We start from the raw sequence: 71676 nt of genomic DNA, 5'->3' as shown, positions 1-71676 counted from the left end.
GTTAGAGTACACTCTTTGTGCTCAATTGGGTTTATATATGCTCTATGTGCAACTACTTGCTTAGCCATGCTTAGAAATATGCAAATGCTCATACCCTCTGTGATTAAAATGTGATTTTGGACACATGAACCTTTGCTGGAATAAAATGAATGTGATGGGTATTTGTAAACTAAAATGTGTAAAATGTGATTTTAGACTTGGGCAGCAAGTGGTGTGCATATGGTGTTAGTTGCATACCGATAGGGGGAGTGTTTGCCCAAGTCTATAAGGACATAACTTGTGTCACCAACTTAAAGTTATTCGTACATCCACATGTGCTAGTATAGGATGGCCTAAGCTGATTAATCTATTTAGAACTAGCCTTGCATTCTGGTGGCCGGTGTGTATGAGTTCGAATAATTCAGAGGAGCTTCCTATTTACCCGAAGTAGTAGTTTAGGTGACTAAGCGTGTCCAATACAACGGTATTGTGCCACGTGGTGGATTCTCGTTGTGTCCGCCACCACGGCATTAAGTTTAAGGCGTGGGCTCGCCACTTAACGGTTCTAGACATATTCCAAGTATGCCTAGGATGGAGGAACACGTATCGTGCTGGTGCAAGGCTAGGCTCTAAGTAATGTAAAGGCTTCGTTATGACCTCTAGACCGCTCTCAATGTGTAGAGTGTGGTAGTGCTTTGGCCAACACGAGACAAACTAGAGTGTTCATATCATGTGGGTAAAGCTGTACAAACTTTGCAGAGTTCTAAAAACTAATCGATTAGCCGTACTCACAGTCATGAGCGCTTTGGTGAAGTGTCATGGGTATAGACTCTATGTTTTAAAATGTGAACATGTGACTAGGTTTGAAATTGATAAAATGTGTTGAGTTGTGTGAGTGTGATGATATATTATGACTTGTTGTGAAAGATGACATCAAGAGATTGATTATGATGGAAATATGATGAACTTAATGTTAAAACTTAAAACATGTCTTTGTTAATTGAAGCATAAACTCTTTTACAAAAGAATTGCGAAACAAAATTTGCTTTATGCTAAAATTGAACTACATATTGCCTTCCTTTGAATATATGCCTTACATGTAGTATGTTAGGATTGACTTGTGCTTACATGTTTAATGTACTGACTCTTGCTGTTGATATAACCTTTTGTTTGCAGGTTTAGAATTAGTCTTTGAGTGATACGGGTTTCGATTGCTTCTTTTAGGATGAGAACTTAACGGGGGTAAACCCCTAGTCGGTGTACTTGTGATTGGGTAGTCAAGCTTCCGCTGTTCTTTAATATTTATTTGGTCGGTCGGTCTAGATAAGCCAGGTCGTTGGACGGAAGCGCTATCTACGGTTTATCCGGAGGGAACAACGCTGATTTGGCTCTACGGCGAGTCGGAGGCGACGATGCAATCCATCAGGCGTGTGGCATCGTCTTGTACCCTGCCGTCGTCTAAGGATCCCATGGAAACGCCATCAGGCAGCAGGACATCCATCGCACCCCTTCCGTGGAGGCAAGGGTATATATGATGAATCCTCCCGCTACACCAGATCAAAAATGCCCATCCAGGCCAGCGGCTATCGATCGTCACGATTGTGAGTATCCATAACCATTTTTCCAATCCGATAGAAGGTTTGTTATTTAATTTCGTCATCACTTACGATTTGATTTCAGATTGTCTCAAGCAAAGGCAGCGGCGGCGAGGCGGCGAAAATCGCAGGTGCACGACAGCAGATCGGTGCGGCAAGCCCTTGTTCTTTTTCTAGTTAGATCATCCCTCTTGTTTTCTTGTTAGATCTGCTTCTATTACTTATTGCCGATGAGGATGTTCTCCATGAGACCATGAATGATTAAGCCCCCATAAGAAACTAATTTCTTTGGTGTATGCAGATGCCATGCGAGGACGCATGCATGCATGGTGACTGACGAACCACAGACCAGCGTCGGCTGCAGCACATTGTGCATACGTCTACAGGAGTCTGCCAAAAGTAGCAGGCGATCATGCAGATGCAGCACATATACATCTTTCTTGAATGTTTCTCTTTATTTTCGCCTAGTTGATTCTGAATCTTATGAGCACGAGCTCATATATATACGTCTTGTTTCACTTCTGTTTTTTGCTCACATATATACCTTTTGTTTCACTTCTGTTTTTTTTTTTTAAATATGGATGAATTTTTGTATCGTGCATACTTCTGAATTTTGCACGTGAAAAGCATATGTATATATCCAGCTTCCATGGATAGCAATATATATACAACTTATCTAAGAAATAGTGGTATATGCTTATTTATATACCGAGCGAAAAAAAAGTAGTATATGTAGTATATATATACTGAGCAAACAAAAAGGCAGTACCCTCCTTTAGCGAGGATGATGCATGCAGTATATACTGACCAAACATAATTAGTATATGCAGTATATACTGATAGAAAATTAAGTAGTATATGCAGTATATATATACTACTGGTCTGAAATAAATGGTATATACTAGTAGCCCAGGAGTAGATCTACTCTAAACCCAGGAGTAGATCTGAGTATATTTATACCTCTAGAGGTATAAATATAATAGTCTTGAAGATCCTGTCATTACAGCTGCAGCACATGGTGCATAGGCTGCCAAAAATCAGAGGCGACACCTAATGCATTTGTTCGAACCTCCCAGATAACTGAATATAGATTCTGAATTTTTCAGAAGCATATACATGCATCTACCTCTTGTTTCTTTTTCTCTATTTTTCGTTCGCTTGTGAGCATGCATGAGATCATATATATACCTCTTGTTTTTTTATTTACGAAGAATTTTGTATCATACTTCTGAATTTTGCTCGTGAAAAAGCATATTATACTACACACGTGAAAAGCTATATATGGCTTATCTAAGTAATAGTGGTATATACTACTAAATCTAAGAAATAGTGTATATACTTATTTAAGCAGTATATGCACCATATACTGAAGAAACAAAAAGAGTAAGAGTAGTATATGCAGATACTGAGCAAACAAGAAAGCATAACAAAAAAGTAGTACTATAGCAGCATATACTGGCCAAACTAAAAAAAAAGTATATGCTCCTTCAATACTAATGTAGTATATACTGGCTAGAAATTTCAAGAAAATAGTATATACTGTTCCAAGGTATAAGTAGCGCATATACTTATAAGAAAACAGTATATACTGTTCCAATAAACAGTATATACTTATAAGAGTATGCGAACATACTATTTACTACGTTGCTATAATAGAGTATGCAGAAAGCAGTACATATGTACATTCATATATATTCTTTGTGAAATAAATCGGTACATACTCTTTCGGAGAATAAATCAGTATATACTGTACAAGAAAAAAGTAGTATATGCTGCTCTAATTAACTAAAATGAGTAAAGTTTATACTACTACTAAGTAGGAAAAAAAAGTATATACTAAAATGTTTATAATCGGATTTTTCTAATCAGTTTGCACGGTAGAAGATCCATGTCTTTAGAGGATGGTTAGGTACGTTCAATGTTCAAATTTGATGCACCCCGGTTCAATTGTGCACCAAATGTGGTGTGTATACCTGTGCATGCATGCATCATGCAGCGATTAGTGGAAATTAAAATTTTTATTTTTCCCCAGCAATTTAATTGGATGCTAATGGGTTATCCACTAAGGAGAGGGAGTATGTACTCCCGGGAGTACAAAACATTGATCCTATATATATATATACATATATATATAGTAAATTTGTTTGGTGCTCCATGGTGCCCGGGCACCATTGTTGAAATTGAGTATATACCCAATTCAAATGAGTATGAAACTTTTTCAATTACTTAGGTATTAACATTAACTACTTTACTAACTAGTTCAAAGCATGTTTGTACTGAATTTAAACTTGTTTTTGTTAGATTTTGATTCTAGGTATATAGCATCCATACATATAATTAGTTAGGTATGTAATCATGGATTGTGAAATAAAGTTAAATTTGAGTTGTTTTGTTGATAGGTATAGATATGAATCGAATTATTATAACTAGGTATATACTCACAATTTGAAAATTTTGAAAAATTTGAGTGATTTTGTACATTAGATACCATGGTGCCCGGGCACCATGGTGCCCCATATGAGTGTCATATATATATATATATATATATATATAGATATATATATATATATATATATATATATATAATATAAATATTAGTATTTTTCCGGTCGTCACATGATTTTCGTCCATATGCACGAATTTTCACCTGTCCGTGCAATCCGTCCCTCCCCGAGTCCGAGTCTGTCTTAAAAAAAAATCCCCGAGATAGATTCCCAAATCAATTAATCAACCAGACAACCAAAAACAACACGAAAATACCAAATTTAATCTCGACCTCATGAATTTGATCCCCACAATAAACCTAATACCCATGTATTTCCTCCCTCCCAATCTGATCCGGCAATACAGAAAGTCAAACAAAGGCAATCATATATGAATTTGCTGGCAAACAAAAGGCAGCAGGAGGCATGTCGGGTTACAGGCGACGTGTGGCGGCAGAAGTGCTTGGCGTGGTTGTCGGGCTTGTGGACGAGCTCGACGCGGGCCGGCGGCAGGGACAGCATCAAGGCAACCGGCGCATTTGGTGGCGGCGCGGCTCTGAAGCCCTTCCTCCCGTCGGATCTGGCGAAGGGATGGCGCCTCCGGGCGGCTGCCACTCCTCCCGCCACACGCTGCCGAAGCCGCCGCACGCTGCTGCCGTGGAGGGGAGGGCGCCACCATCGCCGCTGATGCCGCCTCCCGCCGCTGGGCCGCACCGTCTCCACCTGCCGCCGCCACCCGTCGCCAGCCGCCTCCCCTCTTGCGCCGCTGCCTGCCGCCTCGGCTCCGCCGCTCCGATAGAGAGAGGGGAGTGAGCGAAACAGAAGACCGAGAGAGAGGAGAGAAAAACGAGAGAGGACCGAGAGAGAGGAGAGGAATACGAGAGAGCGAGAAAGAAAATCAGGGATCTCAGGCTCTCGTCCTTATCTCCTCGGTGGGCCCCGCCGGCTCGGTTCCTTTCAATATGCTCGCCAGCTCGCCTGCTTGGCCTTATCTCCGTTGTGGATGGATGGATAAGGCACTGCTTAGTCCTAGAAACAAAAAATTTCACGCTATCACATCGCTATCACATCGAATGTTTGACACAAATACAAATATAGTATAACAAAATCAATTATATAGATTGCACGAAAATTGTGTGACAAATTTTTTAATCCTGATTGCGCCATGATTTGACAATGTGGTACTACAGAAAACATTTGCTAATGACGGATTAATTAGGCTTAATAAATTCATCTCGCAGTTTCCTGGCAGAATTTGTAATTTGTTTTGTTATTAGACTACGTTTAATACTTTAAATGTATGTCCGTATATCCAATGTGATAATCAAACCTAAAAATTTTCCCCAACTAAATAAGGCCTAAGACTCTGTTTGGTTTTTTAGGTGCCAGTAATATAATATAGGGACTGCCTATACATCATGCGATAGATTTTCTAGCCTCCTATCATGCAAATTTTTCAAGCCATAGGATAAATTTAATCTCATCTATTTAAATTTAGAGAGTAACTATTCAAAAAAAGTTGGCATGTATTTATATTGTAAGTTCCTAAAATTACATATGTAATTTTAGTGTATTTATGATGTAAGTCATAAAATTACATATATAATTTTAGTATATTTACGATGTAAGTCATAAAATTACATATGTAATTATAATGTAAGCACGATGTAATTAGTAAGCGTGGATCATAAGCAAAGTAGCAGTAGAAAACACTGCTCAAATGCAAGGAAAAAAAGCAGGCGTGTGTTTCGAAATTGAACGGTAAATATGTGAGACCCACAGAACGCAACAACAAAGTCCACAGAATGCAACAACAAAAGCTCGGTCCATCTCAAAGTCCACAGCCGTACATGACTTTGCTCAATCCAAATGCAGCACGAATTGTAAACAGAGATGAATGGTCAAAAAAGTGAAAGATTTAGCACCCTATTTTCTGTCAACAGAGCACTAGCAATTCCGTATAATATATTATAGTTTTCGATTTTAAATTAACTGACACCTATTATAATATTTTGTAAGTGTTGGTTTTTTAAAACAACGGCACCTCTTATCTTATCTTAATTTTAATTAAAAGATCCATTATTTTCCTTTCGTCACATTGTCCGTTAACGCGTTAAATTTTTGTTAGTGTCCTAAAAAAAAATCCCTCGTCCACAACATCCGAGATGAGACGTACAAGACAAAAAAAATCATCCAGAGTCCGCAGCAACAACCAAATGCACGAGCGATTAAGTGAAAATTCATTGCAAACATAGATACAAAATCTAATAGGACAATCAAGCGAAAGAGGAAAAAAAATAAAAACATCACCGAAAGCCGCCACCACCTTCGTAGCCGTCGGATCCAACGCGGGAAGCAGCTGCTGCTGCCGCCACACACGTAGCCGTCGGTGCCGCCGGATCCGCCGTGGGAACCGCCGCCGCCGTTGTTGCCGTCGGCGGATCGGGCCGCGATAAGTCGTCAGCACCGTCGTCACCGTCGGATCCACTGCGGGAAGCCACCGCCACCGCCGGATTGGGACGCGGGAAGCGGCCGGCGCCGTTGGTGTCGCCGGATCTACCCGCGGGAAGCCGCCACACTATAGAGGCGCCATCAAGAGGGGAGGAGAGGGAGGAGGGAGTAGCGGAGAGGGGGAGAGGCGCCGCCAGGAGGGGAGGGGTGGGGAGCGGCGGAGAGGGGACGGTGGAGGAGGAGCGGCGCCACCGGTTAGGAGAGGGGAGGGAGGGGGAGAGGCATCGCTGGTCAGGAGAGGGGAGGGGAGGGGGAGAGCCGAGCGGAAGGTGGAGCTCGCGGTCGGGTGTAGGTGTGGATAGGGTTAGGGTGTTGATGGATTTAGAATCAATCTGAGCCGTCCATCAAAACGAATGGCTCATATCGATCCCGCGTCGGGCCGGCCTCCATATTGGGCCACAACACCACACGCGCTTCATGTGTTGGACGCGCAATAGTAGGCCGATAGGGTCTAATGGGCCTTTTTTTTACAACTTTTTTATTTCTATAAGGAATTTTTTTTGAAGGGCTCATATCGTAAAAACTAAATCCTAATGATCTATTATTTTTATATTTGTTATAATTTTAGTTTACCTGTTACAACGTACGGGTATTTACTTATTAAAATTGTTTAAATAATAAAACAAATTCTTGACCTATCCCTTCTGCTTTTTTTTCTATGTCCTTGTCCGCTCTTGTTTTTTATTATTTTTCCCTCATTGTCTAATCTTCTTTCATTTTTTATGTCTACCTCAGATGCAATTTGTAAATAAAAAACAATACTCACTCTCACAAAATTAATAAGATTTATTTTTATGATTTGTTAAACTCCACACATTTTCCTCATATAACAATAGACAAGTATATTCCCACAAATATAAAGTGGGTATAATTTAACCGGATAGGTTTCTTATGGTGGAACCAGTCAACCTGGATTCAAATATTTGATTTGACACGAGTGCTCGAGGCATTCGTTGTAACTTCGTCAATCTCAATGCTCACGTCGTGAGCGTGTTTTATACTATGTGTTTCTAAAAAAATTTATATTCTCGCAATTCAAAATACATTGAGTACAAATATTCCACTCGTATTTTATTACACTTACTTACATAAAAAATAAATATTTCCGTTCATGATATAAATTTTCATCCGTCGCCTATTGGGCAAAGATAATTGCATTGTTCGTCCATCCATTTTCTCTCATGCTACAAATCATTCAAACTAAACATCATATATATTCCGCAAATATATAGCAGATTATTTATCCAAAAACAAACAATTTTTTTAGCAGATTAGTTGTCTAAACCAAACAACACTTTTTTGTCACTGTACACACTCCGTAATCACCCGGTGCAACGCACGGGCACTTTTGCTAATATATATATTATATATATATATAATATATATAATATATATATATAATATATGCTGAGTGTCAGGGTTATGGATACCACATATCTAATAGTAGTTGACTAAATCTCGGCAGGGCCCACCACATACCATGTCTTATACGGAAACTGACCTCGAGGGAGTTCCGAATAAGGAAAGAAAACCAGAGTTCTATATGGAAATGACAAGGACTAATCGGATTGTATCCATATTGGTTTCCCTAGTTCTACTTGGACAAGGGGACACATATGGGTATAAATACAAGGCCCCCTAGGAGGAGAGGGGACACACACAATCAACACCCACCATAGACGGAACAACATACAAGCCAACATATGCCAAGACAAGACGCCGGATATCGACTTCAGGGATAGGCACGACTAGTCCCCTACGGTGTCTCCGGATACTGTTAGGAGAGACGAAAGCGCTATCTCTGATCTCGCCGGGCACGGATTCGAGGAGGAAAACTACCCTATTGTCGACTACGAGTCAGACCTTCAGACCGCCATGTCGACAACAGTTAGATAGGTTACCCCAAATATTGTACTGGTGTGATTATGGTGAATAAGAGCAATATCGGCTTCGGCCAACAGGATGTAGGGTTACTACCTGACAATTCAGGGGCCCGAACCTGTATAAAAATCCTCGTCTCCGTCTCTTTTACCTCAGTCTGGCGTATATCCTAGTACCAACGATCCCCATACTATGCAAATAACGGAATCGTGACATCAAACGTCGACAGTGACGCGCCAGGTAGGGGCATTTTGGTGCTTCAGGATTTTGATGAGATGGATTCAAAAGATGGATTCTCTAACAACAAACTACTCGACGACTTCGGCTGTGGGGAGATCTAACACGACCGGAGTACGTCTTCCGACGAAATCGGAATCATCATCATCAACTATTCGATCCGGCGAGATCGACCAAGCTTCAAGATGTCGCTACCGCGGAGAATAATGGTTTAATGTCGTCGATCGTGAGGCCTTGGCCCGATTGATTACTTTGAAACCACGTCGCCGCCACGGAGGATGCCAATTCAATGTCAGTTACAGGTCAGTCCGACATCAAAACCAACAACGCTGAGGCTTCGAGCAGATTATGCCCTCGGGTCATCACCACGTCGTGCGCCAGTCACAGGGAGAGCTACTTCTGAATCATGTGTCCGCCTTCCGATCGTCTTCGTATCGGTCAATGAAACGGAATAATACATGATACGGAGGATTACAGGCCCAGCCGCCATGTGCATGACACGTGTGGTTATTAGACCGAGCAGTGGTCAGGACTCATCAAGTTTACTCGGCGATTGGTCATCGGTCAATGTCATATATGTGGCATGTCCTTTGCTACGTGTGAATGGAGGTCTGCTTAGAAAGTCTCAAGCCCAATCATCTTCCATAATTACAGATCGATACAGGTAATTGGTGGATCAATTATTTTAATTGATCTACTAATTTTGTAGATACATCCGGCATGTATCTACACAGGTACGCAATATTTTATATGTAATTTATCGTACCTGTTTTTCTAATTTATACGATATTGTCAGATCAGTAATTTATTATGTCTACCTAGAGCATGTTTTTTATACAATATCTATTGTGCAAGTGTCCCCGATATTAAATCGACTACGGTATAACGCTGGGGGCTCGCTCTATTTTCTTCTGTATAAATCATGCTTGTTACGGTGTACATAATGCCTGATATTTAATCTGCTCGTTATATCCTGATAATACTAGAAGATCCATGCAGTTTTTCGAATACATACTCGATATTACCTGCTATATGTCTTGCCTTCTAGAAAACATTTTTCAGGAACAGTTGAGCACTCGAGTAGGTTGTGGTCGAGTACACCATATTATCGAGAACGATCTCAACAAATGCAGAGTCGTCGCGCCCAACCTACCAACTAAGACCGACAACCTATCTCATAGCACTGGCCATGGCTGGACTACTTGAGAAAAGGTTGTTAACGGACAATTCCTCGCGAACACCGTCGGCTTGATCACCCGATATGATTGTGAACGGACATCCGGATATGCTACAAGTTGGGTGTGTGAGTCAAGCTAGCCACATGAGACGCACATAATAAACCAACTCTAGCACCTCTGTTGGTGTCCGAGAGATAACTCTACACGTTCGCTGGTCCTCGAACCAGTGCATAGCAATCTCTCGCACCGCAACCTCCATTGGTGTCCGAGAGATAACTCTGCATGTTCGCTGGTCCTCGAACCAGTGCGTAGCAATCTCTCACACCGCAACTTCCATTGGTGTTTGAGAGATGATTCTACTCGCTCACTGGTTCTCCAACCAGTACTTAGCAATCTCTCGCACCGCAACCTCCATTGTTGTTCGAGAGATGATTCTACACGTTCGCTGGTCCTCGAACCAGCGCGTAGCAATCTCTCGCACCGCAACTTCCATTGGTGTTCGAGAGATGATTCTACTCGCTCGCTGGTTCTCCAACCAGTACTTAGCAATCTCTCGCACCACAACCTCCATTGGTGTTCGAGAGATGATTCTACACGTTCGCTGGTCCTCGAACCAGTACGTTGCACTCTCTCGCACGGCAACCTCCATTGGTGTTCGAGAGATAATTCTACACGTTCGCTGGTCCTCGAACCAGTACGTAGCACTCTCTCGCACCGCAACCTCCATTGGTGTTCGAGAGATAATTTTACTCGTTCGCTGGTCGTCGAACCAGTACGTAGCAATCTCTCGCACCGCAACCTCAGATGGTCGAGGAACGACTACAGCAATAACACAAGCGGTCCTCGCACCACGACTTCAAATGATTGAGAGACACCTACTCACTGGTCCTCAACCAGTCAATTGTAGCGATCTCTCGTACATTTACTTCTAGTGGTTGAGTTACGACTACTACCTGGTTCTCGACCAGAGGTGTAGCGATTCTCCCACTATTTTCACTTCAAGTGGTCGGGTTACGACTACTACCTGGTCCTCGACCAGAGGTGTAGCGATTCTCCCATTACCTCTACTCCAACAGAGTTGATATCAGGTGCACAATATCGCCAAGTGTTTTGCCCAGAGATCCCTTACCACAAAAGACACCTAGCATTGAAACCTATCCTAATGTCCCTTTACGTCGTCTTGACAAAGCCTCTGAGGAACCTAAGGGAACTTCGGCTGGGGACGCCCAGAGCGGATAAGGCTTTGTCGGATCCTTCAGAGACGAAAGACCATGTAAGATCTGGTCGTGTAAGAGTTCTCACCGTGCGTATTAACCAAGCCGTGTAATCGGAAATGGATTTTCCAACTTCACGGCTGGGGGCTAGGATCAGTACTTGTTCAACTAAGGCAGGTCAAAGGTCCAAGAGTCTTATCACCCGAGAACGATTCTCCGACGACAAGGCTGGGGGCTAGGGAGAGTGTATAACTCAACAAACTGATTGGTCGAAGTCGGTAAAAGAGTGGACGCTCATATACAAAACATTGGTTTGTAAACCTAATTCATTTTCAGTTTTCCATACATTCTATAACATGTTACCCTTTGAGCACTCGCTCGGGGGCTATTTTTATCTAATGTTCTTTTCTGAGTGTTGATTTCAGGAAAATTCTATTCAACATTGTCGAAGACTTCATGTCTCTATGGTTCTACACCAAGATCGACTAAGGCGAGTATGACAAATGTTGACAAGGCTCCGTCGCAGACTCTGCGCCTTCTTGATCACTCGAGAACGGTTGGTGGATATCGACAAGGAATACGAAATGAAGAGATGGTATACCGGCCGAGATAAAATTTCTTGACTTCAATCCAAATTCTCGATTACAGCAAGACAGGAGACTTAGTCATATGCTCTATACTTTCTTGGTTGACGTCAGAGATTGACACAAACTAACCCTTTAGGTGCCCGCACGAGGCTGATAAAGGAAGTCTAACGTTATCTCTGAACTCACCGAGAACAGTCACGTGAGCTCGATAACAGTTTCTCCAAGGTCTGCGGTTGAGAATATGAACTCGCTCATTTGCATTGAAGTCGGGGGCTACTGTCAGGGTTATGGATACCACATACATAATAGTAGTTGACTAAATCTCGACAGAGCCCACCACATACCATGTCTTATACGGAAACTGATCTCGAGGGAGTTCCGGATAAGGAAAAAAAAACCAGAGTTCTACATGGAAACGACAAGGACTAATCGAATTGTATCCATATTGGTTTCCCTAGTTCTACTTGGACAAGGGGACACATATGGGTATAAATACAAGGCCCTCTAGGAGGAGAGGGGAAACACACGATCAACACCCACCATAGACGGAACAACATACAAGCCAACATACGCCAAGACAAGACACCGGATATCGACTTCAGGGATAGGCACGGCTAGTCCCCTACGATGTCTCCAGATACTGTTAGGAGAAACAAAAGCGCTATCTCTGATCTCGCCGGGCACGGATTTGAGGAGGAAAACTACCCTGTTGTCGACTACGAGTCAGATCTTCAGACCGCCATGTCGACAACAGTTAGATAGGCTACCCCAAATATTATACTGGTGTGATTATGGTGAATAAGAGCAATATCGGCTTCGGCCAACAGGATGTAGAGTTATTACCTGACAATTCAGGGGCTTGAACCTGTATAAAAATCCTCGTCTCCGTCTCTTTTACCTCAGTCTCGCGTATATCCTAGTACCAACGATCCCCATACCATGCAAATACCGGAATCGCGGCATCAAACGTCGACACTGAGTATATACACTCCGAAGTATATTGGTGTTACGTCCGCGTGTATATGTCAAGCTGTGTACCTAAAACTTGGAAAGTGACCCGCAGGGCATATTTTGTGACTCAAATAGCTAAATTAATGGTGTCATGAATGGAATAATTTGGTAGATACATTACCATAAAAATGTGCTGCGATATATAGTATCCATGTTTCCGAATAATTAGTTTCCATGTTTTCAAATACGAAGGATCAATATTTAGTATTACATACCTAGTTGGCAAAAAAAGTCCAATTTTCCATATGATTAGTTTCCATTTTTCACCATTATATTACCATATATTCAAACCTCACCGTGCAATCACGTAACTTTCCATATTTACAAGATATTATTTCAAATTTCACTGGCAATTAATGTTTCCATTTTTGAAATGTACACGCAATTATGGAAATTCTCTCATCCGCACTGCATGCATGCATATATAAATGTATTACTTCCTTTTTTAATCTATTCAAATCTATTGAATCCATTCACTATTAAAACCTGCACTCTAAACGGGTCTATACCCATTATGCTCATACACTCAATTGATCAAACCGATCAGCAACCATCCAATCAAACCGATCAGCAACCATCCAACGGCTCCCAACATTGGAGCCCATACTCCATGGAGTCTCTTGCAAGAATTGGATGTAACTTTTTCTGTAGATATTCGTGGATATATCTCTATATACGATTTCCGGGTCCAAGACCCGGCTTGAGATTGGGCCACGTGGCGCTACCAGCATCCAGGATTGCCTCCCCTAACATCGTGCCACGTGGCCCTCCTCATCCGCTGCTCCACCCAGTCCAAAAAAAAAAAATTCAGGCGTAGCGATCGAGCATTTGAGAGAAATCATCACCAGGGAGAAACCGTCAGCGCCGGCATCCCCTTTCACCCCCGCTGCCGATCTCCACCAGTCCATCACTGCCGAATCAAGAATAGCAGATTGCATGCATCGAGCTCATCCACCCCGCATCAATCCCAATCCCATATCAAACAACATCACAGGAAACATTGAAAAACATCACAGAAATCATTCACTAAAACATCACACAAGAATATCTAAAATCTAAATAATCGTCTCGCCACCGGGCAGCCACCGCTTCCCGCCGCCACGCCGCCACCGCCTCCTGCCGCCGGGCCGCCACCGCCTCCCCTCTCGCTGCCGGATCTGGCGGAGGGGATGGCGCCGCAACCGGGCCACCGACGCCTCCGCCGGATCAGAAGAGAGGGGAAGGGGACGAGAAGGAGAGGGAGTGAAAGGGCGCGCCGCTGCCGTGGGGCACATACCCGGATCCGCGCGCTCGAGCGGCCGTCGCCGCCGGATCCGCGCGCAATAGTGGCCGCTGCCGCCGGATCCGTGTTCGCGAGCGACCGCAGCCGCTGCCACCGCCTCCTCCATCCGAAGCCGCAGCCAGCCCCACCACGCCGTCCCGGCCTCCACATCGCACGGAGCCGCCGCACGGCCTCGTCCTCAATGTCGCCCGGCCACGACGTCTACGGCCAGCCGCAACGCCTCACCGGCCTTCGCACCCGCCGCGCCGCCGCCGCCCGTCCGGCCTCTGCACCCGCTGGCGCCATCAAGGGAGGAAGGGGAAAGAAAAAGAAAGAGAAGGAAGGGAAGAAAGATAAGGAAGAAGGAAAGAAGAGTAGAAAAGGAAAAAATCTCCATATATTTTGCAAAATGGCCCTTGTGGTTTTCGAAAATTAATCGCATATTCCTCTACATTGGAAACTTTGCGTTTCAAACCTTGACATTTCTAGAAAATATATAAATGGCCCTCTGTATTTGGAATATTTGTTTGAATGACATTGTAAATTTGTAAAATACACTTAAATTATATTTCAGATATTTATGATTGTAAAATTTATTAATCGCATTTATGATTATTGATTATTTGTAATGCTTTTATTTTTTTAATTAATATTGCTGTAATATATATATAATTACGTAAAATATATTGGAATTATTTGCGGGAATTTTAACCAAGATGACTGATGATATCGCGAACTAGAAGTTTGTTGAATCTATAGTATATCAGACATATACATTCAATATCGAAATTATAATGGACCTAGAAGCTCAATCATATCATCAAACCAAGTGTTCTGTTCACTAACTCGATGTAATTGAGCAAGCACTTCTATCTCTTGTCGTTACGTCCAAGCTACTCTGATGAATGAGTATGCTAAGTGGATAGCAGTTTTTGAATATTATGGTGCACCCTATCACTCATAGAACAAGAACTATGAGAAATAATGAGTATTTTCGACTATGATTCACTGAGCAAATAACCTATATAGTATGGTAGTACGGTGCACCAAATACTGTAGAAACTCTCGATGATTCTACCCGAACTCGACGAAAGTCACACGCAAATATCACTAGGATTACATGTACTTCTTTTTTGCAACTATTGTTTTATGCAACATATTTTAATTATAGAATTAAATTTGCAATTCTTAGCTTTTATACAATATATTTTGTAACATATTTTAAAAACATGATTAGATTTAACCAAATAATTGTAGTTTTGTGACATTTAATATAAATACAATCATTATATTACGTATATACAACTATTATATTTTTTTATTAATTAATGTAACAATTTCTATGCGATCAAAGCAAATACCGTATTATTTTCAAGCTATCTTTATAATAAAATAGATAGATTGTTTTCACCTGTTGAAACGAGGAATAAAATGAAACGTGGATAGAAAAAAAAACAGCAAGAGAGGTGCCTTTTGCTTGATAGGTTGCCCGCAACTAATTTTATCAAGTTCAAATTTTGCTCTGCCATGAGGCAATGGGCATCAAATTAAAATTTTCTATATAATTCATGTACATATATCAAACTAAAATTGTGCTAAATGATATGCGTACGCTCCTCTAATGGGTAAATTATGATTTTTACACACCCTGGGTAAAAATTATGCAGACGATAAAGAAAAATGTCCAGTTCTACCAAAACAATTTTGCTGAACTTTTTCATCTCAAAAAATTTAAATTTACAAATAAGCCCTCAGTTTGGAGTATTTATAAATGGCCCTAAGATAAAACTTATTAATAAGTAGGCTATTTTTTTTATAAGTTGGACAAGTAATTTTGTTATGTAATTCATGTGCATATATCAAACTAAATTTTGCTATGTCGTGTGCATATGAAACTCTATTGGGTAAATTATGATGTTTCCACATACCCCCTCTAGAGATAGAGATATACACTAAATATTATGTAAAGGAAAAAATATTCAGATTTGTGATTTTTTTTTACAAAAATACATCAAATTTCCTTATGATATTTGGAAATATTTTAATCTTCGATAAGTTAGTACAAAACTAAACTCTCTATCCTAAATAAATTTTACGAGAATTGAACTAGCCGTTCTGACAATTGTGTAAAATTATTGTGTTCTAAATAAACCATAAAATATGTACAATCTATTTTCCATGAGTTTTAAAAACAAATAAAATTGACAAAATTGAAAATTGTAGAAAAACTAGAAAACTAATAAATATATGTTCTAAATAAGTCATAAGTGTTATATACACGTTATAAAAGTAATAAACGCGCCAACTGCCGCGCCATTTTCTAATTATTTGCCTAATTTCGAGTCTGTATGAGAAAGTTATGCCTATTTTAAGAAATGACACCCGAATGACACCTATTTTCGGTAGAAATTTAGAAAATTCTACAAGTCACATATTTCATTTATTCGAGTTTATTTTTTTTATGGTTGGTTCTTGTGTGCTCATAAGTGTGAAAAAAATAAAAATAAAAATGTTGGACATCTCTCTCCTCTACGCTATAGAGGAGAAGAGAAAAAAAATGGCGCCGGGGAGGGGGGCGGCGCCAGCCACACTGATGCCCTCCCCCTGCCACCTCATCACCGCCCTGCCACGTCAGCACAAGGACGGCGCCAGAGTGGCTGGCACCACAAAAAGAATCATTTTTAGGATAAGTTTTTTTAGAAGTCTATTTACGAAATAAGTTTTTCAAAAAGACCAAATTGTGAAAAATCCAGCAAAACCTCCCGTTTCCGTTCGGATCCATACAGTTTTCTCCCAAAACGTACGCGTGTTACAGTGCAGTGTAACGGATTTTGCCCGAAACTGAAGCTCCACCACCGTTTCCCCCACAGATCTCACTCCTCGCTGCTCCCCCGCCATGGACGACGCCGCGAACCCCACCCCGACTTCCTCCTCCTCCTCCGCCGCCGCCGCAGCCGCGGCCGCCGCGGCGCAGCACCAGCAGCTTCAGCGCCAGATCTTCCTCATGCAGCAGGCCCAGGCGCAGTCGCAGTCGCAGGGCCACGCCCCGACGCCGCAGCAGCTGTCGCAGCAGGCCATGTCCCGCTTCCCCTCCAACATCGACGCCCACCTCCGCCCGCTCGGCCCCATCCGCTTCCAGCAGCCCCCGCAGCCGCAGCCGCAGCCGCCTCAGCCTCCGCCACAGCCGCAACCGCAGCAGCAGCAGCCGCACTCCGGGGCCCCGTCGCCGTCGCAGTCGCAGGCGTCCCCCCAGCAGCAGCAGCAGCAGCAGGCGGCGGCGATGGCGGCGGCTGCGGCGAGGGTGCGGAGCCCCGAGGTGGAGATGGCGCTGCAGGACGCGATGCGGGTGTGCAACCCCGACATCAAGACGCCCTTCCAGTCCCTCGAGGACGCCGTCAACAGGTGGGGGAATCGCACCAAATTTCTCTGCATCTTTTTTTTTTCTTATATACGTTATTATCCACGATTTTGCTGGTAATCCTCATCCATTTGATTTCGCTGCGTCAGCTGAAATTGGGGTGCTTTAAATTTTTAACTGTATACTGATTTAGGCTACGCGTTCCGGATGAATTTGTTGCCAATTCGGGCTCGAGGCTTGCCCGGATCGTTTCCCATTTTTTGGGTTTCGATTATTAGAATTTGGGAGCGTCTTAGAAATTTTAACATTAATCTTCATTCCTTGTTAAACAAATCAGACAAAATTCTCCCAAAAGGTGAATAGTAGGGGCATTAGGGGATTGGAGGATCAGGACAACATTTTGGCCTGTATGTCTTTTCTTTTCCACAGAGCAGATTGTTAATGCTGTATGTGGTTCATGAGTGAAACTCGTGGTCCAATTTAGGACCAGTTTAGCACGAATTGCAGGTGACATGCTTTTCGGCATATGTGCCTCTGGTTATTTTCTATTGATGGGGATTTTGTTTATTTAAGGTGACATACTTTTAGCTTTTGGTCATATACTAACCAGTAATTGCAAGCTGGTTTCTTCGTGTAGTAACTTGAGTGATTGTATGGATTGCTTTATCTTAGCAGATTGTTATCTTAGATGTTTTAACTCCAGTTATTCTTAACCCACATAAGATTTTTAACTGTTTTAGTCATTCTTAACTTCTTTTCCCTGATCCATTCCATTTTAGTGACTGAAAAATTCTTGTTTCAGCATTCTGCTCAAAATGCTTAATGAGCATACAAGCAAAGAATGTAGTCAGAGCAACCAGAAGTTATGCAGCATAAACTAAGTTGAATAAACTAAACTGCATTCAGTATTTTTTAAGATAGCAAATTTTCCTCCTTGTTTCTATTCGGTGATAAATGCAAAGGTCCATAATACTTTTACTAGCTTTTCCAAATAATCGCTGACCATGGTTGAGTGGAATAAATGGTATGCATCTGCTGTTAAGGTCAATACTTTATTTAGCAGTATTTTCTTTGCTAGTAGAAAACTCTTTTATTTTGCTCGGATCTTACTATATTGTATAATGATTTAGGTAGAACTATGGAAGGGCATATTGTATTGGGAACATTTATAGGAACCCTATTGCATTCCAAGAGATGTATGAGGCACAATGACCACCCTACAATGAGAGCTTCCTGTTCATTCTTTGCATGGAGCTTTGCGCACTAACATGGTTTTCAAAATGTAACAATGACCACTAATTTCTTTTACAACGTATTTATAAAACCTAACTCCATTACAAAAGTACTTTCTGTAACAAATCTACACATACAATTTTCATTTTTCTTGCTTACAATCCAAATATTTGAAAAGATATACATGTATGAAGTTTTGACTTAGGACATGTCCAAATTGACATATTTTTTTCACTGGAAGGGGTATACCTTATATATCTTTGTATGATTTCTTAGAAAAATATGACTGCACCTATTAGTGCGAATATTTTCTTGAGAAAAAGAGTTGCTTCTGGGTACTGGGGCCAATTTATGTACCAACAAGTTTGTTCTGTATGAAACTACTCTTTATGAGAAAAACTGGGAAAAAAGATTTTAATGTTAGGATGTCTGTGCAAAAATTATTAAGTATTATATAAATATGTTTTGAGAACACAAATATTCTAACTGTCTGTGGACGATAGGACTAACTGCATACAATTACTACTTGAGTTCCTTCAAATTTTTAGTGCACATATTAACCAGATCTTTTTCTATTATCTTTTTATGGTATAGTTGGGCACACAGTATACACGCTTCTAGATTTGTTTCCTTTTGATATATGTGGTTGCCTCTGGCATTCAAGGTGTTAAATTCACAGCAACCATTTTTCTTCCAGACCATAAAAAGCTTAATACTTGGACCATAAGTTTAATAGTGTAACCTCTGAAAATTGGTTGGCTGCCTGCCACAGGAGTTCTATTTGTTAACATGCATGATGGAAGGCAGATCAGTCCTAGTTTTGGTAGTTTTTCAATAACAGGGTTGTAATCATCTATTTTGTTAAATATAATTTGCGTTGTTTAAAAACAATGGGAATTACAGGGTGGCATATTTCCAATTTTAAGAATCTGGGTGGCATGAAACGCCGTGTTTTGAAGTGGCGTGTACCACATTTTCTGTTTAGATATTACCATTTTTACCAATGTTATAGTCATGTTTAAAATACTAAATCGGCACTGTTTTGATTAGCGGAGCACATAAAAAAGATTACTACCTTCCATTCGGACCCACACGGTTTTGACCCAAAAGGTATCTGCGTAGTCACATCCAACTGGCAAGTTTAGGACTGGTGTATCCTTTCCAAAAAAGTTTAGGACTGGTTTAACAAATTTTGCCCGAAACAAAAGCCCCACCATTTCCCCCAGATCTTCTCCTCTAGCCAATCCACCTCCGCCCCCACCATGGACGCCGCCGCGAACTCCACCCCGACCTCCTCGGCATCCACCGTGGCGCAGAACCAGCTGCACCAGCGCCAGATCTTCCTCATGCAGCAGGCCCAGGCCCAGGCGCAGGCGCAGGGGCAAGGGCACACACCGACGCTGCAGCAGCTGTCGCAGCAGGCCATGTCCTTCTTCCCCTCCAACATCGATGCCCACCTGCCCCTGCCTGGCCCGGACTCCACCCCGACCTCCTCGGCATCCACCGTGGCTCAGAACCAGCTGCACCAGTGCCAGATCTTCCTCATGCAGCAGGCCCAGGCGCAGGCGCAGGCGCAGGGGCAAGGGTACACACCGACGCCGCAGCAGCTGTCGCAGCAGGCCATGTCCTTCTTCCCCTCCAACATCGATGCCCACCTGCCCCTGCCTGGCCCGATCCGCTTCCAGCAACCCCTGCCCCAGCAGCCACCACCGCCGCAGCAGCAGATCCACTCCTGGGGCCCGTCGCTGTTGCAGTCGTGGGCGTCCCTCCAGCAGCAGCAGCAGGCGGCAGTGGCAGCCGTGGCAAGGGTGCAGAGCCCTGAGGTTGAGATGGCTCTGCAGGACGTGATGCAGGTGTGCAACCCCGACATCAAGACACCCTTCCAGTCCATCGAGGATGCCGTGAACAGGTGGGGAACCGTATCGAAGTTTTTTCCTTTTTCTTCCATTATCCATGATATCGCCTATAATCTTGATCAGTACGGTTTCGCTTGCTTGGCTGAAATTAGGGTATTTTTATTTTTTACCTGTACTGATTCCAGCATTAGCATTCGAGATGAATTTGTTGCCTATTCTTGCTTGTTTGGATTGTTTGCCGTTTCTGGGGTTCCAATTGATGATTAAAAATTGGGAACATCTAAGAAATGTTAAGTAATTTCCATTTTATTTGGTGGATTGTGCATGTTGTTACATGCTAATGCTTGGAACTCTGGAAAAACACATCAAACAAAATTGTCCAAAAAAGTGAATACTAGGACTGGAGAACCAGGGCAACGTTTTTTCCTGGTCAAGGTCTTGTTGTGCATATTTCAGAAAACAAAATCAAGAGTAAACACATACAAGGTCTATATAAACAGACAGCACAATCAAAAAATTCTATGAGCACAGGCAGATATAGCAGTTCCCTTTTCCCGATGGTTCAAATTAAATGAATATAAACAAATACAGCTCCACTGTTTAATGCTTAGCAACCTGTTGAAGCTAACAGCAAGGCAGGTTCAGAATTTCAGGTATATTACTGTAGAACAAAACTGGATATACCAAAAGTGATCAACAAGGCAAATTCCCACAAAAGCAGCTAAAAGGTTAACAAAAATTATTTGCAGTCGCGCACATACTACAGGAGACAATGACAAAGATCCTCCTCTTAGCCCTCCCTTCACAAGCTTGACCTAATCTACCGAATTGGCAAGCATGTATCTAAACAATCAATTTCATACCCTGGATGTGGATCATGAGTGAAACTCACATTGCAAAGATTAGGACCAGTATAGCACGAATTGCTGGTTATCTTTTAGGGCTATAGTCCTTGATTAGTTTTGATTCATATATATTTAATATTTTATTAATGTGGCATACTTTAGTTTCTGGACTTATATTAAGTTGTAATTACGACTAGATTTTCCATGAGTGGTTTCATGGATTGCTTTATCGTAGGTTTGCTATAGAATGTTTGTGCTACTGATAAGGATGTCTTTGCAACTTCTCCAGTCATCCTTAACCTTTCTTTTTCATAATCCATTCTTTTTTTCTGTGACTAATTTTCTTCTACTGATTCTGTTATTATAAGCAAAGCATGAAGTCCAAGCAATCATGAGTTATGCAACATAAATGAAGTTGAATAGACAAAACCACATACTCATTCTTTAAGATGGCAATTTTTTCCTTCTTTCCATTCAGTGATAAATGCTAACGTTCACAGTACTGTTACTAGTTTTTCCAAGTAATTCTGTCAGTGGTCAGGTGGATTAGGTGGCGTGCATCTCTTATTAAGGTCAATACTTTATTTACTTCATTGCGACTATTTTTATATTTTACTCCAAAATCATAAAAAAGTGTTAATACTTGAATCATAAGTTAGTTGTGTAACTTTTGAAAGTTTGTTGGCTGACAACTGCTGAAATTCTGTTTGTAGTTTCAGTATCTGTTTTTCCAATGCTGGCCGTTTTCTTGATCTGAAAGGTTTAGTACTTTCTTGTTGTAACCAATCCTTAGGGTTTTGCTGATCATATTATACTGTTTCGTCGTGTGTCTGAGGGATGATAATATATACGTACCAAGAAGATGGCATTAGGATCATCGGAAATGAGGGGTGGAAATGAAAAGGGGGGTTCGGGGGATCTCCTATCCCTGTTATGACTTAGGAGGAAAAGGAAGAGAAGTGGGTTTTGATTTGGGATTTGGGACAAAAATGAGTTCTTTTTTCATGATTCTAAAGCCTAAACACAATGGAATGTGTGTTTGGTTGGGTGGTTGGGCTGTGGAAAAAGAGCATCAGCACCTTTTTACTCACCTATTGAGCATTAGCGTGATGTCTCTGCTGTTGACACCCATTCACTGGGCCTGTTGCTCTGTGGGTTGTTCTGTTGTCGGTAGCCATCGGCTGAAGACCCACCTTCATGAATCATCCCCTTGAGTTCATTTTGACTCTGAGATACTCGCCATCTGATTTCCTAGGCGAGATGGCGTGAAGAATTGATACAGGATCGTCGTTTCTTTGCCAGCTGCGCATCCATTCAGCCGGTCGTATTCCTAATTAATGTTGCTGCTAATCTCGACTGCTCTCGCTCCTTGATCTGGTCTTCTTTTCTGTGATTTCCTTTTACTTTTATTTTCCGAACCAAAATAAGTGGAGTGATTACAAAATATGGGAAGAGAATTAAACATCAACACCTATAGACCCAGACTGCCAAACCCAGTCTTTTGTATCCTACTCCATATGCTTTTCCTAAACCCATCACCTATCCAAATGTCACTAAAGAGTGATTAGTATAGCAGGAGTGAAGCCCTATTTCCTCATGGCATATGGGCCTACAACTCTTAACACTGCATAATACATTAAACAACTGATAAGTCTGATAAATCATTTAGTAAAGAATATTACACTAACAGTTATGTCAAAACAAAAATCTGTTGACCTGTAAATTCTTCTGGGCCATTATCCCAACAATAGCCTTGTATGCTTTGAAGGGGTAGCCTCGTGATAGAAGAAAGACACTCTTCACTGGTGATATCACATGCAAGGATGCAAAGGAGTGCAGCCAAGAGTGTTGTGATGAAATAGCTCATCGAATCATGATCAAACATTTTAGTTGTGATGCAGAAATTCTTTATGTGCTGAGTATGGTGGGGGTCCCCAATGTGGGTAGACCATCTCACCTGTCTCATCCAATTCTCTTTTTCCTGTATGGGTGCACTTCATCAACTGTCAGTGAAAATACAACTATGGGAATCAATGATTTTCACTTTACATGTCAGAGAATTCAATTATATAAATCCTTCTGACAGGATAATGTTAACAACCATTCTTTCAAGAACATTTTTCATCTTAGATATTTTCAAATATGCCATGTTTGAGCATAAGTTCTGAATTGGCAGATAACTTGGATTGAGTTTATTTGCTCAAATGTGCGGTTTCAATACTTTTAGATTATTTGATCGCTTCATGACATCTGAAGTTACTGATACCATCTTATGTATTGTGCATACTAGGCTACTACCCTACCATGTGGTTGCTGACTATGAGGCTGAAGAAGATGACAGAATCCTTGACAGTGATACAACTGGACAGATTCCTTCGCGCCTGCAGCAATGGGATCATAACATTCTGGTCAAAATTGCTGAGTTCACAACTACTTTTGAGAAACAAGTTTTGGCGTACAATATAATGACCAAGAAAAGAGCCATCGGCGAGTTCAGATCAGAGGAGCGGCTCATGCTGGAGCAGGCTTTGTTAATGGAGGAAAAGCAAGCTATGATGGGGCTAAGAGCAGAGATAGAATCAAGGGAGAAAGCAGGTCGTGAGGCTGCTGAAGCTAAGATGCGTATGGCAATGGCTGAACAAGCTCGAGCGGAGGCCCAAGCGCACTCGGAGATGATAGGTCATGGCCCTTTGAGGGCCCATGCTGCAGCGTCCCAAGGCGAAGATGGCCCTAGTCATGAGATGATGCAAGAGCAAGGTGAAGATGGATGGGGAAATGCTCAAAGGGACGATGAAGATCCATCTGAAGATTTCCTTAATGATGAAAATGAACCTGAGAATGGGAACTCTGATATGCAAGAGGACTGGCGCAGATCAGGAGAACTCGATCTGAACTCTAGGTAAGATTGGTGAGCTGGCTGAGATTGTGGGGGAAAAATAAGAACCATGAAAGTAGGTGAAGGCATGCGTTACATCTGCCAATAACTTTTATCTCTAGTTAAGTACTTAACTGGTTGTATGATCCGAGGTTAAGTTAGCTGCCTTTGTGGCTGTAAGCTCGTGATTTTAAGCTACCTGTTAGCTGCCCTGTTGTTAAACAGCGTGCAGAATGTTGTGATAGCCTCTTTTGTTTCACTTCACTCTGTTTTTTTAAGATGCGTTGTTAGGATGTTGGTTTTATTCTTAGTTACTTCTGATTTTCTAGTTGGTGCTCTCCAAAATATCCCCTGTTAGTGCAACTTGTGCTAATGTAACTTATCTAACTCAACTCAGCTTGCGCTAATGTAGCTATTCTAAATCAAGTCACGTAGTTCAACTAAAATGTTTGGTAGGTGTTATACCCAGGACATGTATATAGCGGAGATATGCAGCTAAAGTTTTATGAAAACACATGCCACTTGAGTTGAATTAGACTCATATAATAGGTGGATCCTCCACGGTTTTCCCCAAGCTGCAATCTCTTAGACACGTCAAACAAAAGGGGTGAATTTTGCGATGCCAATGCTCACTTGTCAGTTCATGATGATATTTCGATTTTCTCATGAAGTATATGTTGTAGGGTTTCCCAAACCGCCGGCCGGGGTTACCATGCCACGGTAAGTATGGTTACCGCGATAACTGTGGAAAACCGTACAAAACCATACAAAATTTATTAAAATTAAAATTATTTTTAAAATTTATTTGAATTTAAGGAGGTTACCGTGGTTTTTCTATTATCGTACCCTGCGGTAACCGCAAAAACCGCGCGGTTACCGACGTAATGCAAACCCTGATATGTGTTGTACTCCATATGAATGTTGTCAAAGTCGTGAGTATTGAATTGCTCCTATTACGCTCTAGCTCTAAAATAAAAATACGTCAAAGATTCAAACCCTGTTTCTAATACAATTCTGATACAGCACATTCAGTGACACGCACGATTAGAATATACTCCCTCCGTGTCATATTACAAATCATTTGGTTTTTTCTAGTCAAACTTTGTTAAGTTTGACCAAATTTATAGAAAAAATTAGTAACATCTAAAATATCAAATTAGTTTCATTAAATATCTTATATTAAATTTATTTTGATAATATATTTATTTTATACTAATATTTTTTTATAAACTTTGTTCAATTTAAAGAAGTTTAATTTGAAAAAAAATCAAACGAATTATAATATGAAACTTATAATATGGAGGGGAGGGAGCTGATTAAAAAAACAAAATTAGGATTCCGCGTAGCCACGTGTTTGTATATATAAGCACGCCTTGTGAGGCGACACGAAGACGTAGACACGTGGTGCTCTGCGTCAACAAAAATACCCTAGCTAGCTAGCAAGTCATGGCCGCCGCCTCGCCGCCGGCGGCGGCGGCGTCGAAGGACTGGGCGGCGCTGCCGAGCGACCTCCTGTGGAGCGTCTTCGCCGCGGCCGGCCAGGAGGAGATCCTCCGGGGCGCCGGCCTGGCGTGCTCCTCGTGGCGCCGCGCCGCGCGCGACGAGCCCGCGCTGTGGCGCCGCATCGACCTGCACAGCGACGTCGCCGCGCACGGCGCCGACTCCAGCTTCAGCGACGGCGGCGACGACGACGACGACGATGCCGACGATTCCGACGGCTACTCCGTTCCCGTCGAAGATGGCAGCCGCAGCGACGCCCTTGTCGAGGAATCCAACTCCGACGACGCGGAGAACAAAGGCGATGATGCCGCCTCCGTACAGTCCAACCGCAGCAGCGACGACGACTTCTTCGGTTTCAGCGACGCCTTCGTCGACGTCGAGGAATCCGACGACGACGACGACGATGTTCCAAGAAAAGAATCCGCCGACTACGAGTACGAGCCGAAGGGATGGAAAGAGATGGCGCGCGCCGGCGAATGCGTGGCTTTCTGGGGACGTGCTATAGATGGCCATAAGGCCCGGGGCCCGACGGCCCGGCCCAAGGCACGACAAATTGGCCCGGCCCAGGCACGGCACGGCCCGACTGGGGTCGTGCCCGTGCCGGCCCGGCCCAACAGCCGGGCCGTGCTTGGGCCGCTCCCTCGGCACGGTGGGCCGGCACGGCCCAGCACGAAAGAGGTCGGCACGGTGGGCCGGCACGGCCCGGCACGGTCCAACGGCAGGCACGGCCCGACCGAGGCCTGTTATGCCGGGTGGGTATAAATACCCCAAACCGCATCAAACCGACAAACCCTAACCCTAGCCACATCAGTCTGGAGTCTCGACCGATCCGCCGCTCGCCCGCTCCGCCTCCACCTCCAGGCTCCGACCCCTCAGCCCTCCACGCCTCCATCCCTCTTCGTCGGCGTCTCCGATGGATGCCTCGCCGGATCTAGCACCGAGGGTCAGCGGGCTCCCGCTGGGGGCTTGAGGGTCGTCTCTTCTCTATCCTTTTCTTTCATCTCTTTGGCTGATCTGTGACCGTGAGCTCTTCGTCTCCGCCTCTCCGGTCACCGGATCGACGGTCGCATTGTCGATTTCCTCTCCATTCTGTACTTTTTTTTTGCAACCCTCATCGTTTCTCTTCGTCAGATACTCAGATCCACTCATCCACCCCCCAAATCTAGTCTCTCCTCTTGTCTTCTCGTAGATCTGTGGATCTCTATCATCAACGGCAACTCCGGTGCTCCGGATGCGCAGGTACAAGCTTTTTTTTTAGTTTATTTTCTCTATTCGATCAGATCCGTAACTACTCTCTGTTCTCGTCGTTGTTTCATTTGTTCTTGCAGGTCGCTGAGCGGCAGGCGGCAGCCACCGTTGAGGAACCGGAGTGCCTGCGATGGATGGTGATCCAACCTCATGCAACTACGAGGCGAGGGTGATGGGGACGCAGGGTGATGACGAAGATGACTTGGAGGAGGAACGCATCGAGGTGTTTGGCAACACTGCTTCACCTCTGAGAGATCTGTCGCAGCCGGAGCCACACGATGATGGTACCGGTGCCGATGGCAACGGTGCTCCGTCTGGCTCAAGTGCTAGCAACAAGAGGTCCAGGTCTGAGGTATGGGACGACTTTGAAGAACTCTTTGAAGAGCGCAATGGCGCTCAGGTTCGCGTTTCTGCTAAATGCAATTACTGTCATAAAACATTGTCTGCTCGTTCAACTGGTGGTACTGGACATTTGCTTAGGCATATTAAATCGTGCAAACCTAGAAATGTTGGTGCTTTGTCTCAGTCCATGCTTAGGTTTAATGCTGATGGTTCTGTTAGTCAATGGGAATATAAACCGGATGTGGCTAGAACTGAGTTGGTTAGGTTGATTGCTAGAGAGGATCTTCCACTTACTTTTGGTCAATCTGCTGCTTTTGAGGAGTATATTCAGAATGCTCACAACCCTAGATTTAGTGTTGTCTCTAGGCAAACTATCAGTAGGGACGTTTTTAAGGTCTTCGACAAGAGACGTGCTATGCTTATTGATACTTTGAAGTCTGTTAGCTCTGTTGCTTTGACATCTGATATATGGTCTGGTAATGCTAAGGAGGATTATTTGAGTGTTGTTGCCCATTTTGTTAATTCTAATTGGCAATTAGAGAAGAGGATTTTGGGACTGGTGCTAATTGATGTGTCACACAATGCTGAAAATATTTCTGAACGTGTGCTTTCTGTTGTTCAAGAATATGGTTTGACTAATAAGATCTTCTCTATTACCCTGGACAATGCCTCTGCTAATTCTAAAGCAATGGATAGTCTTAAACCTGCTCTGTCTGGTTATATTGGTGATTTATATTTGCATCAGCGTTGTGCATGTCATATCATCAATTTAATTGTTAAGGCTGGTCTAGAAATCTTCAAACCCATGCTTCAAGATTTTAGAACTGCTATTTCATTTATAAATGCATCTAATCAGCGCATTGCTTTATACAAAAACTTCTGCATTGCTAAAGGTATTCGTCCTCGTAAATTTGGTTTGGACATGGATGTTAGATGGAATGCAACTTATCTAATGCTTAAGCATCTCTTGCCACATAGGGTCATTTTTTCAGTGTTTATTGCATCTCACCATCCAATGGCTGATGGTCAGCCATTACTGACTGATTTACACTGGACAATTGCTGAAACTGTTCTTTTATTCCTTGAACAATTTTATGATTCAACTGTTATTTTGTCTGGTGTTTATTATCCAACATCTCCATTAATTATGCATCACATTCTTGAGATTGCTGGACATCTAAATACTTATGAGAATGATTGGAACCTTAGAAATGTTGTTGTTCCCATGAAAAATAAGTTCTTGTCATACTGGTCTGAGATTCCATTTCTGTATTCATTTGCTTTTATCTTGGATCCTAGGGCCAAGATCAGGGGTTTTAGCAATGTTCTCCAAATTATGGGACAACTTATTAGTGGTGATTACTCTGCATATTTAAATGAGGTTAGGGCTGCATTGTCTGACATGTATGCTAAGTATGAAAGTAAATTTGGTGCTGTGAGATTACAAAGGGCAACCCCAAGCTCTTCTTCTGGTAAGAAAAAGACAGCTTGGGGGAAAATTTTTGGTGCTGCTGCTTGTGGTTCCAGTCTTGGTGCTGGACTTGGTGCTGGTAATGCTGGTGCTAGTGCCAGTCCAGGTTCTGGATTTGGTGCTGGTGCCAGTCCAGGTTCTGGATTTGGTGCTAGTGCCAGTCCAGGTTCTGGACTTGGTGATGCTGGTGCCAGTGCAGGATCTGGACTTGGTGCTGGTGCATTTTCTAGGAGAACTTCTGCTACCGCTTTGATTCAGGCTGTTTCTTCTACTGCTAACATGAATGCATCTGAGTTGTTTGCCTATCTTGACAGTGACACTGTCAACCAATACGATGATGACTTCAATATCCTTAACTGGTGGCATGAGCACAACCACACCTATCCTATTCTTTCCATATTAGCTAGGGATGTTTTGACTGTTCCTGTTTCTACTATATCATCGGAATCTGCTTTTAGCTTAACTGGCAGGATCATCGAGGAGCGACGACGGCGTCTAGCTCCTGACATGGTGCAAGCTTTGGCACTAATCAAAGATTGGGAGCAAGCAGATGCAAAGATGCAACATACCATGGAGAATTTAGAGCTTATAAACTCTTTTGACAATTTGTTTCTTGATGAAGTAACCACTGCCACTGGGACTGGATGATTGTATTGGACTTGGACTTTATTATGAACATTTGATTAATGCTGTGGGCTGCACTCTTTTTTCCTTTCTAGGGTTTTCTCACGAGGTGTGAGTTTTTACCTAGAAAGGTTTTTAACGAGGCAGCCATTGCACTACACAGCTACTTTATTCATTGAAATACTTGTGTCAAGTTTTTGGGTGAAAGTTTATGATTTTGGGTAATTTTTGACTTAGTGAAACTTTTGAATCTTAGAACTGTGATTTCTGTGAATTGTCCATGTCATCTGTGATCTAAGTCAAGTTTTTTGGGTGAAAGTTTGGGTGAAAATTTGTGATTTTGGGTAATTTGACTTGGTGAAATTTTTGAATCTACAACTGTGAGTCTGTGATTTTTGAAACTCTTCTGTGAATTGTCCATGTGATATGTGATCTTAGTCAAGTGATCTATGAATTTTTGTCAATGTGATCTGTGAATCTTTGATCTGTGATCTGTGAATTTTTGTAAAGGTGATATGTGAATCTAGAACTGTGAATTCAACTAAGGCATGTTCAAATTTGAATTTGTCAACTAAGTTGTGTAAGTTGTGTTATTTGAATTTGTTAACCAAGGCATGTTCAAATTTATATTTGTCAACTAAGTTGTGTAATTTAAATTTGTTAACTAAGGCATGTTCAAATTTGAATTTGTCAAGTAAGTTGTGAAATTTGAATTTGTTAACTAAGGCATGTTTAAATTTAAATTTTGCATGTTCAATCCATTGATCCATTGAATTTGTCAATCCACTGAATTACTGGTCCACTGATCCACTGGTCCTAAGCCGTGCCTGGGCTAGCCCAGGCCCAATGGGCTGATCGTGCCTTCGTGTCGGCCCGGCACGGCCCGATTGCTACTGGGCCGTGCCTGGGCCTGACGTGCGGCCCATGGGCAGGCACGGCACGGCACGAAATTCCAATCGGGCCGTGCCGGCCCGATCGCTCTCGGGCCGTGCCTATCCGTGCCTGGGCCGGGCCGTGCCGGGCGGGCCTTATGGCCATCTATAGGACGTGCCGACGACAAGCTTCTGCTTTACCTCTCCGATAGGTACGTACGCAATTTTCTTTACAGTAAATCACATAGATAACTACACCCGTTGTTGACTATAACTTAATTAAAACAATATATTTTGCACAATATATGAAAAAGTATTTACTTTGATTGGTATAACGTTTATAGACGATGGATTGAACCAACTCATATAAATTTTGGGTGTAAGTTTAGAATATATTCATGTGTATACCAAATCTAAGAAAAATTGGTTAACGGTGTGTTTTATGATAAATATATAGTATTATAATATATTACATGTGGTGTGACACGTCAAAATATAAGTGGTTTGTGCAACCTAAATCAAAATACATGGGTCTTTGTAAACTTTACTCTTTTTGTTTGTTCTTTTTATTGCATATACAAAACTTAATAAACAAATAAGCCTAAGCATGATCATCCTTAATGCGGAATTCTTAGGTTTCACTGACCGTTGTTTGAAGCCATGGATGCGATTCTCCTTTTGTTGTCAACCGGAGTGGAAGTAGAGGATCGAGAACCTCGAACCACCTCCTCGCTTTTATGTGTAGGGGAAGTAGAGGTAGCGGTAGCAGTAGGGACGCCGGCTTGATCCGAAGGGGTCGTCGGCGATAACTTGCGGGGTAGCGGCGGCCTTCCGGTCGCCACCTACATTGTCCCTGAACCGTCTCACGTTTCGATCCCCTCCAGCGCCAATGTTGATCGGGGCTTAGGGTTTGGTTGTCGGGGAGATTGAGACCGAGAGAGATCATCATCTTCTCTTGGGCCGGCCTCTCCTTTTATATTTAGCGCCGTAGGGAATCGGGGGTGACTCAAAAGGAAATAATTGGGCGCCACCGATCATGACGCGTAGTTAATCGGGAATTAACAGATTGGATAGCTGTGATCGCGCATAGACAACGGGTGGAAAAGGTCTAGCGTGATCTCCTCTCGGTCTTCAAACCGAGAGATCAATTTTCCCAACAACTATATTTTAGGAATGAAGTAGTAGTAAGCGTTTAACAATATGCACAGTACCTACTGTACGCTTTTTCTAGGTGCAGTTTTGACGAGGGAAGCTTTAATCAATTTCTCTTACTGTGTGGCTTTGGACTTAATCATGTTTGCGTTATGTTGTGTTTAATTAAACTTTATTTTATTGTATGTAACATATGGAGCGAGGTTTAACTGTTTTGATCTGTATGGCTCGTTGTTGAAAAAGAATATGCAATACATGATTAATTTATCACTAATCGAAAGCACTGGTATAAATTCTTTGGCACACGCTTAATATAACATCAATACCATATACCTAGTGTGCTTACTATCTAAATCTAATACCGATGCTCTTTAATTTTGTAGGGCTCCATATTTGAAAAGCCTCCGTGTGAGTACACACTACGACGTGTCATGTCAAGTGCTCACCAATGTGATACAAAAGTTCCCCATGCTCAAGGAGCTTGAGCTTGTGCTCAAATGCAGCTTCTACTACGTTGCGCGTCCAAGCTACGATTTCGCGCATCTCCTTCAGTCGGCCATGAAATCCTGCATCCATCTCAAGACCTTCGCGATAAGATGTGCCGATAAAAGCTTAGCGAGCACATACTACCATGATGATGAGAGCCAGGAAGCTTTCACGGCCTGAGATCCCTCACCTTGTTTGGTGACACCTTCACCAAGCCCATCATCCTGAGTGTACTGAACTGTTGCCCCAAGCTGCGATCTCTTGATGTTATCAATGTCGCCTACCTGAGGATGGACGAGGAGGAGGAGCTGAGGAACAAGTGTTTGAAGATCAAGGATTTCAGGCTCTTCAGCCCTCCTCCTAAGGTGTCTAGTTCTGAAAGTGATGATGATTGCATCGGTGGCTGCTGCTGCTGCGACTCGTGGTATTAATTTGTTATATATACTCTATTATTATTACTCATGCAACGAGATCATACTATATCGTCCTTTATTCAGCATTGTATGCGATAAGAACATTAATTTTTAGTGGCTGTCTATTGCCATGAAAGCTAGTGAGGGTCTTTGATAAAATGGCCAGAGTGCGGGTCATACCCCATACATATACTCCCTCCGTATAGGAAAAAAACGTCGTTCTAGCCCCTAAGAGCATCCCTAGCAGCTCATCCAAATATCATCCTCCATATGCCCATATGGATGTCCATCCAAAAAAGATTTCTCATTAATATCCTATATATCCCACTCCAACAGATTATCTATATTACGTCATCCATATCACATCCTTCTATTTTTTAATAATATCTTTCAACTAACATTCTCTACTCTTCTACTCTTCTCTATTGCTCTCTCTACTGCTACTCTTCTCTTCCCTCAGCTTTATTCTTCTAGTGAGGGGCGAGCGAGCTGGTGAGGGGCGGCGGTGGGGTCGCGGGCACGGGCGGTTGAGGCGTGAGCGGCGGGGTCACGGGCGTGGGCGGTGGGGTCGCCGGCGGAGGAGCTCCGGGCACGGGAGGCAGGCTCGACAGGCGGTGGAGCGACATGGGCGCGGGCGGAGGTCTCGCGGGCGGCGGTGTCACGGCGGCGGAGTAACGACAGGCGGCGGTGGGCGAGGGGCGGAGGAGGCAGGCAGCGGCGGTCGGGCCTCCGCATCTACTCCAAGCCTCCACCGCCAGATCCACGGGTGCAGGGCAACGGCGTCAGGCGGTGGCAGCAGGCAGGGCGACGGCGGTGGGTGCTGCTGGTACTCTCCGCCCAGATCTGGTATGCCTATCCCCTTCCACCCTCACTCCATGGCTACACCCCTCTCTCTCCACCCTCCGTTGCAAATAAAAAATCAAAAACGGGCGTGGCGTACTCCCCTTCGCCGGCCGGCGATGACGACGATGGAGTGGAGGTCGCGGCGGAGGGGACGTCGCGGAATTCCAGATGGGGGCGGGAGCTCGGTCGTTATGATTTGGCGTGAGGAGAGAGACACGCTATTTTTGGGTTTTCTCTCTCCCTTTTTGGCACATCTGCCACTTTTGGCGGATTGGATGGCGCATCTCCTGGAGACGGTTTTTGCACTCCTATACGCCAAATCACGGATGGAGGATGTAGTAGCGTATCTCCTGGGGATGCTCTAACCTCGTTTGAGACGTTCTGAACCGCAGCCAGGCCTTGTGGACGGGATTGCCCTTGTCCTTGTCTATTCGATAGCCAAGCTCCTGCAATTAATCCGCAGCACGCCTGCTCGCCTCGTCTCCCATGTAAAATCAAGCGACCAGACAAAAAAAGGTGCCCCGCCAGGATTCAAACCTGGGTCCCGAGGACTCCAGCCTTGCCGCACTAGCCGCTTGAGTTAAGTTTGTTTCTTGTATAGAACGCTACGCACAACTCTATTTAATAGGGGCAGACATGGAAAAATACCCCCTAATTAATCACCCCTTGGTATGCTAAATGCTATCCTAAACATCATTTTTCACCTTTTTATTCGAATTAACTGTCCTCGGTATAAACACACTAGCCATTAGCAAAAGCCTTCAAGTACCACTGCACCTCAACTTGCTACTCTGCCCTCAATAGGTAGGAAATCCGGTTATATATATATATATGGTGAAAATCAAGCTGCCACACAAATCAGAATTGTTGCATCTAACAGGGAATTTTCTACAAGGGAAAATAGTTGGATGATTTTGTTTACAACTTCAATCTGAGATTTGGATATTCTTTTTACTGGCAAAATCACATGGCCACAACAGTTACTTTTTCGGGAGTACAATATGCGACGTGAGACCGGTCCGACATAACGAACTGTACATGTTCATATATATGGTTCAAAAGTACCTCGCATATTTCCTCGTGAGCTATGTGCAAGGACATTAGTTAAGCCTATAGGGCCAATCCTTTTTTTTAACGACAGTGCGAAGTTCATATTGATCACTGGTGGAGAAATCGTTTTTAGTCCCGGTTCGTAACCCCCTATAGTCCAAACCGGGACTACGAATCAGGGACTAAAGATAGGGATCTTTAGTCCCGGTTCAAATACCCGGGACTGAAGATCGATCTTTAGTCCCGGTTGGTGTTACCGACCAGGACTAAAGATGGGAGTGGGCAATAGTTTTTTTTTTTCATTTACTTACTATTTAATCTCTAATTTATTTTCTCCCAAATTAGGTGGGATGCGTATTCCTAAATCAAACCCTAAAATCAAAGTACCATTCCAAATACACAAATCAATGATCATATACACTGCAGATTATACATCCCAAATCAAACCCCTAATCAAAGAAACATCCCAAATACACAAATCATACACCAATCATGTACATCTCAGATCCATACAATGAGATTCCAAAAAAAATATATACATCTCAATTCATACAATGAACCACATATTCTTCTTCTCAATCTATACATGGATCACAATCTATACATGGATCACAAATTTTTTGAAAAAAAAAAGAAAAAAAACGAAGCAAAGCTGCCGGCCGGCTGAGCCGGCTGCCGCCTCCCCTCCTCCCCGGCCGCCGCCGCGCCGCCGCCGCGCTGCCCTCCGCCGGCCGGGCCGCCCACCCCCTCCTGCTGCGCACACCGGATCGAGTTGGGAAGGGATAAGAAGGAAAAGAGATAAAGAGGAAGGGAAGAGATAAGATTAGAGATGGAGGGAGAGAGGAGTTGGTGTGGATGAGAAAAGAGTGGATGAGAAAAGATGATAAGTAATAGGGATTATATAGTGCGTTTTGATCTTTAATCCCGGTTTGTAATACCAGCCGGGACTAAAGATCCTGGAGGGGCCTGACAACACCTAACAGCATGTGAACCGGGACTAAAGATCACGTAGTCCTGTTCTACTTATAAACCGGGACTTAAAACCATATTTAGTCCCGATTTTTACTGCGTCCGAGACTATTGTGGTTTTTGGTCGACTGGGTAAAGATGGTTTCTCTACTAGTGGATAGAGCAGAAAAAAAATACAAGATTACAACCCTGGAAGGCTGTAACCAGGAAAAGAAAAAAGTATACCGCCTACCACACACTGACAGCGCCAAACACAAACCCAGGAGAAAGCCAGCACCAGATCGGCCGCCGCTAAGCGTGACCGACCGCCGCAAGGCCAATAAATAAGCTACAAAAGGGATCGTCCAGAACCCAAGCCTTACAACCGACACAAAACCCCGCTCTATCCACATCGCAGGGATTCAGGGAGAGAGGGTGAGAGAGGAGAATGGAACCGCTCTCCCCCTTAGGCCCTCCGATGTGGCCAACTTGTACAAACTAGGACGCCGATACAAGCGGAAGAGACTCTAGAACGAGCTTGCAACAGTTGTTTCGGTGGTTTCGGCAAGGGCGTTGCCTAGACGACGTCTCCAGGGAGAGAAATGACGAAAGTACAGCCGCCGCCGACCATCGAGGTTAGAAGAACCTTGACTGGGTTTTTGCCGTTGCCGGCCTGCCCGAGGTGGGGCTGGGTTTTCACCCGCCATCTGCCGCCTGCCTATCCACCGTTGACGCCCCGAGGCTCCACCGTCTTCAAAGCCTCTGCTGGTGTGCGGGCATCACTGCACCGGCGCCCCCCACCGGCCAGTCGCCGCATGCCGCCATCAGCAGCACCCGCTGCCATCAGTCTGTCGGGACGCACCGGCCTCCCTCTCCCCGCCGCCGGGCGTGCTGGCCTCTCGCGGGACACGACGTCCTCCTGGCCATCTCCCACGACGTCCTCCTCCTCCGCCGGCCGCTCCCGCGCCTACTCCCGCGCGGCTGCCACGCCAGGCACCACAGGCATAGCTCCCACGCCTGCCACTGCAGCACGCATCCTCCTGGCGTGGCTGTCAGTCGCCCATGGTCCACGGTAGCCGGTCGCCGTCCGACCCATCGCCCGTGCATGCCGAAGCCATGGACGCCACCTCCACCTGCTGTCGGCGCCGGCCGTGCAAGCCTCTTGGCCTTGGCATGCCGGCCTCCCTCAGCCGCGCCGAACGACGATGCATCTGGCCCGTCACCCACCGCTGCTCGCGCCGTCTCTCGCTGCCGCCTCCCGTCGCCCCCGTCACGCCGGCTGTGTGCCCCCGGCTGAATCCATCGAGGCAGCGCCAGATCCGGTCGCGGCGGCACCGGATTTGCAGCCCCAAGCCGGGGACTCGCTGGCGCCGCCGTCGTCTTCGCGGAGCTCCTCCTCGCCTCTCTCGCGCAAGAGGCGGAGCGTCGATGGGGCTTAGCCCCGTCGCCACCATCCTGGCTCGCCGCCCGGCTTTCCGGGCGACGTGCTCCGGCGGTGGAGAGGCAAAGGAGAGGGAGAAGAGGGGCGGCGGTGGGCGGCTAGGGTTTCGCCCCGAGCCGCTCGCGCGAGGACGACGCAGAGCTTTTACATATTGGGCCAATCTTGTTTACTAACTACTAGTTTGAGAGCGTATCTCATATGGACCATTAGCAATGAGAGTTTTGTATTTAAATATCTTGATGATAACTCTATGATACTATCACTAAACCTTAAAAAGGTTGTTATAATACCGATCACAAAACCTTGGTGATAGCTCGAAGATATCATTATTTACATGTAGGTATTAGATCCAATACCTAACCTACATGCTATATTACCTATGAATAATGATCTAATACCAAGTGCGATATTTATAATACCTCTTTTTTTTAACACATGATGCTGTTGACTTTTTGACAAGCGTTTAATCATTCGTCTTATTCAATTTTTGTGCACAACTATAAAAAGAATTAAGACACACACTTAAAGAACATTTAACAATGAATTGAGTCACAATAAAATAAATAAAATTACTTTTTTTTTAACTAAGTTGAATAGTCAAACATATCTTAAAAAATCAATATCGTCACTCATTAAAAATCAGAGGGAGTATGTACTAAATATAATATCTACGTACATGGTATATATAGGTATTAGGTCTGAAACATACTTACTCTTATGCATGTGGATACTAGATGTAACAATATTAGATACCATGTCATATATGATGATACTAACCAGGAAACATGCATGATACGTGTAAGTATTAGATATGATACCATGTCGTGTCTTTTCTTGCTGATCCATTTTGGGGCTGGGAGGCAACATTTGAAATTTCGCTTTAAAATTATTGAAGTGTATGTCCGGCCAAAAGTTTCCAATTTTTTCATTTCAATGTAGCGAAAATGGTTTACATTGAGGAAATGTGCACTAACCAATGACTCCATCAAACATAAAGAGATTTGATAATTTAACACTCCTTAAAATGGGCTTCTATTATTTTACATCTTGGCCACTTTCATTTACTCAGGAAGGTCCCACATGTCATCCTCACAAGTGTTGGTTAAAGCAATTGGGAAAAAAGTGTTAGATTATCAAATTTCTCCTCAACTATGACTAGGGTTTAATCTTTTGGTTTGGATTCTATCGGAGGGTGCCAATATACCAAAATTTCCAAAAATTGGGTCTGAAATTTCTGAAAATTTTGAACAAATTTAGTCAAATTTGAACAAAATATTGCCAAATTCAAAAAAATTGAAAAAAAATTCAGCCGAAAAAAATATCATATTGGGGGGGTTAAAAATTTCAGAAATTTCATTCCGGAATTTTTGAACACGGACTATGACTCATCCCATTTGAAGCAATTAATTTTCCCTGCGTAATCCTACAGGCAGTTCGCCACAGTCATGCCGACGACGCTGATCCTGAACATGGAGCTCCACGCGTAGTAGAAGGTGACGCTCCCGTTGGCACGGATCGCCCCGCCGTCGCCGACGAGGTAGCTCTCCCGATCGCCGCCGGGGTTCCGCCGGAACAGCTTGGGGTCGACGGGGATGGCGCTCCGGAACCCCGGCGCCGCCGCGACGACGTGCCCCACGTCGCAGCAGCACTGGTTGGCCACCGTCACCTTGAACAGCGTGCCCGCGCCGCCGCCGCCGCCGCCGCCGCCGACCTTGCTCCGGTCGTCGGCGAGCTGGCTGACGACGACGTGGTCGTTCATGCAGCCCATGCAGAGGCAGTTGCCTGGTGATCCGTAAAAACATGCATGGTGCATCCGGAGGAAGAAGAAGAAGAACAGTAGTAATGTGAGGATTTAATTTCTTGATGATTATTACTAGCAGATAGTGATACTGTGAATTTTGTGATGAGAGGATGATTTTTTGGTTTTGATGATTGATTTACCTTTGGCGATCATGAGGCAGAGGAGGAGAGCAACGACGAGAGGCTTCGATTCTTGAGCCATGTTAATTTTTTTGCTTCGTTCTTGCAGTGTTTGTGTATGAATTATTTACTTGGGGTCGGGCTTATTTGTAGTGGTGGTCAAATTGTTGTGCGTGAATAATGTCAGACCAGCAAAATATGGAAAGCTGTAAATTTGCCTGTAACGGTCCCATTTGTTGGGGAAAATAATACTTCTTGGTTAACACTTTTCCTGTCCATTGACATTTTGTGCTTTTGTCAGTGTTTTATGATGGCTCCGAAAAGATAATACTTTCCATCCAAAACATAATTGTTGCTTATTTCGGCGGTTTTAGCTGACATAGTTGTTCATGATGAGTGGCAAAATTTTAATACACCTCAAATTAATCTGTGCATGGAAATCAACTCCTTCCAGAATTAGCTGTATGTAATCATGCATATATTCACGCATCATTGGCATTTATTAATTAATTGGGTAATATTTTTTTGCGTGAAAGAGAGAATGTATTATTGATAAAACTGATGAGGATTACACAATATGAGCTGAGCAGTTCATAGGCAGTAAGAGTCCAGGCGCAAAATCGCAGCCTCAACAACTCTCTTTGCTAAAAACACAATTTCGTGAGCTACTTTATTAATACTCTCTTTACCAAACTAAGTAGTACCTGAACGAAAAACAAGGCTAAGAATTTCAAGAATTATCTCTCAGAAGAAAGGGAGTACAGAATGACGTGTGCCGGTCTTGGTGGCGGTGGTTATATATATAAAGATAAAGGACGAAAACTGACTTCGCGCACAATTTTAGCCGTGACAATGAATGCCAATAGGCGATTGCATCTACTGAAGCACAGCACGGTAGGTATTTGATTATTGCCTCATGAAAACGTGAGGGGAGATGCGTGTCCTTTTTGTTATTGTGAGATGAATGGATGGATGTGTTAAAACTTTTGATCCCTCTATGTAAGGTTCCTCGTTGTTCACAGATTTAATTGTTAATTTCTCCTCTGGATTTCTCAAGTTTATTTTTTTTTAATTTTTTGCTATTAGCCCTAAAAAATTATTTATGTTGCATATAGGTTATAGTAGTATGGACATAGGGATTAATAAAGGATGGGAGACCATCCGATTCATCCGTTCAGTATAATGAATCCTAAACTGCTAATGTGTGATTTCTCTCTACTGTGGGCCCACATGAATTCCTCGAGTAGCACAAACCTATGCTAGCTAGACCTAGATGGGCCACTCGTCCGAGTTAGATACTCGATTTTCTCTAGGCCTGTTTATTTGGGCCTATTATAACGTAGGAAATGAAGGGATGTTTGGGTTTGAAGCCCTACCAAAATTTTGGTAATGTCAAATCTTGAATAAATTTAAATTTTGGCACTACCAAAATTTTGGTAGGGTTGTGTTTTTTCTAAATCTATTGAATTGGTAAGACTTGGCCTCAATCCAAATAGCTAACAAGTAGTATTCAAAACTACCAAATAATTGGTAGGGTAAGAATTGGCTTCAATCCAAACATGCCCTAAACCAAGTCAATTAGGTTGGGCAATCAAAGGTGAGAATGACAGTTTTGTATTCCATAAAAACTGATATAGTAATATTTATCAGGAATCCTATTCGGCACATATGCACCTGCAGGCACATTGTATCGGCCCATTAAGTCTGAATGCTTGATAGTCTGGGAGGTGGAAAGACTAGTGAACAAAAGTTCCACATCATCTTCTCAGCTCGTCCACGTGTCTCTATCCGTTCATGTTCACAAACCACCCAACGAATGTGTCGGCGATCGAAAATTCATCCCCATCATATCCACTTCCCGCCTTCCATTCCCCATCTTATTGGCGTCGAAATTCCCCATTCCCATCTCAGCCTCTAGCCACCCTCCATCCCTCTATCACCTTTCTTCATGCTATGGGCTTAAACTCTAGTACTAGGGTCAACCATGTTGGCATTAGTGACTGCTCTAGCTACGAGACTCCACCGTATCTATCCCTGCCATTGCCACACACTGCATCTACCTTGTGTCGAGTGCCGACCTCCCCGAAGCCTGAGGAGAATTCAGTGAGGGGCATGAAGCACCCAACGATTGAGGCTAGGAGAAGAGGATTTTGGGTATTTAGATAAAAGTTTTAGATTTTCATTGAATTGGTTTTCAAACATTTCATATTTGAATTGAAAGTTTTTTTTATTTGCGATGAAAGTTTGATATCTTCAATTGAAAGTCTTATTTTCTTATTTGAGACGAAAATTTTGTTTTTTCATGTTGAAAGTTAGTTTGTGATTTTGATATAAGAGTTTTAGGATCAAATTGAAAGTTTTTGTGATTTGGGATGAAAGTTCTTGGCCTATGCAGGTTGTTCAATGACATACCCGTCACCACCCCCACATCCCGCCAGTCCAATTTAAGTGATGGTGTGGTGCCAAGCACATCGACGATTGGCAGGAAGGCATGCAGGCCATGCTGCGCAATCGAGGCGACGCCGGAGTCCACGAGATGCACTGGTTCATTAGCGTTGACGCCTGGCTGACCGCAAGTTCGCGTCTCTGCGATGAGCGATGGCGCTATGGCTAAGAGCGAGTCTAATAGTACAGCCCACTACTAGCTCCAATTCATCTATAGCCAATCAAATAGTCAATTCATACAATAGTTGTTTGCTATACTATTAATATATGGTCCCACCTGTCATACACACAGTGTGTCTTGGAGTCCATGCTGCAGCTGGCTACAGATTTGCAGCCTGCTTCTCTTCTCTCTCATCGTTTATCTCATTACAATATGTTTAGAGCTGGCTAATAGCCTGCTATTGTACCTGCTCTAAAACCAAAATTTTGCTAATAGAATTTTTTATTAAAATCAATTTTGTAACGACCTGAAAATCAATGCGTTACAAAAGCTATTAACATACCAAATGAAACAATGAGGAATGAAATCATTAGTTGGTTTCATGAAATTTAGTGCATTAATGATATGATATATATAGAGATCACTCACTCATCCTGGATGGCTTGATTGTGTGTGTCACACAGGCCATCAAATGATCCTCTTTTCATAAATTATTCAGTAGCTTTAATTAAATTCAGCTCAACACTTACATCATCCTTCATCAATCCATCAAACCATCACTACATCCATCCAATTAGAAACATCCATGAATTGACTGCAATCCTCCTACCGGCATCTAGAGACAGTCATGCTGACGACATCCATCCTGAACACGGTGCTCCACGCGTAGAAGAAGGTGACGCTTGACCCGTTGTTCGGGATCGCCTCGCCGTCGCCGACGAGGTAGTAGCCCTTCTCCTCCCCGCCGGCGATCCGCCGGAACAGCTTCGGCTCCACCGGGACGGCGCTCCGGAACCCCGGCGCCGCCACGACGACGCTGCTCACCTCGCAGCAGCACCGGTTCGTCACCGTCACCTCGAACGTGTACATCGTGTGCTCGTCGCCGCCGCCGCCGAGCTCGCCGTGATCGTTCTCCGCCAGCTGCTGGCCGACGACGACGAAGTCGTTCATGCAGCGCAAGCACACGCAGTTGCCTGGTAATCCGTATACAAAGACATGCATGCACGATGCATCCATTGTAAATTTGTGATGAGAGGAAGTAGAACGGTAATGTGAGGATTTGATTTCTTGATTGCTAGAAGAGATCGAGGGACATTGTGAATTTGTGATGAGAAGATAATTTATTTGTTTTGATGATTGATTACCTTTGGCGATCATGAGGCAGAGGAGGGCAAGGAGAGGCTTCGATTTCGATTCCATGGTTTTTGTTTGCAGTTGCAGTGTTTGTGGTTGGATTTCCAGGGGATTGGGCTTTATTTGTAGAGTGTAGTGATGATGGTGAAATTGTTGTCTCGGAATAATGTCAGAGACCAGGAAATTTGGAAAGCTGTACTCCTATTTCTAGGGAAAAAAAATAGTTCTTGGTAAAAACTTAACAGTTCAATGTTTGTGCTTTCCTACGGGTAAAATATATTTTTCACAAAGTGTGCTGCCCATTCTTGTGGTATGGAAATTTTTGCCTTATTTTTATTTTATCTGTGGCTATCCATTTAGCTTTGGTTGTTTTTTAATATTAAGAATTTCAAGCAGTGATTTGTAAAATTTACAATAAGAATGGTTCGGGTGACAGATTTACTATCACAACCATTTAAAAGTTGTACATATTCCATAATGTGAACTTCTATTTATATATGATGGTGCTTTAAAGAGAAATTTGATTAGCACCCATATGTAATTGTCACCTAGTTGGGCGGTTTTAGCTGGCAATTTTGGTGAAGATGGAGGTAAGACTTAATGCACATCTCTACTTAACCCGTATGAAGATCAATTCCTTCTATAACTAGAAAGATAGCCCGCGCACATGCGTGGGCACCTTATATAATGCAAGTGAAATTTGTGGGGGTGAATTTTTATTGAAATGTTTAGTGTATATGTACTAAACGAAAAATAAACTTATTTAGTATGCTTTGAATGCTGATTATTTTCTTATAATTACCCTTGCAACATATAAATTCTAAAGTAAAATTACTTGACATCGTGCAGTTTTGAATTTATAAAAAAATATTGTGTTGAAAGAATGGAGTTGGTTCCTATGAGAAAATTTATGATATTTTGACTTCCTAGAAGGATAGCTTATAACCCAAAAATAAATCCAATGATATCAATTTTTATTTGATTCAAATTTAATTATATTTATAGTTAAAAGGGTTTCTAGGGGTACCCTCCGATCTACAAATGCAACCGATTAAAACGAAAAAAAAGGATGGAATGGAGGAGTATACCTTTATCTTCGATTTCCAAAAAAAACCTATGAAAAAGACTTCAAATTGAGTGGATTTGATGAGTAGAGATGAGGGGGGAGAGAGAGAGAGGGGAGAAGGGCTTCTCTGCGTGCTCGGGCTCCTAAGTTGGCGAAAATGAGTGGGGGATGAGAAAGGAGGTGGGGCCCGCACGGGTTAAGGGCGCGGCCCACCCAGGGGGAGCGCGGCAGCCATGCTAGCACCGTGGTGTGTGGGACGGAGGCGCCAGCGTGGCGCCTCCCTTTGCCATGTCAGCCCACTCACGTGTGCCCTAGTGCCACGGTGACACGGTGACGGTGCCAGGGTGGCTGGCACTAGGGTGGAGGATGGTGCCAGCCTCTCTGGCGCAAAAAAAATAGGCCCATTCCTGTAATAAGTTTTTCGAGGAGTCTATTTGTAAAATAAGTTTTGAAAAGGATGAAAAGGTAAGAAATTTCAGTTTGTAGGATGTTTAAGTGATAGAGGGAGAACTGCTAGACCAAGTAGTAGGTGGAGGTCTATTTGTGGGCTTTTTTTTCATGTAAAAATAATTTTGATTATCATTTTATCATGAAGATAGATAAAACTGAAAGAAACGGGAGGGAAGTATGCATGTTCGTTCCTATGTGATGGCGAGGTTCTGGATGTATGTGTTCTTTTAAAAAAACGATTTAACCATCCAAAACAATGGATTCACCGATTTAAATGAAAATCGTTGTTCATATTTTTTTTTATTTATTAGAGTGTTCCTTGGTGACCTAGGAGCGTTTGTAGCGTGTCACTTTGTGGCTTAGGAACAATTTAAGGATGTTTAATGGATTAGTTTGTTTTCCAGAATCTCTAAGATTTTATAAGCATTTATAAAATGTTTAATGGATTTTAATGCCGCACGGGGTGGAAGGGAGGGAGAGAGGTTTGCGATTTTTTTATTAAAAAATCTAACAATCTAAAACAATGTATCCATCAATTTAAATAGAAATCGATAGCTGGTTGCTTTGTTTTTTATAAATATTTTTTAGTACGTTTTCTAATTTTATAGACCACGTAGCGACTTAGAATTATTGCGTTCATATGTAGATCGAGGGAGAGAGGGAGAGCTTCTAGACCTAGCTAGTTGGTAGAAGTCTATTTGTGGGATTTTTTTGCCTGTAAAAATGTTTTTATTTTAGTTTCTCGTGAAGAGAGAAAATAATATACTAAGGAACAGGAGGGAAGTACGTACCGTACATACGTTCATTAATTCGTATAACATGCCAAAACTTTTAATTTTGTTTTTTTACGTTTGTGCCGAATCTGTTTCTTTAATAAAATAGATCTAATGTTCTAAAACAATGGGTCCAACAAAATCGTTGGTAGGATTTCTCTGATTTATTATTTATTATAGTGCCGCTTGGCGACTCGAGAGTGTTTATAGGGTGCCACTTAGTGGCATGAGAACATTTTAGGAAATTTAATAGCGCATTCGCGCGGGTATGCATCTAGGATGTGTTTGAAAAATTTATAAGGGTGGAATATCAATTGAGCAACATTCACCAAGCTTTAGCAGTATGTTTTCTCCATAAATTTTCTTCATCAATATTGTTTAGATAATTTTTCTAAGCTCTACTTAAGATTTATATTATATAATATTCAATTCATCCATATAAACAATTGTCTATAATCTTCCTCATCATAAAAAAAAAGGATGTATACATTTTTTAGGGTAAAAAAAGAGGTATACTTAGTTTGTTTGGAGCATATGTCTAATAAATTAAGTGTAAATTAAAATAAGGTGTTTTTACCTTTTCTATAAAAAGACTGAAAAACTTTTATGAATAAATAAATGTATTTTTATTTAATCATAGTGTTTTATTTGTACTATCAAGCTCTGCCCTTAATTGATTTGCATTGACGCAATTTGTTACACAGAAATTAATAAAAAAAGGTGTACATATACATATCCTAAACATTTCTCCCCTTGTAGTTTTTTAAAAGAAAAACCTAGTTAATATTAGTCTTAAAATTTAAATTTAATTGTAAGAAATATAGTTTCATATAAGTACGCATTTGTTTAAATTTAAAATTTCGTGCATATATTTACGTACTTGTTTCCATATGAACAGCATCTTTTTAATATTTTTTAAGGTGCGTACGAGCGTTTTTTTCAAATGAACAGTTAAATGGGTTGTCCCTACCATAGATACGTACGTAAGTTTTTTCTGGTACAAACGGTTTCACACATATGCACGGGATATTAGGAGGATGCAAATAGATCTAATCTAATGGTCTAAATTATCGGGTCCACCGATTTAAGTGAAAATCGACGGTGAGATTAAGTATTGCCACGTGGCGGTCTAGGAGCGTTTGTAGGAGTGCCACGTGGCGGCTTAAGAGCGTTTGTAGGAAGTTTAATGGACTTTTAGTATATAATAACTAGAAAGGTAGCCCGCGCGATGCGCGGGCATATATAATATGTTGTGTTTCGGAAGCCTATATATATGACTGAAATATATACCAGATGATACCTGCCATGCTTCAAAAGTACTATTTCTTCACAACTTTTCTTCATTAGCATCGCTCAGTAATTGTTTGCAAACTATTTGGTAGCTTGAAATTATTTGCCCTACAAGAAATCATTTATGATCTTTCTTTTTTTTTCTAGGAAGAAGGTTGGAATCTTATTTATTTATTTATGAAAGGAATAATAAAATAAGTCAACTTACCATATCCATTGTAGAGTACTATATATTATCTTATAATAAAAAAACATTTATACCATCTCAAAAATACTAAATGATAAGGTAACTCCTAAATTTAAAAATAAAAATCACTTTTCTATTGTCACCTCTTCTTATGACGATTATATTGTTTTAGTGGATACTTATTATTATTATTATTGTTTTTGAAAGCTGAGAGTCTATTTAATAGATCAAACTACATCATACCATTACAATAAGATTAATACATTATTAGTTAACTATAAAAATCATCTACGTTATTTAGATGAGTATCCATGTACGTCTCGCTTATTTCCAAATCTGTGTCTAAATATTCTAAAAATACCTTTTCTATCAATTAATAGGATCAGATAACAACGTTAAATCGGATAAGCATATTCATGTATTGGGTGAAGCCGACCGCAGGCGCCGAGGCTTTCTTCCCTGCTGCCTTGAAATATGGGTTTCTCATAGCCATGCCCTTCTAGACCAGCGTAGAGCATAATTTTAATCCCTAATTAATTATAGGTGCCCTCATAGACAATTGCCTCCTGAAATAGGAAGTTGAGCTCTATTGGCAAAGGTATCCTCTCATTGGGACTATCTCAGCCCGCCATATGTACGCCCATGCTTTACTTCTGATTGTGTAGCATGCTCTACTGTCATGCATGGTGCCCTTAATGAAAATAATTTGTTTTTATGTTATAGAGTAGTTTTATGGTATAGAGTAGACATAGTTTGTTTATTGTGTTAATTAATATTACTCAAATTTTAATACTATAGATATAATATCCTTTTTCAAAAATAAGCGAGGTTGATCAATGGATATTACTGATAAATATATCTAAAGAGAGATACCACACTAATAATCTCCAAGATTAACCCCTGGTTTTGCCTTTAACACTTGTTGTTCCAGACAAATTTACTAATTTCAAAATTTTGTTTATTTTCGAAACTTATTTACTATAGCTTATTTATTATTGAAGTGCACTTACAGTCACGTCAGAATTTCTCAACTATAGAAAATATATCATGAGTACTTTAATATCAACGTTACTGTATTGTTGATTTGTTGCCAATACTGTCTTAGCAAAGAAAACAAATTTACATATATGACCATAATTATCGTGATGTATTAAGGGGTTGTATTATAGTGGCTAGAAATATTTTTGATATTATTTTTCATATCTACATAGAATTTATGCTTCTGGTTTTTTGACCATTATGCTTTTGACATCATATCTACACCAGTCAAATAGTTTTGAAAAATAAAAAAGCTTTCAAAATTAAATTAGATATACTTAAAAAAAGATGATTAAATTCTGTTGTTTTTATTTTACATACATATATTCAAATTAGTGTTGTATATTTGTTAGGTGATATTTTGCACCATAAAATATGATGTAAAATTATTTAAAAGTTATTATGACTATAGTTTTTACATGTCAACACCATGTGTTGTGATGTATTTAGCCCTACAAATAACCATTATAATGCGTTCATAGTTCATTTAATGATAAAAAATTGGTGATATATAATTTCAAGTAAGGACATTTAAAGGCCATTAATTTGATATTTTATATTTGATGTGCTTTAACTCAGTATAATTTATCTTTGATATAGTTCAACTGTGTTTGATTATGGACTAATATTACCTTTAAATTATAGAAAATCCTAGTTTTAAAGACCATTTACTTTTCTAAATAATATTATGTGCGTATGTATCATTTTCCGCTTGGAATGTATTTTTTAAGATTTTTTATGTCGAATTCTACATACGTTCATGGGATATTAGGATAGGGATATTTAATGGCCTAAAATAATGTGTTTACCAATTTAATGTTTGTGAAGTACTCGTAATGATTGTGAATGTATGACGTTATTGAATTTTTATATGACATTTGACCATTTGTGTTAAAAAATATATAAATGATATTTGTTTTATCATGACTTGTTTTATCATAAAAAATCTATAATCTCAATTTATAAGTTTACATATTTATACAATTTTTTAATAAGATGAATGGTCAAACGTTATAAGAAAATAAAGAGGAAGTAATATATTTAGCTTCCTCTAACATGGAATATCCCAATTCGAAGACTGTTGAATTTTCTTTTCCAATCGTACTAAGGAAAATATGTAGTGACTTGGACAAATCTCATGCGTTCATTTTCGGATGCAACAGTAGTTTTAAAGGTTTCCGTAGTTTGTAATGTATATTTTTCCATCATACTATAAGTATGCCTGTTTTGGGTTTTTTGCTTTGGGCTGTATCGTTTTTCTCGGTGAACTATACGTATGTGGTGAACTTTATGTACATACTTATTTTCTCACATACATTAATGTACGTACAGTTCACCAGGAAAATTACTTTTCCTGGTGAACTTTATGAACGTACACATTTTCTCTTGTACGTGGATGGTGATTAGCATGAAAAGATTATATTTTTATTTTTCTAAAAGCAAGATCTAATCTAATGGTCTAAAATAATGGATCCATCAATTTAAGTAAAAATAAAGACAACATATTATTTTTTTCTCAGAATATCTATGATTTTCTCTAATTTATTAGAGCATTATGTGGTGGCGTAGGAGGGTTTATAGAGTATCACGTGGCGGCTTTGGAGCATTGAATATCTACGATTTTTGTCTAATTCATTAGAGCATCATGTGGTGACATTGGAGCGTTTATAGAGTATCATGTGATGGCTTGGGAGCGTTGGTAGGAAATTTAATATATTATTTGGATATTAATAGATAGATTATAATCTACGCTTATAATGTTTGGTTTTATTTAATCATCACAAATTTTGGTAGGTAGAAAATTAAAAGATGGAAAGAATGATAGAGGATAGGAGATGGAGGAGGGGATAGACAGACAGACGGATGTACGTACGTACGTACGTATACTACGTGATGGGAGAGGAGGCCCAGGAGGTGGTGGGGAGGGATTTTTGGTAGGTAGAAAATTAAAAGATGGAAAGAATGATAGAGGATAGGAGATGGAGGAGGGGATAGACAGACAGACGGATGTACGTACGTACGTACGTATACTACGTGATGGGAGAGGAGGCCCAGGAGGTGGTGGGGAGGGATTTATGGATAGATTTTTTGATTTTTGTTTAAATATAGATCTAATGGTAAAGAATAATGGGTCCACCGTATTAAATGAAAATCAAGGGTCAGATCTTTTGCTTTTTTCTTAGAATTTCTTTGATTTATCTAATTTATTAGAGCGCCAAGTGGCAATTTAGGAGCGTTTGTAGGAAGTTTAATGGACTTTTAGTATATAATAACTAGAAAGGTAGCCCGCGCGATGCGCGGGCATATATAATATGTTGTGTTTCGGAAGCCTATATATATGACTGAAATATATACCAGATGATACCTGCCATGCTTCAAAAGTACTATTTCTTCACAACTTTTCTTCATTAGCATCGCTCAGTAATTGTTTGCAAACTATTTGGTAGCTTGAAATTATTTGCCCTACAAGAAATCATTTATGATCTTTCTTTTTTTTTCTAGGAAGAAGGTTGGAATCTTATTTATTTATTTATGAAAGGAATAATAAAATAAGTCAACTTACCATATCCATTGTAGAGTACTATATATTATCTTATAATAAAAAAACATTTATACCATCTCAAAAATACTAAATGATAAGGTAACTCCTAAATTTAAAAATAAAAATCACTTTTCTATTGTCACCTCTTCTTATGACGATTATATTGTTTTAGTGGATACTTATTATCATTATTATTGTTTTTGAAAGCTGAGAGTCTATTTAATAGATCAAACTACATCATACCATTACAATAAGATTAATACATTATTAGTTAACTATAAAAATCATCTACGTTATTTAGATGAGTATCCATGTACGTCTCGCTTATTTCCAAATCTGTGTCTAAATATTCTAAAAATACCTTTTCTATCAATTAATAGGATCAGATAACAACGTTAAATCGGATAAGCATATTCATGTATTGGGTGAAGCCGACCGCAGGCGCCGAGGCTTTCTTCCCTGCTGCCTTGAAATATGGGTTTCTCATAGCCATGCCCTTCTAGACCAGCGTAGAGCATAATTTTAATCCCTAATTAATTATAGGTGCCCTCATAGACAATTGCCTCCTGAAATAGGAAGTTGAGCTCTATTGGCAAAGGTATCCTCTCATTGGGACTATCTCAGCCCGCCATATGTACGCCCATGCTTTACTTCTGATTGTGTAGCATGCTCTACTGTCATGCATGGTGCCCTTAATGAAAATAATTTGTTTTTATGTTATAGAGTAGTTTTATGGTATAGAGTAGACATAGTTTGTTTATTGTGTTAATTAATATTACTCAAATTTTAATACTATAGATATAATATCCTTTTTCAAAAATAAGCGAGGTTGATCAATGGATATTACTGATAAATATATCTAAAGAGAGATACCACACTAATAATCTCCAAGATTAACCCCTGGTTTTGCCTTTAACACTTGTTGTTCCAGACAAATTTACTAATTTCAAAATTTTGTTTATTTTCGAAACTTATTTACTATAGCTTATTTATTATTGAAGTGCACTTACAGTCACGTCAGAATTTCTCAACTATAGAAAATATATCATGAGTACTTTAATATCAACGTTACTGTATTGTTGATTTGTTGCCAATACTGTCTTAGCAAAGAAAACAAATTTACATATATGACCATAATTATCGTGATGTATTAAGGGGTTGTATTATAGTGGCTAGAAATATTTTTGATATTATTTTTCATATCTACATAGAATTTATGCTTCTGGTTTTTTGACCATTATGCTTTTGACATCATATCTACACCAGTCAAATAGTTTTGAAAAATAAAAAAGCTTTCAAAATTAAATTAGATATACTTAAAAAAAGATGATTAAATTCTGTTGTTTTTATTTTACATACATATATTCAAATTAGTGTTGTATATTTGTTAGGTGATATTTTGCACCATAAAATATGATGTAAAATTATTTAAAAGTTATTATGACTATAGTTTTTACATGTCAACACCATGTGTTGTGATGTATTTAGCCCTACAAATAACCATTATAATGCGTTCATAGTTCATTTAATGATAAAAAATTGGTGATATATAATTTCAAGTAAGGACATTTAAAGGCCATTAATTTGATATTTTATATTTGATGTGCTTTAACTCAGTATAATTTATCTTTGATATAGTTCAACTGTGTTTGATTATGGACTAATATTACCTTTAAATTATAGAAAATCCTAGTTTTAAAGACCATTTACTTTTCTAAATAATATTATGTGCGTATGTATCATTTTCCGCTTGGAATGTATTTTTTAAGATTTTTTATGTCGAATTCTACATACGTTCATGGGATATTAGGATAGGGATATTTAATGGCCTAAAATAATGTGTTTACCAATTTAATGTTTGTGAAGTACTCGTAATGATTGTGAATGTATGACGTTATTGAATTTTTATATGACATTTGACCATTTGTGTTAAAAAATATATAAATGATATTTGTTTTATCATGACTTGTTTTATCATAAAAAATCTATAATCTCAATTTATAAGTTTACATATTTATACAATTTTTTAATAAGATGAATGGTCAAACGTTATAAGAAAATAAAGAGGAAGTAATATATTTAGCTTCCTCTAACATGGAATATCCCAATTCGAAGACTGTTGAATTTTCTTTTCCAATCGTACTAAGGAAAATATGTAGTGACTTGGACAAATCTCATGCGTTCATTTTCGGATGCAACAGTAGTTTTAAAGGTTTCCGTAGTTTGTAATGTATATTTTTCCATCATACTATAAGTATGCCTGTTTTGGGTTTTTTGCTTTGGGCTGTATCGTTTTTCTCGGTGAACTATACGTATGTGGTGAACTTTATGTACATACTTATTTTCTCACATACATTAATGTACGTACAGTTCACCAGGAAAATTACTTTTCCTGGTGAACTTTATGAACGTACACATTTTCTCTTGTACGTGGATGGTGATTAGCATGAAAAGATTATATTTTTATTTTTCTAAAAGCAAGATCTAATCTAATGGTCTAAAATAATGGATCCATCAATTTAAGTAAAAATAAAGACAACATATTATTTTTTTCTCAGAATATCTATGATTTTCTCTAATTTATTAGAGCATTATGTGGTGGCGTAGGAGGGTTTATAGAGTATCACGTGGCGGCTTTGGAGCATTGAATATCTACGATTTTTGTCTAATTCATTAGAGCATCATGTGGTGACATTGGAGCGTTTATAGAGTATCATGTGATGGCTTGGGAGCGTTGGTAGGAAATTTAATATATTATTTGGATATTAATAGATAGATTATAATCTACGCTTATAATGTTTGGTTTTATTTAATCATCACAAATTTTGGTAGGTAGAAAATTAAAAGATGGAAAGAATGATAGAGGATAGGAGATGGAGGAGGGGATAGACAGACAGACGGATGTACGTACGTACGTACGTATACTACGTGATGGGAGAGGAGGCCCAGGAGGTGGTGGGGAGGGATTTTTGGTAGGTAGAAAATTAAAAGATGGAAAGAATGATAGAGGATAGGAGATGGAGGAGGGGATAGACAGACAGACGGATGTACGTACGTACGTACGTATACTACGTGATGGGAGAGGAGGCCCAGGAGGTGGTGGGGAGGGATTTATGGATAGATTTTTTGATTTTTGTTTAAATATAGATCTAATGGTAAAGAATAATGGGTCCACCGTATTAAATGAAAATCAAGGGTCAGATCTTTTGCTTTTTTCTTAGAATTTCTTTGATTTATCTAATTTATTAGAGCGCCAAGTGGCAATTTAGGAGCGTTTGTAGTAAGTTTAATGGACTTTTAGTATATAAATAATAGATAGATAGATAGATAGATATAATATAATATAATATAATATAATAGATAGATTGCTTATATTGAAGCATGTCATTCCTGGACTAGCTACCAGAAATCAAAGTGCGGATGGTAACCACTAGTACGTGATGACAGGAACAAATATTGTCCTATGTTACAACTGCATTATTGAGATGACCTATACATAGCTCAAAGGCTCATGCATTGTGCCTTGAATTATTTTTTCTTTTTGAAGAATAATATGGTGCCTTGCATTGTAAAATGACATTCTCTGCCAATGACAAATAATGGTTGGCGCAATTCAGGGTTAACTCTATACTCTCTTTAAAACTTCAGCTGTTCGTCCTACTCCTTGTTTGTCTTCCGTGTTCAGCTAACCAAGGCTCTTGCTTTCGCATACAAGAAATTGGAAACCTTGTGGATCTATCTGTAGTATCTGATCAGCTAATTTCTTTGAAGAAAATCCTCTATACCCTCTTGATAAAGAACTTTTTTCACCTGATTGATAAATGTTAATTAACTTGGGTTTAGGATGTGTTCTTGACGTATCACTATACAATTAAAACCATTTTTAAAAACACCTCGGTTTCATTTTTTAAATAGCAAGAGAGCTCTGTTGAATGACACAAGCGGGCCAACGATGGATCTAGATTTTGGGCGTTGTGGCCCAGCAATAACCCATCAAGCGGCTATTGTCGCGCGTGTATGAGACACCACCAACCACTCGTGCCGGGCTCGGGAGATAATAAGAGGGGAGTGCGCTGGGAGTAGGGCTGTTAACGAGCCGAGCTCGAGAGAGTTTGGCTATGTAGGCTTGAGCTTGACATGAAATTGAGCCAAGCTCGAGCTGAGCCTGGATACTGATCGATCTTAAGTTCGAGCTCGATCGAGCTTCGAGCCTACTCGAGCTTGACAGCTTGACTTGGTGAGACTCTAAAGAACTTACTCTTGTATAAGAGATATTAATGCAAATTATCGGTAGTCAAAATTAATGGATGCTACTTGTCTTGAATAAAGCCTATGCAGCTTTTCTTATAAATTCATGGCTTTGAAACGTTGCAATTAACAAAAGTTAGCTACTACATCTAATAGGAATAGTCGTACTATTACTAGCAGCCGGATAATTGCTTTATTTAGAAGCATTGATGAGGTCTTGAGACTTGAGCAGGTCAAGCACCGTGACAAGTATACATTGACCCATCAAGAATATCTTTTTACATGCAATGCATCTTATGCTAATCAAGCCCTACCGAGCTTTTTGAGCTCGAGCTTGCTAGGCGTGCGAGCCTCAGCCTAGGCTTGAGCTTGGCTTGTCTAGTATTCGAGCCGAGCTCAAATCAAGCCTATAACGAATCAAGCTTGCGCAGCTTGCGAGATCCGAGCTTTTTTTGACAACCCTAGCTGGGAGGTCTACTCTAGGTCGTGGCTGGCGTGAGGTATGGCACACGCCACTTCTCGCTCTATCGAGTGCTCCTCTACTTCTAATTGATATATAGGCCCGGTTTAGTTTTCAAAATTTTTTTCCTAAAAACATCACATCGAATCTTTGAACACATGCATATAGCATTAAATATAGATAAAAACAAAAATTAATTGCCCAGTTTGCATGGAAATTGCGAGACGAATCTTTTTAGCCTAATTAGCGCATGATTAGCCATAAGTGCTACAGTAACCCACATATGCTAATGACGGATTAATTAGGCTCAAGAGATTCGTCTCGCGGTTTCCATGCGAGTGATGAAATTAGTTTTTTTATTCGTGTCCGAAAACCCTTTCCGACTTCCGGTCAAACGTTCGATATGACACCCAAAAATTTTCTTTTCGCGAACTAAACAGGGCCATTATACTGGTAGTATAATACTACCATTAACGGCCATAGTAAAGTACTCAACTTGACGACTTCAGTTTTCCTCTAAAATTAAATAAGTCAATCAAACATACATTTATATATTTTCAGTGGTCATACACCAATTAATCCTTAATTTATTAATCCAATCATTATGCAACTTCACCGGCGATAACAATAACAATTTTATTTTTCCTACAATATTTTTGCGACAAAGGAAGTACATGTCTTAAATCAGCTTAGCATTCAACCTGCACGCTAGCCGGAGTGATCTGGAAGTAGTGGCTCCAGGCATATTCAAACATGACAGAATTGGTGCTCGCAATCTGCTGTCCATCACCGACGACATAGCTTGTGTCCCCAGCCTTTCGGAATAGCCTGGGGTCAACGGGGATGGAGCTCGTGAAGCCATTGGCTTGGACGACGACGGCCTTCACCGTGCAAACGCACCTGTTCTCCACCGTCACCCGGAACACCGTGTCGAGCGTGCCGACCTTCTTCCCGGTGTTCATCTGCTGGACGTCGATGCTTGATGGCCCGCATGGTTGCGACTCCCCTGAGACGAAGATGATATTAATTAGAAAAGAATGGTTTGTTTTAGTGAAGATGATATTAACTAATTAGAATCATTTGGAGCAATATTATGGATATACATAAGTGCTTTGTTAGCAAAGATAGTGCGACTGATGAAACGTGTATGAAATGATTGATTTGTTCTTACCTTGAGAAAGCATGAGGGACACAATGACTGCAATGAGAAACATTAGATTCGTCTGTGTGTGCATGGTGACTTCTGATCACTTCTCCTATCTTTAACTCTACTCTAATTCTTAAATAAAAAGGTCAAAATGTTGTATGCATGGGATGTGTTGGAGTTCCTCATTGGGGTCACATGTATTTATACTATGAAAGTGTGCTTATAGAAACTATGGTGGCGAGTAATTCATCTATCTATCTATCTATCTAAAGTCTGTTTGACTATCTTCCATTCATCCTATCTATCTATCTATCTATCTATCCATCAGTTTGTTCCTTCTGTTGATCCATCTATAATATTTGTCTATCTACCTACCTGATTATCGACCTAGCATATTCTATCTAAGTATAGTCTATATATCAATCTATTTATGTTTCTTGCATTCTATCTACCTATGTTCTATCCATCTGACTCTCAGAGTCTACCTACCAATCTATCTATATTTGTATCTTCCTACCTACCACTATACTAGGGATAGGCTCAGTTCATGCGTTTTGATGGGCCATCCGGGGCCCCATGGGTGACCCGCGGGTTACTTCCATGCCCCGCCCTCGCCCCTGGAAAATTACGGGATCCTATCGCCGTTCACATGCGAGTTAAAACTCCACCTTCCCTCGGCCCCGTTGGGACCCTGCACCCACCGAGAAAATTGTCACCCCTACTTCTATGGCCACCTCTAGTGACCAGTGCCTCTTCTCCTGGCTGGTAAGCATGTCACGGGTAGCACAATTCCCTACTCCATCTATCTCTACTGTTCTCCTTGTGTCTTTCCATCGGCAGCTGCAGTTTCACTGATGGCCATGGGATCTCGGTGATGTGTGATGATCTAAAAGTGCGGCGGAAGAGACGGCAGCGCTGGGAAAACTCGGAAGGAGGCGAGGAGATGATCAGACGATGGTGGAGCCAATTGGGAGTTCTGGCTGTGATCCTTTACTTTTTAGTCGATTTTTTTTCATTCTCTCCTTCCGAGTTCCGATGCGTGGACGCCGCGTATTCGCGAGCCTTCCGGCTGTGACTCTTGTAAACCCTTCACCAATATTTTTTTACTGAGACCGTTCTAGCTAAGATCTAACGGCAGCTGTTGAATCTCAGTTGCATCCGATGATTCTTACTATTCTAATGACGTGGCATAATCCGGTGATGAGAAAGATTAATATTTTCACTACTTTAGATTCTTACTAGAAAATTGGCACGCCATTTGGTGCTCCCAGTAGCTAGCATGTGCGTCTGCATGACAAAATTAACAATAATTTAAGTTTTGTTTTGTTTTATTTGCAGCAACTGCAGCAAAAAATATTTAATTAAAGTATATATAGCAATATCCTACTATATAGAAATCTAATGTATATTGGAAAAGGTAGAAATCTTAATATTTTCCCATAATTTACCTGTGTATATTGAAACGTGAGTAATTCTATCGTGTAAGAAATATATGATAATGATAATATAGTTGATGATATATATTTTTTAAAAAAATTGATGACTTTGTATGATAAAAAATGATTTTATTAGATAGCTAAAATTTGTTTTCTATATGCTATTAGACTTCATATATTCGGGCCAGTGCCATTACAATTTGCATATAGTTCAAAACATACCTATATGTATTTTACTTGTATTAGCTTGTGACGTGGGAGGGCTTCACATGGCTGAACGACAAGGGCACAATGCGAGAGAGTTGTGCTGGATGTTGGCAGCATCATTCTCATAATCATCCCTAACACTGTTGACATCGTCGAGTTCGGTGAGCTCGAATGCTATGCGGCTGTGAAATGTCATTGGTGAGCACCTTGAGGTAAGGAGAAGAAAAGTTGAATGTTGGTGAGATCTACCTCCTTCTGCCTCCACCATGTTATGGTGAGATATTGCCCAACAATCACTCCAGCCACCGTCGGTGCATGCTTCTTGCGCCGGTCATCACTAGATCCTTGCTGTCGCTGCTCGTCGCCACAGGATATGCATCCTATAATCTCTGCCATCACTGGATCCATGCCCGACCCACTCGCCCTCATTGATCGATCTTCCGAAACCGCTGCCCTTTTGCAACGGCGCATTGACTTCTGGCTCACATGTTCTTTTCACCTTTCCCTCACGGTATTGAAGGCATATTACTTTTTTCACCGAGACAGAAAAAAATAACTCATCCTACATGTCGCAAATTTTGAGTAGTAGAAGTTTGTTATATTTTGGGACATAGAAGTAAAACAATAATAAATTTGTTCAAAAAATTAAATTTTATTTTTAAAATTTTTGGTCAGATAATTTTGTACCATTCGATTTTATTTTATTTTTCCATATTGAGATTTGTGAATTAGGTAGCACATAAGTATGACAATGGAGCAATATACTCATTTTTTTAAAAGAATTATAGTCTACCCATGGTCAACAAATGGAATAGAGATAAAGAGGATCAAATTGAAAACTCACGAACATGTAGAGAATGAAGCAATTAAGGTTACATAAGGTCTTACGAATATTATCAGGAATATATAGGAATTTTATCTAATTTAAACCATTTGTTTGAACATTATGTTGGCCTAAAATCTAGAGATGTTGGTCCATCCCGGAGGAAGCCTTATAGCACCCTAAAAGCTAGCTCAATGCACATGTTACAACTAGTAAATTCACAATTTAATTTGTGGACTAATTGTTAGAGGCAAGTATGGTATTAAATATTGTATGAGGAGTATCATGGAGATCAAACTGTGTGCTCAGCTGTCGTAGATGTGCTGGGCACTTTATCTTTTCGTTCTTTTTTCCTTTCAGATCTTTTGAGCTTCGATATTTCATATTTTAAATTTAATGCAAATTGTTATATCTATGTACATACTCCCTCCCTTCGTCTGGTTACCTTATTGTTAACGTTTTAAAAAATAAAATGGTTTATAAATCATATTCTTTACAATATTTTTTATTTAACATTTATAAAAAGAAGAGTGTATATTTAATTTTATTAAATTATTTTTAAAGAGTAATATATACATCGTTATCTAGTGTCTTCAAACTAAATATTTTAAAAGTTATATTAATAGTTCCAGTTCTACCTATTTGAGCTTGACCTTCTCTAAAATGTGAATTATGAAACGGGAGAGAATTGAGGTTTATACGTGCCAGAATAGCCGTATAAAGAATAGCCGTTTTATATTTATAAAGAATAGCCGTTTTATATTTATAAAGCACATATAAACAAATTATATATGAGTAACTAGGGAGTAGGGAAGAACTAGATATGTGGTAGCTAGAATGTCATGGTTAAAGAAACCAACAAAACTATTATGGTTCAGTTTAATCTACACTATTAGAGAACTGATCTTTGTTGGGTAGTGAAAAACCATAATAGTCCCGGTTTAAAATTAGTGCCCACAATTATATATAGGACGGTAGATTTTTAATATGAAATTAGTTCGGTCATAGTTCTACTATGCATCTATTATACACACTTTTATGTGCGTGTAATGTGCATAAGTGGATATATATGTATCTCTTTGCGCTCTTGCAGTCTTTTGTGTAGTTATAAATAGCGAAGTAGAGCTCAACTTATGAAATTTTTTGTGGTGGAATATGCTCAGCCAGTTTTAAGTCCTAACCTTAACCCATGTGCTCGTATTTACATTTAATTGTTATCTTTTAGTAGTAGGAGACGTAACCATCGACAGCGAGACATCCATGATAATTAACTTTGTCAATCTCGAAGTATACCGGTTCAATTTTCTATACTTTTAGGAATTAGGTGTACGTGTGTTTTAGTGTTTACAGTGGTGAGTATACGCACCTGTGTATTTAAGCGTGTGCATCTGTACACTATATTTTGTAAAAATAACATGCCACGATGCTGGCTATAGCAAGGCGCATTAGCATGCATGCGGTTTATTGGAGGCTGATATGATGCCTTTATGTGAGTTATTATGACGGCATAGTTGACACATGTAAGAAAGAGTTGGAGCTAGGATGACAGATTAATTACAATCTGAATCTAGCTAAGGATGGAAGCTAGAATGGAAGTTGGAATTTGGAAAGCGCGATGTGGCTGCAGGTGCACGCCGCCGTGGACAGCAGATCAGTAGCGGTCAGCTAGCCCTTGCACGAGACGTTTTGCAACCAATGGGCTACTACGCTTTTTGTCTCCATAGATTTCCTTCGTTTTGGTGTTATTTCGATCGCTGGCAAGAAACTGGAATGATTTCTTTGGTAGTAGTAGCATTCTCAGTTCATATTAATGTAAATTTATCTGCCTTTTATCGAGGCTAGGATCTAGTATATATATTCCTCTATATATATATACTTTAAATCTGATCAGTAACTTGCACAAAATGTTTATATTATACATAGCCAATATTTTATATAATTTTTTTATTATATCGAGCAATTTTGATGTACAACACAACAAATGAGAATATATATGCATGTGGTGCGGAATCGTGAGGGGAAAAAAATACACAAACCGTTTTCTAAGTCTTAGTTTCAATTGAAATCTGAATAAAAATGGCAATTATGAAAATGAACCTCACATCAGAAGCAGAATATTGAAAAACCTAACCACCAGCAGCTGAAACATCCTGGTTTCTACCGGGAACTAACCAATAATAAGTTTGTATCTTAAAAACAAAACCGTAGACCTAATTCGTCAAAAATTAAGATCTTGTTGAACAGTTTATCTGGATCTCCTAAATGGACAAGTATATACTTACTGATCCTGTGGGTAAGCATCGGTCGACACTATATATATACTACCTCCAAAATAAGTGTAGCCGTGGATATATCCGTGCCCAACATTTGACCGTCCGTCTTATTTGAAAAAATTATGAAAAAAATGAAAATATTTAATCACACATAAAGTACTATTTATGTTTTATCATCTAATAGCAATAAAAATACTAATCATAAAAATGTTTTAAATAAGACGAACGGTTAAACGTTGAACGTGAATAGTGCAAAACTGCACTTATTTTGAGACGGAGGGACTATCATCTATGTGAGGTGCACTAGCTATACATGGCAGGCACAAGTGACACGAAATATTTTGCACTCCTATATATGAAAAGGAGATGTAGTTGCACTAGTATATAAGATTCCTCCTAGTACTAACTAACAACGCACGTGGAGAACATGTGAAATTGGCGTGCTGTACAATCTTTTTTTTTCTCCATGTGGCTTTAATTTTGGTCTACAATATTTCTGATCGTGAACTTCACCACACTACGTCACTATTCATCAAATAGACTGCAAAAGCTCTTCATGGATGACCATCTCGATCAAAGCGTGGAACTCAAGCAAGGAATATCATTTTTTTTTCCTTCAGGTATTGAAACCGTGGAATTAAGAAATATATGATCAATAAACATATACCACACCTGGCAGCATACTAAAACCAGGCCATTTATTTTGTCATGAAATACAAAATTACATACCAATTAATCTTGAAAGTCATACTTCCACGAACAAGATGTCTAGCAATCGGCCTGGACGCTAGCAGGAGTCATCTGAAAGTAGTGGTCCCACGCATACTGAAAGGCGATAGACTCGCCGCTCGGGATCCGCCGGCCATCGCCGATGAGGTAGCCGACAGCACCAGCCTGGCGGAACAGCTTGGGATTGATTGTGACCGAGCTCGCGAAGCCATCGGCACGGAGGAAGATGGCCCTCACCGCGCACTGGCACCTGTTGATCACCATCACCTGGAACACCGTGTCGAGTGTTCCGACCTTCTTCCCGGTATTGGTCTGACTGACATCGATGCTAGACAGTGCGCACCGCTGGGACTCCCCTGAAATGGCGGTGAACATTGTGTTAAAAAGAAAGAAACACGCTTAGACTTCCACTGTCTCTGATAGCTTATATGAGTAGATTAAGCAAGAGATTCAAAGACTACTATACCTGTCATTCATACAGTGACTTAGAGAGAAAAAATGGGAGAAGAGAGTACTACTGGTTCGTTGGTTAAAACGAGAAGAAATGATGAGATAGTATTAGAGAGAAAAGAATTAGGTCACTCTAAAATTACAATCTTCATGGAACAAATTTTTGGGTTAAAACTGTAGCCTTTGACGGAGAGGGAAGTAGTTACCAACATAAAAAATTGCAGAAATAAATTGTTACCTTGGACAGCCATGAGGAGCACAATAATTACAACGAACGACGGCAGAACAAGCCGCTTGAGCGCCATTGTGAATTACAGAGGGGTAATCAGAACGTATTTGCCGCTTGAGCGCTTATAAATAGATCGATCGTGTACGTACTACCGATGAGAGAATTTATAGAAACCCAGTCGTGTTAATTAGTTATATCGATCAGAAAAGTAGCGGCATGATACGCTGCTAATTTAATTTGACTTTAGTTTCTCTTGGCAGTGAAGATTTTTTCTGCACACGTGTATACGCGTCTCCGTTTCAGTCAGCTAGTTACCGGTCGAATTCGTCTGCTGATGTGTCGCTGATGCAGTACTTAAAGCTATGTGGTGGGTGACGAGGCGTGTAGGTGACCCGGCGTCTTAACCTTGCGCGATATATGCATATAGCCCCTGTTTAGTTAATTTCAACGTAAAAATTTTACACCCTATCACATCGAACGTTTGCATACCTACATAAAGTATTAAATATAGGCCAAAATATAACTAATTACCTAGATTGTGATTAATTTGCGAGACGAATCTTTTAAGCCTAATTGCTACATGATTTGATAATATAGTCATACAGTAAGTAAATATTTGTAAATGATAGGTTAATTAGACTTAATAAATTCATCTCATTGTTTACTGACGGATTATGTAATTAGTTTTATTATTGGTACCGAACACGTACCCCATACGACATGCTATATAATATCCAATGTGATACGCTAAAACTTTACACCCTGAATCTAAACACCCTGTAGCATAGAGATTGCCGGGTTAGTTTACCAAACAAAACCAATGGGCTTAATTACGTACTCATCTATTCCCACGCTGGTGAACTGTTCATCTTTAATGCAGTTAATTCCGTGTCATCTTAAACTTTGCTGTTCCGTCCGTTCACAACCAAATGGTGAGGGTGCGTACGGGCAGTCCAATGAGAATTTTGATAGCTGACATACAGAGTAACATTAGTAGAAATTAAATATCATGGAAAATGGTTTTATTTTATGCAGTACTCACATATGTAATTGTCACGCTTTTTTCTTTGTCAAGCCAAAACATTAGCCGCACGTAGTGGATACATTATACAGTCTAACAAAAAGTACTTGTTATTACTCTTCTCATCCCAAAATATAAGGCTCAACCACTCCTAACATAAAGACGAAGAAAAAAAAAGATTTCCCTTGTTATTTTAGGTCAATATCTCAAACATTTATTATTTCCTCAATTTTTATAGGCGGTCCTATGGCCATTCCGCTGAGTGCCCACATTTAAATATTCATTTTCTAATCTCAAGATCTTTTACTACATATATAGTTTACTTATAATATCACTTATCAAGTTCTTGATGTATAAATTGAAGATGCTATTATTTTATTTCACATCTTCGAAACTTGTAATATTTGTTCTATACTTTAAATATTTTCAAATACAAATGTTAGAAACTACAAATTGTAGAATCTATTTAGCTCTACAACTTTGATACGAAACACGTCTCTATTAGATGTCGTTTGAATCATAGATATAAGATTTTGTAAAAACAGATATAATAATTTATATTGAATATTTATACCCCTAAATGAACTCAAATAATAAAATAGTTAACAAGAAAATTGTAGATCTCAATATAAAGTTTGATACATGTCTTTTTTCAAAAATTTGATACATGTCTATAGATATCTGAGAAAAAAAATTTCCGGATAGTTTCCGAACGTTTTTCGATTCCGACGGATAGTACCCCTACTATAGTTGTTTCCGTTTATGAGAAAAATGTTCCAAATTCGTTTCCGAATCCAAGAATTTCTGGATAGTTCCGACTGAATATGTCCGAATCCGAAAAATGATCCGGACGGATAGAAACTATCCGCACCAGTTTCTGTAGGATCGAATCACAAGAACAAAGCCAACCAAAGGGGGGGTGAATGGTTGGTATACCCAAAAACCAAAAACTTTTAGCGGAAATAAAAGTTACCCTCAAATTCGACGGATCGCGGTCTAACCGAAGTTGTCCTGCCGGTCTGACCGCCTGGTTGCTGTCGGTCTGACCGAGATTATATCCCCGGTCCCACCGCCGAGATCAGCTGCTGCTCGCTGTCGCCGCAGCCGGTCTGACCGCCGTGCTCCTGCCGGTCTGACCGCCGCTTCCCGCCGGTCTGACCGCTAGTAGATCGCCGATTAGACAGCCGAAACCCGGTAAACACAAATCGAAGAACTCTTAAAGTGGATGACGACTTTATTGATTCTCTCTGTGTTTACAAAGTGCACCAACAGCACTCCTTACAAAAATTTTGACTAAACTCAAAACCCTAACTCAAAACTCAACTCTATTGCTCTCTAAAGCAATACAAAAGCGATACCGGGAAGCCTCACGCTACCCCTCTATTTATACATGAGGTAGGCAGCCTAAAGCCACGAACCAAACTCATACTAAGATTCCTAAACACCTTAGGAAACCCTCTAGTACAAGACACAAACTTTACATAACCAATCATACCAAATTTGGACTCCTTCCAAATTTGACTCCGCATCCCATACGCACACAATACCTCCATCGTATGCCATATAGAATCTCCATCAACCACGTGCATCAACTCTAGCCTTAGTATCCCGTATGATATCTGACCACCACGGACATCGTCTTACCACCAAGCCGACTCCCGGTCCATCACCGCAAATACTCTCCCGAGGCATCGAGTCACCTACACATGAAACAAACAAAGAAACCATATTCCGAGACCAAGCTATCCCCAACTTGACTCATTACTAGCAAACAACAGTATTACATCCGTATAGTATCCATCTAGAAGCCATAACCATAAAACAATCACAGATATCCAAAGAAACAACCCGAAACTGAAACCGACACAACGTCGGCTGGTCAGACCGCGGGCCTGGCCGGTCTGACCGCTGCACATGAGCCGGTCTGACCGGCAACCACCGCCCGGTCTCCCGACAAAACAGCAAACCATGTTCATCACCTGAAAATTGATTATCTCCAAAACCACTTCGACGATAATCTGCAAATATCAAAACCAATAATCACAGATGCCAATTGTTCATCACAGAATAAGAATCAAAACACACGTTGATCTTATAGTTTCAACCCTAATCATACACATCACTTTCTTGTATGTGTATCTGCTGTGCATAAGTAACTAGTAATGGATATATCTCTTTGCGTCTCCTGTGTAGTTGAAAAACCTACATATATATATATATATATATATATATATATATATATATATATATATATATATATATATATATATATATATATATATATATATATATATATATATATATATATATATATATATATATATATATATATATATATATATATATATATAGGGAAGTACAGTTTTACTTGTTACTTTCTTTTTGGAACCTACTTGCCTAGCTTTTAAGTTATAGACTCAACACGCGTCCTCGTATTTACAGTTAATTGTTATCTTTTAGTGGTATAGGTGATGTAGTCGCGTCGAGAGTGATGCATCTATGATGACTTTGTTAATCTCAAAATATGTTTACTTAGTCTTTCGGAGTTATTTATAGGAGTTAGTTGTGTATGTTTGTAGATGTGAGTGCGCGCACGTGTATTTATATACTGTATTTTGAGAAAAAGAAAAACGGCCACGAGCATACAATTAGCGCCGCACAGCCGCGCCGGATGCTGGCTAGAATAGCATTATCATATACGCATGCGGTTTATTGACTGATATGATCGATGCCTTTATGAGTTTAAATGGCTACTTGACGCATGCAAGAGAGATAGATGGAGGATGACAAATTACAATCTGAATGTAGCTAAGGATGATCGATTCCTTTATGGGTTTAAATGACGGCATACTTGACGCCTGCATGCAAGAATAGAGAAATGGAGGATGACAAATTACAACCCTGAATCTAGCTAAGGATGGAATGGAAGGACGGAAGTTCGTACTTGGAAAGCGATGATGTGTATACCTTTTGCAACTATACTATAATGGGCTGCTATATATACTTTTTATCTCCATAGATTTCCTATACGCTTTCTTCGTTATTTCGATCACCTTTTATCGAGGCTAGGATATAGTGTATATTCCTCTATTACTATCTGATCAGTAACTTGCACAAAATGTTTATATATTATATAAATTTTCGTAGCAAATGTTTTATAAAATATTTTCTTAAGATCAATCGAGTAGTTTATCATCCAAAAATCTGCATAGTAGTTTTCTTTCATTTTACATACAAATTCATGTACAGCAACAAATGAGAATATGGTGCGGGATCTTGGGGGAAAAACTCAAACCGTTTTCTGAACAAATGAGAACAGTTTTAATTGAAATCTCAATAAAAATAGCAATTTTGGAAACGAACATGACATCGGAAGCAAAATGTTGAAAATCTAACCACCAGAGCAGAAACATCCCAGTTTCTACAAGGAAACAATAATAAGTTTATATCTGAAAAACAGAACTATAGCAAACTAAGTAAGACCTAATTCGTCCAAAAAGCAATGTTTTGAACAGTTTATCTTTGATCTCCTTAACAGAAAAGTATACACTGATCCTGAAGATAAGCATCGACAGTACATATGTGAGGCGCACTAGCTAGACACAGCAGGCAAAGTGACAAAATATTTTGAACTCCTATCAGAGGGAGATGTCTAGATTGTAATTGCACTATTTAGGTACGATTCCTTGTGCTAATTAAATAACAAGGCACCTGGAGAACATGTGAAATTGGTGTCCTGTACAATCTTTTTTTTGCTGTCCAGGACGCTTTAATTTTGGTTGATTGGGATTTTGTTTACGACATTGCTGATTGTAAACTTCACTACACTACGTCACTACTCATCAAATAGATGGCAAAAGCTCTTCATCGTATCATCGATGACCATCGTCTCGATCAAAGCGTGGAACTCAAGCAAATGAATATCATTTCTTTCCCCTTCAGGTATATATTGAGACCCTGGAAGTACGAAATATATATTTAACAAACATATACTATACTTGGTAGCATACGAAAACCAGACCATTTATTTTATTTTGTCATGGAATACAAATAACTGATCAATCTTTAACTCGTATTTTCAGTGAGTAAGAAAACCCACAAGATATCTAGCAATCGGCCTGCACACTAGCAGGAGTCATTATTTCCAGTGTTTGTCTGTCTAATGTTGATGCTTGATGGTGCGCACCGCTGAGACTCCCCTGGAATGGCAGCAATCATTCTAAACGTAAATAAACAAAAGGAAACACGATCGAGTATATTATATTTAAGCCAAAGATAAATCTATCACCAATATGAGCTAGGCTCAGTACGTACTCCCCCCATCCCTAAAAGAGTATAGTTTCAGTTTATCAAAGCAGATTAAATAGGTTGTTAAAAAACTACTATACCCTTCATTAATACGGCAAGAAAACGAGTAGGAGAAAAAAGTATTGCTAATTCGATGATAGCTAAAACGAAAAGAAATGATGAAGTAGTACCAGAAAAGTAAGTGGATCTATTCTAAAATATAGTCTTGGTTTGGAAAATGTTCTTATATTAGCCTGAAACATCACATTTTGTTTGTGACCAACATGATATATGAGGGCCAGGCCGGAGAAGTTACCAAAATCAGATATTGCAGAAAAAAAATTGCTGTGGAGAGAGAGAAATTAAGAGAGAGCTGAGAGAAAGAGGAGAGAGAGATAGCGAAGATTGTAACCTTGGGCAGGCAGGAGGAACACTAGGATTGCAAAGAACGACAACGGAAGAACAAGCCGGGCTATGATCTGCGCCATTGTGAATTAGGGGGCTTTATCCGTATTTGCCGCTTGAGCTAATTAGGGTTGCGATCGTATGTGTACTGTTGGGTGCCTGTGATTTGGGCTGATTCTACCGATGAATATTTATAGAGATCCCGATCGTGTTGGGACGCGTCACGCATGCCGCAGAAACTATATAGCGGGCGCTCCTTGAATTTGACCACACCGCGTTGAAAAAAGGATAAAAAGTCTATCCACGTCAACTCATCAAGCTATATATCCGAAACTTCAGTTTGATGGTGTGGAGATTATGGATACCCCATATCTGCATGACAGTTATACTTTAGTCGGATATACGGTACCAAATATAGATAGAATATCTTTATGAGGACTCGGGTTAGTTTTTAACTTATATGTCAAGGAAATACCCGGGATCCTAGTCGGTTACGATTGTATTTTATCTATAATCACATATTCCGTTAGGATATGGACTGTATTTTGTAAAGCCGATTCCTTCCCCTATATAAGGAGGGTCCGTGTGCCTCTTGGGGCGCGCTTCTTTTTTCCAGTTTATACAATCAATAACACACTCGGCGGAATCATCCCCGGACAGGAGTAGGGTATTACTTCTTGAATAAGAAGGCATGAACCTGTATAAAATCCTTCGTCTCCAAACCCATCCACTTTCCTAGCTTGATAGCCACCCCCTTTTATTATTGCCGAAATCTTGTTTCGACAGTTGGCGCGCCAGGTAGGGGTAGCGTCAAGTTTTTGCCGACTAAGTGCGATGGGTCCCGTTTCTGGCATCGACGACTTCATCTTCCCTCCCGGGCAGGCGTTCCGGTTCAGCAGCCTCAATTTCATCACCAATGACTTCGGCAAGATCTCTCTCCTTGATTCGGATTCAAACCAGTCGGGGAGAGACCAGGTCCCTGTGCCGTTCGGTATTCCAAACTCGGCCGAGGCTTACTCCAAGATCATCTCTCCCGAGTCGGCTTCAAACCACTCGGACGAGATCCAATCTACTCTTCCGCGACCAGATCAAGACGACGGGTCCTATCCCCCAATCCTGATGAAACTTCCTGATGATTTGGCCACTGTCTTCACAGTCAAGATATCTCCCACTCGAAGATCTAGGCGAGCTCCGGCTTCGGCCCCGATCCAATCTAGATCCAGGGAGGTTGGCGTTATACTCCAACCTCTTGGGACAGTCTCGACGGAAGAGTTGGATGGCTACCTCAGCTCCCCCGGCGTCAGTTCTCGACCAACCGAGATCCTCGACTACGATGACTTCGGCTACCACTACGACCATGGCGACCTCGACAACTTCGACGACAGCTATGAGGATAACTACACGCCCCTCTTCTTCGGCGTATTCATGGCCGACAACGAAACGGAGGAACAGCGCCAAGCCCGAGAAGCGGACCAAGATCGCGCACGGCAAGAAGCTGAACGTCGCCGACTGGAGGAAGAGCGACAGCGACAAGAGCGAGAACGACTACAGCGTGAGCAACAGGATCGCGAACAGATTGCAAAGGAGGCTGAAGACCGACGACAGCACATCTTGGAATCTGGGCAGCGAGCGAGAGAGCTCATTGGGCAACAAGACGTCGATGGGACAGCGGTCTTTCGCACCCCCCAGCAGAACGCGGTTGCAGCAATCACTCTCCTCGACACCCTCCTCAAGGAAGTCGCACTCAACCAAGCTGATCATGTAGTCAACATCTTGAACTAGACGAAGACCATGATCGCTGCATCGGTTCCAGCCAACTCCGCAAGCACTCGCACCTCGACTGGTAGCTGAGTCCCTCATCTTCGATCTCAAGACTATCACTAGCCAAGCCTCAGCATTGCCGGCGCCGGATCTAGTCGCAGGAGCAGGGGACATGATGAACGGTCTGTTCGTTCGCCTCCCGAACGATATAGGGAGCGCCGAGTTGAACTACCACACTTCCCACATCGAAGGCGCCCCATCGATCTTCGCGACACCATCAACCAGCGCCGCGCAGCAAGAGGCCATCATTCACCGGATCGCTACGATGACGACGTGGACGGAGTTGCTGCCTTCACAAGCGATCTGCGTTGAGTGGATTGGCCAGCCAGCTTTAAGCCGACTGGAATCGAGAAATATGACGGCACCACCAATCCCGAGTCTTGGCTTACCGTCTATGGTCTCGCAATCCGCGCAGCAGGAGGAGACAACAAAGCCATGGCAAATTATCTACCTGTGGCCCTAGCGGATTCTGCTCGGTCATGGCTCCACGGGCTACCCCGCGGCACGATCGGATCATGGGCAGAACTACGCGACCACTTCATTGCCAACTTCCAGGGTACCTTTAAACGCCCCAGCACACAGTTTGATCTCTACAACGTCGTTCAGAAGCCTGGAGAATCCCTTCGAGATTACATCCGACGCTTCTCCGAGAAACGCAACAAGATCTCCGACATCACTGACGACGTCATCATCGCCGCCTTTACCAAAGGCATTCGCCACGACGACCTAGTCGGCAAGTTCGGACGCAAACCTCCCAGGACGGTCAAGCAGATGTTTGAAAAAGTCAACGAGTATGCCAAATCCAAAGATGCTATTACCGCGTCCAAGCAGTCGGGCACCATTTGGAAGCCAAAGAAGGACAAGCCGACTGCAGGAGGGAGTGGAAGTAACAACCACAAGGATCGCAAGTGTAAGCCCGAAGAACTTGTGGCAACAACCTCTCCATCTTCCCGACAACGTTCCCGCGTCAACACCTTCGACAAGATAATGAACTCCCAATGTCCGCATCATCCCAACTCCAACCACATGGCCAAAGATTGCTTCGTCTACAAACAGTTAGCGGAGCAATACGTCAAGAATGCACATAAACCCTCAGACGGAGATCAAGGCACATCAAAGAAGAAAGATGATGAAGACGATGCCCCGACTGGTTTTCAAGATCATCGCAAAGAACTCAATCACATCTTCGGCGGACCCCTGACTTATGAATCTAAGAGAAAGCAGAAGTTAACAGAACTGGAGATCAATGCAGTTTAGCCTAACACGCCCCAATATCTTCGGTGGTCAGAGATAGCAATTAAGTTTGACCGCTCAGATCATCCCCACCGAGTGGTCCACCCGGGGCGGTACCCCCTGGTACTAGACCCAGTGGTTCGCAATGTCAAGCTCCGACGGACTCTCATCGACGGTGGTAGCGCACTCAACATCCTTTTCGCTAAGACCCTGGATGATATGCAAATTCCCCGCACAGAATTAAAGCCGAGTAATGCACCCTTCCACGGTGTTATCCTAGGATTGTCAGCTACACCACTCGGCCAGATCACCCTTCTAGTTACCTTCGGCACTCGGGAGAACTTTCGCACAGAAAATGTTTGTTTTGAAGTTGCTGATTTCGAGACAGCATATCATGCTATACTCGGATGACCGGTTCTAGCCAAATTCATGGTCGTCCCACACTACACCTACATGATGATGAAGATGCCCGGTCCTCGAGGGGTCATATCACTACGGAGCGACATCAAACAAGCCGTTACATGTGACAAAGAAAGTTGCGAGATGGCCCAAACCCATGAGAACACTCTCGCTCGCGAAGAGATCCGACTGGCTGCGACTAACGCAAGCGAGGGAGAAGTGCCTGCAACCAAGCTGACGAAGACCGAAGAGAGCGACGCCAAGACGAAAAAGATTCCCCTAGATCCCTCCGATCCCGATAAGACTGCTGTAATAGGCGCTGAGTTAGATTGTAAATAGGAAAGCACGCTCATCACCATTCTTCAGAATAATAAAGATATTTTTGCGTGGAAACCATCCGATATGCCTGGTATTCCTAGAGAGGTGATTGAGCACTCTTTACATGTTAAGGAAGACGCCAAACCCATCAAGCAAGGACTCCGCCGTTTTGCTCAGGACAGGTAAGATGCGATCAAGGAGGAGTTAACCAAGCTGTTAGCAGTAGGCTTCATTAAGGAAGTCCTTCATCCCGACTGGCTAGCTAACCCAGTCTCATCGAGAGGGCCTGAACCTGTCTAAATCCTTGTCTCCATATCCATCCACTTTTAGGTCTTGTGCGCTACCCCTTTTATTATTGCTGAATTCTTGTTTCGACAGTTGGTGTGCCAGGTAGGGGTACGCCGTGTTTCCCATCAAGAAATGTGATGGAATCAATTTCAGTAGAAGGGTTGAGATCAATCTCAACGAGTTCCGTTGCTCAAATCGGTGATGCCGGTTTATCGTTCCAATCTAACTTTTATTAGATTGATTTTTTTACTGTATTGTTAATCCCCTGTTTTTATGTGCCGGCCAAGATCGAGACGAATGGACGTAGTTCTGGTGGTGGGGTTCAGATCCCCTAGAGTTGGCATGAACTTCACCCGGTGGATTTGGGCAAATCTCATCCATCATTTTATTTCTACGGTTAAGA

At 41.1% G+C, this 71676-nt stretch overlaps 5 protein-coding genes and 4 long non-coding RNA genes across 10 annotated transcripts; 3 read left to right on the top strand and 6 right to left on the bottom strand.

The window, feature by feature from the left end:
• The first annotated feature begins 1667 nt into the window (after nucleotides 1–1667).
• LOC136354509 (uncharacterized) lies at nucleotides 1668–4711 on the top strand. Its single transcript, XR_010738163.1, has 2 exons — nucleotides 1668–1723; nucleotides 1876–4711. It is a non-coding gene; the product is annotated as an uncharacterized lncRNA (long non-coding RNA).
• On the bottom strand, nucleotides 4332–6826 carry LOC136354508 (uncharacterized). Its single transcript, XR_010738162.1, has 2 exons — nucleotides 6384–6826; nucleotides 4332–5086 (listed from the first exon to the last, which is right to left on the bottom strand). It is a non-coding gene; the product is annotated as an uncharacterized lncRNA (long non-coding RNA).
• Nucleotides 6827–16753: 9927 nt separating this feature from the next.
• LOC4352186 (mediator of RNA polymerase II transcription subunit 15) lies at nucleotides 16754–24408 on the top strand. 2 transcript variants are annotated; one of them, XM_015764888.3, is made up of 2 exons: nucleotides 16754–17339; nucleotides 23520–24408. In XM_015764888.3, the coding sequence occupies exons 1-2, from the start codon at nucleotides 16834–16836 to the stop codon at nucleotides 24130–24132; spliced, it is 1119 nt and encodes a 372-aa protein (XP_015620374.1). In that variant the 5' UTR covers nucleotides 16754–16833; the 3' UTR covers nucleotides 24133–24408. The 2 variants fall into 2 exon arrangements, with proteins under 2 accessions (XP_015620374.1, XP_015620373.1); XM_015764887.3 differs by lacking the exon at nucleotides 16754–17339 and adding an exon at nucleotides 19579–20437.
• An 8182-nt stretch (nucleotides 24409–32590) lies between these two features.
• LOC136354655 (uncharacterized) lies at nucleotides 32591–38692 on the top strand. The gene is made up of 2 exons (XR_010738222.1): nucleotides 32591–33058; nucleotides 37924–38692. It is a non-coding gene; the product is annotated as an uncharacterized lncRNA (long non-coding RNA).
• Nucleotides 37725–38671, bottom strand: LOC107279746 (uncharacterized). Its single transcript, XM_015764111.3, has 2 exons — nucleotides 38436–38671; nucleotides 37725–38276 (listed from the first exon to the last, which is right to left on the bottom strand). Exons 1-2 carry the CDS (start codon nucleotides 38494–38496, stop codon nucleotides 37918–37920), a joined length of 420 nt encoding a protein of 139 aa, XP_015619597.1. The 5' UTR covers nucleotides 38497–38671; the 3' UTR covers nucleotides 37725–37917.
• Nucleotides 38693–41500: 2808 nt separating the features above from the next.
• On the bottom strand, nucleotides 41501–42303 carry LOC112937311 (uncharacterized). Its single transcript, XM_026021772.2, has 2 exons — nucleotides 42165–42303; nucleotides 41501–41993 (listed from the first exon to the last, which is right to left on the bottom strand). Exons 1-2 carry the CDS (start codon nucleotides 42217–42219, stop codon nucleotides 41626–41628), a joined length of 423 nt encoding a protein of 140 aa, XP_025877557.1. The 5' UTR covers nucleotides 42220–42303; the 3' UTR covers nucleotides 41501–41625.
• Nucleotides 42304–54774: 12471 nt separating this feature from the next.
• On the bottom strand, nucleotides 54775–55526 carry LOC4352185 (TPD1 protein homolog 1). The gene is made up of 2 exons (XM_015764103.2): nucleotides 55379–55526; nucleotides 54775–55213 (listed from the first exon to the last, which is right to left on the bottom strand). The coding sequence occupies exons 1-2, from the start codon at nucleotides 55440–55442 to the stop codon at nucleotides 54897–54899; spliced, it is 381 nt and encodes a 126-aa protein (XP_015619589.1). The 5' UTR covers nucleotides 55443–55526; the 3' UTR covers nucleotides 54775–54896.
• Nucleotides 55527–60680: 5154 nt separating this feature from the next.
• Nucleotides 60681–61654, bottom strand: LOC107276956 (TPD1 protein homolog 1). The gene is made up of 2 exons (XM_015764154.3): nucleotides 61511–61654; nucleotides 60681–61178 (listed from the first exon to the last, which is right to left on the bottom strand). Exons 1-2 carry the CDS (start codon nucleotides 61575–61577, stop codon nucleotides 60862–60864), a joined length of 384 nt encoding a protein of 127 aa, XP_015619640.1. The 5' UTR covers nucleotides 61578–61654; the 3' UTR covers nucleotides 60681–60861.
• Nucleotides 61655–66439: 4785 nt separating this feature from the next.
• LOC136354694 (uncharacterized) lies at nucleotides 66440–67364 on the bottom strand. Its single transcript, XR_010738270.1, has 2 exons — nucleotides 67222–67364; nucleotides 66440–66721 (listed from the first exon to the last, which is right to left on the bottom strand). It is a non-coding gene; the product is annotated as an uncharacterized lncRNA (long non-coding RNA).
• Nucleotides 67365–71676: the final 4312 nt, after the last annotated feature.

This window comes from Oryza sativa, chromosome 12 (assembly GCF_034140825.1).
Source record: "Oryza sativa Japonica Group chromosome 12, ASM3414082v1".
NCBI classification, from domain to species: Eukaryota; Viridiplantae; Streptophyta; class Magnoliopsida; order Poales; family Poaceae; genus Oryza; species Oryza sativa.
The sequence above is the reverse complement of the archived record's forward strand: the minus strand, read 5'-3'. Positions and strand labels throughout refer to the sequence as shown.

Excerpts from the sequence above, each read along its gene's own strand:
- LOC4352186 (XM_015764887.3), top strand. The coding sequence starts at position 19,791 with ATGGACGCCGCCGCGAACTCCACCCCGACCTCCTCGGCATCCACCGTG. Across the intron at positions 20,438-23,519 it reads ATCGAGGATGCCGTGAACAG|GCTACTACCCTACCATGTGG; the intron begins GTGGGGAACCGT and ends TGTGCATACTAG.
- LOC107279746 (XM_015764111.3), bottom strand. The coding sequence starts at position 38,496 with ATGGCTCAAGAATCGAAGCCTCTCGTCGTTGCTCTCCTCCTCTGCCTC. Across the intron at positions 38,277-38,435 it reads CTGCCTCATGATCGCCAAAG|GCAACTGCCTCTGCATGGGC; the intron begins GTAAATCAATCA and ends ACGGATCACCAG.
- LOC112937311 (XM_026021772.2), bottom strand. The coding sequence starts at position 42,219 with ATGGAATCGAAATCGAAGCCTCTCCTTGCCCTCCTCTGCCTCATGATC. Across the intron at positions 41,994-42,164 it reads CTGCCTCATGATCGCCAAAG|GCAACTGCGTGTGCTTGCGC; the intron begins GTAATCAATCAT and ends ACGGATTACCAG.
- LOC4352185 (XM_015764103.2), bottom strand. The coding sequence starts at position 55,442 with ATGCACACACAGACGAATCTAATGTTTCTCATTGCAGTCATTGTGTCC. Across the intron at positions 55,214-55,378 it reads GTCCCTCATGCTTTCTCAAG|GGGAGTCGCAACCATGCGGG; the intron begins GTAAGAACAAAT and ends TCTTCGTCTCAG.
- LOC107276956 (XM_015764154.3), bottom strand. The coding sequence starts at position 61,577 with ATGGCGCTCAAGCGGCTTGTTCTGCCGTCGTTCGTTGTAATTATTGTG. Across the intron at positions 61,179-61,510 it reads GCTCCTCATGGCTGTCCAAG|GGGAGTCCCAGCGGTGCGCA; the intron begins GTAACAATTTAT and ends CCGCCATTTCAG.